Raw genomic sequence first — 63308 nt, forward strand, 5'->3', positions numbered from 1 at the left:
GGGATTCTGAATTAAGAACTCTGCTACAATATACGAATAAAGTCACGAAGAAGAACTTGTTTTATTGCATGATTTGGAATTTATATCAAGTGCCTCATCTGAACTTTAGAAATCAGATGGGATTGTATTGGCATTGAATGGCATAAAACAAGTTCAGATGTATAGTTTTCAAATATGGCATAAAACAAGTTTCATATATGGAACTTTATGGAGCCAAACTTTGCCAAAGCTGAAATACAATTGCAAGAAATTAGATGAACTTTGGCTCCATAGAGTTTATGTTAAGCATGAGTGGTGACCGGTGCCTCATTTTTTTTCTTCTTTTGGATATGAATTTGTTATTTGGTGCTTGGGGAATATTCCTAATATGTAAGTGTTCTTGATGAGTTAATAGTGATACAGATGAAGGCAGCTTCTTAGCTCCCAGCCATCATCTAAAGCTTCAAAGAATTCAAATCTATTGCGTTAACTTTCTTGCCTTTCTTTTAATTTTAAGCGCTTCTTTTTTGGATGAGCATTGAGTTTTGACATCCTAGTGATGCATAGCCCTGTGGATTTGATGGATAAAATATGAACTTTTTCTTATTATCGCACTTCCAGAGTTGTGTTGGCGCCTTTAACAAGGCAGAGATCATATGGCAATGTTCCTCAGCCACATGCTATCCTTTATTACTCACAAAGAACCACAAAAGGCAGTTTTCTAATATCAGAAGCCACAGGAGTTTCTGACACTGCCCATGGGTAACCACAGTTCCTACAATTTACCAAGTTCTCGTAAAATATATCCTCCCATACATCTCCCAAATACTCTTTGTAAATGCTTCTATATGCTTATTGATTGAAGGTACCAAGATACACCTGGTATATGGACAAAGGAGCAAGTTGAGGCCAGCGGCGGAGCTAGCTGTTAGAACCCGTATTTTAGTACATTGGAACAATTCGGACTAATTATGATAAGTGAAGGACAAAACTGTTCCTGGATGCAAGGTCGGGATTTTTGACCTTCGATTTTATTTTGAGATATAAGTTGTGCACTTAATTTGTTGGTATGGAACGATTAGGAAAATTTGGGACAAAAGTGGAATATTTGGAAGTTTGAAATTCATGAAAATTGGTCATTTTAGCCATGTGGCTTGAATTGGTCCCACACACCTTGTGGACAATTTTAATTGGTCCAACACATGGTGTGGGCCAAGGACACTTGGGCAACTTATATTAAAGCATAAAGGATGAATTCTAAGTCATCTTTATCATTCCATACACTTAGAAAAAAAAGGGAGAAGTTGAAGACCCAAAGAGAGGCTCACGGCTAGGAAAGAGAAAAAGTGAAGATCAATTGGAGCCATTCCAAAAATATTTTGTTGATGCAAATCCACTATATTGAGGTCCCTAAGTAGCGTGGAACCATCGTTGAGCGATCAATCCACTATTTCTCATCTTTTGGAAACCCTAGGCTTGTGGAAGTTGAAGAGAAAAAGGTAAGATTTGATCTTGTTTTTGTGTTATGAAGGTTATATTATTGTTGTAGTATGTTAAATTGGAGGAAAATCATGAAATATGAAATGTTGGAAGTGAGTTGTGTATGTGGAGCTTGAGCCGTATAAATGGGTGTTGTTGTGTTGTGATTGAATTTATGAATTAATGCCTAGTTAGTTGATTATGATCATTGTTAGGTGAAGAACGATTGAGAATTATCCATTTATGTATATGTGTAGTGTTGGTCGAAATGGGTCATATTATATGACAATGAACGAATGAATATCGCTTAATGTTTTAATCGTCGTCGTTATGAATTCTAGTTGGAAATGAGCATTTATAACTCAAGATTGATGTTGGGAATCTGTGGGCAGTCAATGATTTTCCCACTTCACCGTTATTGAACAGAGAAGCAAGGTTCTCTTATTAAAAATATTTTCAGTAAAAGGTAAGTTTGAACACTTTTGGGTTGTAAATATACGAATTTCGCATTGGAGATTAGACAAAAAAAATTGATTGGAGACCCAGAAGAGGCGAGGCTCTATATACGGTAAAAGATCCTACAAATAGCACGGGCGATGACATTTTAGTGGTGCTTTAATGGTGTTTTAGTGGCTAATGTTTGATTTTGAAATTGGGTGTAAAATATTTGTTTTTGAAAACTGGTAATGTTAAATTGGGTGTAAAGTAATTACGTGATAGTTTATGCCAATGGGGGTGGCATTGCTATATATAGCTTGTGGTCGTAGTGAAAGTGTTGGCTTTGTGGACTGTAGGGGCGGCGGCGGCGGCTTCACCATGGGGAGTGGTGGAGAAATTTGGTGGCTCCAATTGAGGCCTCTCCATGAAGAAGAAAGGAAATTAGGAATGAGAGAAAAATAAATAAGTAAAAAATAAAATTACATATACTTATGAAAAGAATCACTCTCTCAAAGAGAGTGAAATGCACTTTCTTTGCCACCTCAGCATTTAGGGAGCAATATATTCCACATTTAAAATGACCAGGAGGTGAAAGGGCCCCCGCAAAGGTTGAGTGTTCAGTTGAGATTTCGGCCAAACGTTGGGGGCATTTGGCTATTTTCTCTTTGCAAAATAAACTTATCCATGTGATGTTTTTTTATCAAAATATATCAAGAATGTTCACCCTTGATTTCCTTTATCAGAGTGCTTTCTGGTGGTAGTGGGAAGTCATGTATTATTATGGTTATGGATGGCAATTAGTGAAGTTGCTTCTGAGTGTTGCCATATAAGGAAATGTAGGACTCATTTTCTCAATTCTTGGCATTCCTTGGAGGCATAAGGGCTAGTAAAAACATAGCTGAAAGAAAAGGTTTTTAAACCAACCTTCTTGTTAATTGGAGCACAATTGCAAGAAATTCAATGAACTTGGTCTTCTTTTTCTTTTGGTTATGAGTTTGTTATTTAGTGCATGGGGGATACTCCTAATTTGTAAGTATTTTCTTGATAAGCAAATGCTGGATACAGATGCAGGCAGTTCTTATCTCTCAGCCATATTCTAAAGCTTCAAGTGAATTGAAATCTACTGTGTTAATTTTGAATGGAGTTAACTTTCTTGTCCTTTTTTCTATGAATATGATGGATAAAATGCAAACTAGTCTTATTGCACTCTACATGTTCTCCAGAGTTGTCTTGGCACCACTAACAAGGCAGAGATCTTATGGCAATGTTCCTCAGCAACATGCAATCCTCTATTATTCACAAAGAACCACAATAGGCGGTCTTCTAATATCAGAAGGCTGTGGAATTTCTAACACTGCCCATGGGTAACTTAAGTTCCTGAATTTACCAAGTTCTTGGAATTTTATAGTTCCAGTTTCATCCCATTATCTTCCAAATACTCCTCCTAAATACAACAACTATTTGTTTATTAATTGAAGGTACAAAGATACACCTGGTATATGGACGACGGAGCATGTTGAGGCCTGGAAACCAATTGTAAGTGCAGTCCAGGCCAAAGGAGGAATCTTCTTTTGTCAACTTTGGCATACAGGGAGGGTTTCTAGCAAAGGCAACTGACTTTGAGCTCTGTTGTTTTTACCTTTTTATATAGTCATATTTGATGCTTTGAGAGAACTGTCTCACTAAGTATCGGTGCTTCTTAACTGACTCCTTACCACAGATTTCCAGCCGAATGGACAGGCTCCTATCTCCAGCACAGACAAGCCACCAAAACCTCAAGTCAGTTCTGGTGGCTGGGATGTTACAGAATTTCCACCACCATGCCGGCTGAGAACAAATGAAATTCCTCAAATTGTTAACGATTTTCAGCGTGCTGCTAGAAACGCCATTGAAGCTGGTAACACTTTCTGGACATGTCTTCTATTTTGATGGGAAGTTGTTTCTGTCAGGAATTCTAGATTAAAAAATCTTCGTTTCATATTTACCTTTTGCATAATGAATAGTAACGAAGTCAGGAAGTGCTAAAATGAATCATGAGTTCCAAACAATGAAAAGCACATGCATAAGCTGAGTTTTTCTTGTGGGAATTATGTACTATTTGGGAAGATGTTAACTTTTGTCCAATAAGTAAATTGATTTAGCTGGTGCAACTTGCATATTGGAACATTGAATTGAAATTCTATAAATAATGTATTGTTTGCAACACAATGTGTGTGAACAGTGTCACATGTGCAGTGTAAGTGGCATCTCATTGGTGCTCTTCTGAATGACCAGAATAGTCACTTTTCAGCTATTTCCATTACTTTCCTAGGAATCAAGAAAAGAAATTTAGGTACAGAAAATATTCTTAAATATTGCAGAACATTTTCTGATATAGGTGCTTTGTTAGATTGGTTGCTTGTGATGAATATCTTCTTCTTTGCTGTCATATCAGTATTGCCCTTAAATTAGACCCTTTACTCAAACTAAGTCAACTTATGTGAATCTGCTCAATATGTAGGTTTTGATGGGATCGAGATCCATGGAGCTCATGGTTATCTAATCGACCAGTTTATGAAAGACCAGGTGAATGATCGTACCGACAGATATGGAGGGTCTTTAGAGAACCGCTGTAGATTTGCACTAGAAATAGTTGAAGCGGTTGTAAATGAGATAGGAGCTGATAGAGTTGGAATAAGGCTTTCCCCATTTGCTAACTACATGGATTCAGGAGACTCAAATCCAAGTGCTTTGGGACTTTATATGGCTGAATCCTTGAATAAGTATGGCATTGCTTACTGCCACATGGTTGAGCCAAGAATGAAAACACTTGGTGAAAAAGTTGAATGTCCTGAAAGCCTTGTACCAATGAGGAAGGCATTTAAAGGTACTTTTGTGGTGGCTGGTGGTTACGATAGAGAAGATGGAAACAAAGCTGTGGATGAAGACCGAGTTGATCTTGTTGCATATGGACGTATGTTCATAGCTAATCCGGATTTGCCAAGGAGATTTGAGCTCAATGCACCTCTCAACAAGTATAACAGGGAAACATTCTATACATCTGATCCTGTTGTTGGCTATACTGACTATCCATTTCTAGAAACTACAGCATGATGCCGAGGAAGCATTAGATTGGATGCTCTTTTCATGTATATAGGGGGATAGGGGTTTGTCAGATACTTCAGATGTCTCACAGAAGAAGTGATCTATTCGTAAGATAACTAGCGTTTTCTGCATGAATTATGTATATTGTTTTTCCGATAAGTGATAATAAATAGCTGTGCTCCTCATACCAGGAAGGCCCGTACTTACATAAATCCACGTTCTACCTTTATAGCATTCAGTATTTTTTTAAGTTGCAATAAAGGCTGTGAAATATTGAAAGTTGGATCAGATTTTCATATCTTTAAGTGATCAGAGAAAATCTTTAAAAGAAATTAACTAATGTATCGCGACCCAAGTAAGGTTATATCTCAGGTATCATATATATATATATTGGTGACAAGTTACTAGAGTTCTCTGGGAGTTGCCTCCTACTGGATGGTTTAAATGTAATACAGCTGGAGCATCTAGAGGCACTCCAGGTAGAAGTTCATATGCAATCTGTGGAGGGAATTCAATAGGTGATTTGGTATTTGCAAAAGAAAAGGAGATTGAATAGGGAACAAATACAGAAGTTGAGGCCATAGTATTACTGGAAGCAGCGAGTTACTGTGCATATTCTCGTTCATTTTGCAAACTGATTCCTTGCTCATGAATAACATAATTGAAAGAACATGGAAGCCATCGTGGAAGATAGCAGAGATAGTTGAAAAACTGTTTGAGTTAATACACAATACCAATGTTCCACATACAACACATTTTACGTGAAGGGAACCAATTAACGGAACCAATTAACAGACCAATTGGCAAATATTGCACTGGACAGTGGAGACGTCACAATGCACTCTTTTGCAGGATTGGGACATACAAGGAAAGAAGAAACTCAATAGTGACAAACTACAATGTCTACACCTAAGAGTTAGAGCTATTAAAAGAGTTTAATGATCAACGAGTCTGTAGAGTTTTCAAGTTTTGTCATCAGTAATAGTGTCTTTTCTTGGACTATTTTAGTACCAAGTTTTCATACTCCAGCCATGATCCAACTTTAGAAGAGTTCAATGCCCAAAATCGACAGTGATAAACATTGCTCACGGATTGGAACTGTCAAGCTATGATTCAGGAGAAGCATAGATGACACTTTATTGTTACACTTTTTAATTCAAGCAATAGCTATTCTAGCTTGACAGGATATAGCCTCGAATTAGACCTCCTTATGATTCCTAATTTGATCAGTAGGTCTTATTTTGCACCATTCTTTATTTCGTTCCTTTTGTGAAGAGCTACCAGATATTCTGCCTAGTGAAGTTGCGCCCCCCCCCCCCCCCCAAAAAAAAAAAAAAAAAAAACTATCACGACCCAGGATGAGGCAATTCCTCCCAACAACGGTTTACTCGCCCAATGTTTCTTCCTATTTTTGAACACAACAACAGTTCTCCCCTCGTGTTTCATCTGTTCAACAGAAGCTTCCTTATGTGTTACTCCTGTTGCTGTTCAATGCCAGTTGTGCGACGAGCTTTCTCACACTATTACTCGCAATTTCTTCAGCTAGCTAGTGTAAATGCTATCTTAGTCTCTTGCTGCAACGAAATATGATAACACTACTTGGTATCCTGACACCGTTGCTTCTGCTCATATATCTTCCCACCCTGGTATACTTTACTCTCTGTCTCCATACTTTGTTTTGACAAAAGTTCTATTGTTGATGGCTCTTTGCTACCCATTAGATATATTTGGAATTCTATCCTTAACACCCCCTCCTACACCTTCAAATAAAATAATATTCTTCATCTTTCTTCACTTCATTCTAATCTCCTCTCAGTGAGGATAATCAATGCGTCTTAGAATTTTTTCACTCTGGTTTCTTTGTGAAGGAAATGGAGATGGGAAAAATACATTTTAGTCTGGTAGTATCGGTCCTCTCAACCCCTATCTCTCTCCTCTAATCATCGTGCATATGTAACAACTCGAGGTAGCCTAGAACGTTGGCACAAGTGTCTCGCTCATGCAAGTCCTTCTATTTGATTTTCTTTGCTTCGTAATAAATCCGTTTCATGCTCTCAACAGAAATTTCACTTTGCTCCATGTAATGATTGTGCCTTGGGCAAACATTATAGGGTTTCCATTTCAATTATCGCAATCCACATCTCATTCTCCTTTTAAATTGATTCATAGAGATGAATGGTGCTCTTCCATTTTCTCTGTGGCTGGTTTTTGTTAACCTTTAGAAGTCATTTCCAGATATTGTTGGCTTTATCCTCTTAACAGAAAATCTGACGTTTTCTTCCAGTCTGTCGAACACTTAATGCCATGGACCATGGTCACAAATATATTTGATAGAGATGTCAAACATTTGCACTCTGACGGTGGTGGTGACTATGTCAACTCGCTGATTCAGTTATACTTTGATAAAAATGGAATACACAGAATAAAATGGTGGTGTTGAGAGAAAACATCGTCATCGTGTAGATACAACAGGCACCTTAGTATTCTAATTAACTTGGGTACCTCCTCATTTTTGGCTTGAAGCTCTAAATTCTTCTATTTTTAATAACCTTTTGTCTGTACATCAATTTAATATAAGTCTCCTTTCGAGCGGCTCTATATTTGGCCACCTAATTTTTCTTGTCTTTGTGCATTCCATCTTTTTGTCATCCATCCGCTGCTGCATCTTCATGCTATTCCCCTTCTGTTCCTTCCATACAGGTGCGGATTTAGTCGGTGTTTCGGGGAACCCAGTTACTTTTGCTCGAGTCTTGTATTTATATTGAGAATCCATTAAACATATAAGAAATTTCTAGTTGGGAACCCAGCGTAAAAGTGGGCTCTTGGTTCAGTGGCAAAGGTGAAACCTATTAAGGTCCAGTTAGCTTAAACAAAATCAAAGAGCTACCTGAAGTATCATTGCGCTGAAGAAACAGGGGATAATGTTGATCGATAAAGATGTTGATCAACCACTGGAGTATAGCTGAATCCATTTCTTGCACTTGCGCTGACATTGCTACCTCCAATCACCATTAAACATGAAATTCGGTTTCAAACAAATACAAATCAAAGAGGATTCTGTCTACTGAAATACAGTTCAATCCTAGATCTGGTGAATTGGAAATAACCGGACGAAGATGTGAAGATTCAAATACACAAAAACCAACTCGGATATGTTACACAAGCTATGATACCATGATGAGTTTCATAATCTATTGACATGGAGAGGAAATGAGAGGAGGAAGATCACATATTCTCGTTGATGAAAAACTGTGAAATGAAAATACACGGCAGCTATGTATACATACAAGAATTAACATCTAACCATTCAGCTAACTACCTTGTTAACCGACAAACTTAACACCACTAACTAAATTCTTTACAGTGTCAGTGTAACAGTATATTAACTAACTACTCTTTTAACAATTACCATGTGCAAAAACCCCGTTGACCTTTTTTGGGCTACAAGAAGGCCAATGGAGATGCAATATTAAAATATGCCCAACTTTTGATTATATATATATATATATATATATATATATATATATATACACTAAATAATTTCAGTCGGAATCATTAGAATAGCAAGGGTTATTAAAATTATCTAAAGGGTATTGATTATATTAGCAGACAAAAAATAATGTAACATGAGTAGCATTCTCTACTTATTCCTTGTGCAAGTGCAACTATTGGTCCACATGAAACATTTACTGTATTTCTCCGTACAGTCCATGTATAATTTATTTATATACAACCAACCCCTTTTGCATTTGCACTGAAGGCCAAAATAGAGAAGGAAGTTGGTGGAAAACAAGAGCAGAAGCAGAAGATGGAGATTCCTTTGCTCACACCCTGTAAAATGGGTAACTTTCAACTTTCTCACAGGTGCTTTTTGACTTTCTTTTTTACAAATAGTTTTGTAGATTTTTGTGCCTTTTCCCTAGTCTGGTACATAGATTGTTTGATCATGTATATCTTATGGCTGAAAAGGATTAATTTGATCAGGGGATTCTGAATTAAGAACTCTGCTACAATATACGAATAAAGTCACGAAGAAGAATTTGTTTTATTGCATGATTTGGAATTTATATCAAGTGCCTCATCTGAACTTTAGAAATCAGATGGGATTGTATTGGCATTGAATGGCATAAAACTAGTTCAGATGTATAGTTTTCAAATATGGCATAAAACAAGTTTCATATATGGAACTTTATGGAGCCAAACTTTGCCAAAGTTGAAATACAATTGCAAGAAATTAGATGAACTTTGGCTCCATAGAGTTTATGTTAAGCTTGAGTGGTGACCGGTGCCTCATTTTTTTTTTCTTTTGGATATGAATTTGTTATTTGGTGCTTGGGGAATATTCCTAATATGTAAGTGTTCTTGATGAGTTAATAGTGATACAGATGAAGGCAGCTTCTTATCTCCCAGCCATCATCTAAAGCTTCAAAGGAATTCAAATCTATTGCTTTAACTTTCTTGCCTTTCTTTTAATTTTAAGCGCTTCTTTTTTGGATGAGCATTGAGTTTTGACATCCTAGTGATGCATAGCCCTGTGGATTTGATGGATAAAATATGAATTTTTTCTTATTATCGCACTTCCAGAGCTGTGTTGGCGCCTTTAACAAGGCAGAGATCATATGGCAATGTTCCTCAGCCACAAGCTATCCTTTATTACTCACAAAGAACCACAAAAGGCAGTTTTCTAATATCAGAAGCGACAGGAGTTTCTGACACTGCCCATGGGTAACCACAGTTCCTACAATTTACCAAGTTCTCGTAAAATATATCCTCCCATACATCTCCCAAATACTCTTTGTAAATGCTTCTATATGCTTATTGATTGAAGGTACCAAGATACACCTGGTATATGGACAAAGGAGCAAGTTGAGGCCTGGAAACCAATGGTAAGTGCAGTCCATGCCAAAGGAGGAATCCTCTTTTGTCAACTTTGGCATACAGGGAGGGTTTCCAGCAAAGGTAACTGAAAGTTTTGGTGCCAAAGTTGCACACTTTATTCATCTGTAGAGATACAAATTTATATGTAAACAAACAAACAAACTAGCAATTTGATCCCTTGATTCTAGGAGATTTGATAATCAAGGGATGATTTTATTTGATCTAATTTCCTAAAACATTTAATAGCATATTGATCTATTTTATCAGATCAATCAAGATCCTACAACGTCAGATCTGATCATAATCAAATATTCACAAATCAACACTCCCCTCAAGTTGGCATGTAAATATCTATCATGCCTAACTTGCTCACAAGAATTTTAAATTTTGGTTTAAACAGTCCTTTTATAAAAATATCTGCAATTTGCTAATTTTTGGGACAAAAGGCATGCACACACTTCCTTCTTCAATCTTCTCTTTTATGAAGTGCCTATCCACTTCAACATGCTTTGATCTATCATGTTGAACTGGATTGTGAGCAATACTTATGGAGGCTTTGTTGTCACTGTAAAACTTTATTGGTAGAGCAAACGTTTTTTCAGTTCTTCCATCATCTTCTTGAGCCAAATCATCTCATAGATCCCATGGACCATAGATCGGTATTCAGCTTCGGCACTGCTATAGGCTACGACATTCTGCTTTTTACTCCTCTAAGTCACGAGATTCCCCCAGATAAATGTACAATATCCAAACGTAGACCTCCTGTCAGTAGTAGAGCCTGCCCAATCCGCATATGTAAAGCTTTCAATGCCCCTTTGTTGGCTTTTTCCTGAAAAACAGCCCTTTCCCTGGTGAACTTTCAAATATCTTAGACTCCTATAGACCTCTTCTTGGTGCTCGTTCTTTGGAGAGGGCATGAATTGATTGACTAAGCTTACGGCAAAAGCTATATCAGGCCGAGTGTGTGACAAGTAGATCAACTTTCCCACTAGTCTCTGATATTGACTTTGGTCAATTGAATTTATTATAAATTTTATATTCGAATCAGTAGGTGTTTCAGCAGGACGACAACCACTCATCCCTATCTCATTCAAAAGATCTGGCACATACTTCCTTTGTGACACCATAATTCCTTCTTTTGATCTTGCTACTTCCATGTCAAGAAAATATTTCAATTGGCTTAAATCTTTAATCTCGAACTCCGAGGCCTACTGGTTTCTTAAATTCTTCATTTCTGACAAGTCATCTCCTGTAAGTATGATATCATCAACATACACTATTCAGATACTTGTATTTCCCTCACGTGAATGTCGAATGAACATGTCATGATATGCTTGCCCTTGAGTGTATCCTTGTTCACAAACTGAGTGTATCCTTGTTCACAAACTGAGTGAATCTCTCAAACCAAGCTCTTGGAGATTGTTTGAGCTCGTAGAGAGATATCTTTAGCTTGCACACTCTAGTTCCATACCTTTCTTCAAAACCCGGAGGAGGATCTATGTAGATTCTTCTTCGAGTTTCATTCAAGAATGTATTCTTCACATCTAGTTGTTGAAGTGGCCAATCAAGTTTGGAAGCAACGGCTAGAAGAACCCTGATTGAGTTCAACTTGGCAACTGGAGCGAACGTCTCGAGATAGCCAATCCCGTAGGTCTAAGTGAACCCTTTTGCTACCAAACACACCGTATACCTCTCTAGGGACCCATATGATTTAAACTTGATGGTGAACATCCATTTGCAGCCCACTGTTTTCTTTCCACGTGGTAGTTCCATAATTTCCCAAGTTTCATTTCTCTTAAGAGCGTTCATCTCCTCTAGAATTGCCTCCTTCCACTCGGGAACATTCAAAACATCTTGCATATTTCTTGGTATCTCCATTTCAGATAATTGAGAAAGAAAAGCTAAATAGGAAGGGGACAAGTTTCTATCTGACACAAAATTTTACATTGGATGGTTAGTGACTTTCCTTACCTCTTTACGTTTGGAAATCGGAAGATCAAGGTCTAAAGTAACAAGGGGTAAATCAGAGTTAGGTTCTGGAGAATTACCTTGCATATCAGTGAGATCTTGTGGGGTAGACGTTTGGTTCTAATTAGACTCCTTAATCTCTTTTTCTTGGTTCCGGTTTCTCCTCGAGTAAACTTGTAATTCACTTGTTTGCTCCTTATCCTTGTCATTAATTGTATCATGAAAAGGCTTTATTATCTCGCCTTTTTCATTTTCATTATTTAAGCTGTGATCTCTTGCCTTCTCAAGGTTGTTATTACCAAAAGTACTATTTCTAGTGTCTATTATAAAATCTGGATCAGTTTGTTTGTCACACGTGAGGTCTAGAGGGTCCTTATTATCCCTTGAATCTTCACTATGTTTCTTCCCCTGAAGATGAGTTCCAAAAAACACTTGAGATTCAAAAAAGGTGACATCCATTGTGATAATAATCTTCCTAATATTTGGGTCATAACACTTGTATCCCTTTTGACTAGGAGCATAGCCAACAAAAATACATTTTTTAGCACGTGGATCAAGTTTGCTCCTATTATGATCATGAACATGAACAAATACGCTACATCCAAAAGCTCTCAAAGATAGATCAACAGTCACTCTAGAAGTAGTAAAGTATGTCTTGAACATACTGAAGGGGGTTTTAAATGTCACGACCCGACTAGGGGCCATGGCGGGTACTCGGACCTGACTACCGAGCACACCCATTATGCTAATTACCATACCCAACCTGAACACACATAATCTCCAAGGCAACACTTAAATATATGTACATATTTACATAAGCCCCCACGGCTGCGAAAATGATATAAAAAATATACACTGATGTACTCATGAGGCAACTACTACCCACACATACGTATCTACGAGCCTCTACTAGAAAACTGAGACATAAGGACGGGACAGGACCCCGCCATACCCAAATATATACACAAAAGAATTCATCAATAACTGGCACATCCGGAGTAATGGAATGCCCGCGTAGTAGCGTTGGATAGCTCTAAGAATCGGACCGCCTCCCCGCGCGTGGGCATGAACACAGCGTCCCAAAAAAAAGGACGTCAGTACGAACAATGTACTGAGTATGTAAGGCATATATGACAACATAATAAGGAAACATAGAAAGCATAAGAAGGAAGATAATTGTAGCTGCTTGCCTCTTGAGGCGGAATCATGCATGCTCACTTTTACCTTTCAAACATGTTACATATACATACATAATCTGTCTGAATCAATAACATCATTAGCCCGCGTCCGGGGTAATCATATCACGCCGCCCACTAGTGGTGTCATGTCCGGCCAAATAGGCACGGTGTTATCATAAGCCGCCCGCCTTAGCGGTGTCATGCCCGTCCATTTAGGCACGGTGTAATCATAAGCTGCCCGCCTTAGCGGTGTCATGCCCGGCCATCTAGACGCGGTGTAATCATACATTTATACTCATCATAAAGCATGCATAAGAACTCAAGTAAAAGCTACGACTCTATCGGGGTGACGTAAGGTCGAGAACCCCCAATTCCATTATGGAGTAGTCATGATCATCATGTCTCACCTTGAAAGAAATAGCATCATAAGGTGAGCCTAACAACAATGAATAACATCAAGGAATCATATAAGGATCATGAGCTTCATAAGAATAGCATATCATAAGCTTTAGAGCCTCCAGACTTAGGTTCATCGTCATCATTATCGTTATCTCATGAGTAGCTCTTAATAATCATAGACTCATAGTTTTCAGAACACAAGAGAGTCATGGAAAGATAAAGAAAGTCATATTATAGGAATCATGCCTTAGGAAAAGAAGGAACTAGCCTTACATACCTTTACGTCGCTCTAACTTTACCGACTAAGTGCTCCCCTCCAATATTCACAATTCTACATTCAAGAGAATTCGTACTAGAATTAGATAATCGGAAACATACTTAAAGCTAAACTAAGGCGACTAAGGGCTAACAAAAATTGGGCAGCACTTCCTTTGTTTCTACAACGTTCTCCATCTATTATAACAACTCCCAACATACGCAACAGCACCCACAATATCATAATTAATAACTTTGTTAAGCCAAACATTATTCAATTCTCAAAATTCCCCCTCAAAGTCATCCATAACCATAGCTATAATACACACCACATTCATCCGCATATAATGCTTCTTTAACATCATTTATTTCATTTATAACAAGATTATACTTATAACATGCCAAGAACTATGATTCAAGTTAAGTTACTATTCAAGAATACCATTACTCCCATGTTTGAACTCCATATTCTACTTTCTCCCTCAATCCAAGTCTTTCAACCATTCAATATTCTTAATAACATGAAATGATCATAAAACTCACCTTTGATTATGTAGGAATGGGCTTTGGATGAAAATACTCCACTTGGAGAAAACCCTACTTCAACTCCAAAGAGATTCTTGACTTCTAGGAACCCTAAAGAGCACCCATACACTTGATTTCCTTTGATTATTGGTGTTTGATCCTTGATCTCCCTTGAATTTATGTTAATGAAATGTATGGAACCTTCTAGAGGTCTTGAAAGAAGTGGAGAAGTTGGAAAAATGAGAAATTAGAAGTGGGAACTTATATTTATACTTGGAAAAAAAGCTGTCCCGATCATGTTATACGGACACTTATACGGTCCGTATAACATTATAATAAGTGACCGTACTTCACCATCAAGGATTTTCCCTTCCTGTTGAGGTTATACGGACCCTTATACGGATCGTGTAAAGTTATACGGATCGTATAAGTGGTCGTATAACTCCAATTTTTCGAAGTTATTCTCATCGTTTCGTTTGATCTCCAATCCTTATGGAACCTTCTTAACACCTGTTTAACACTTCATTAACAATCCAAATATCCTCATAACTCTTCTCCAAGGTGTTACCAATCAATCCCTAACTCGATAGTTGCAAAATCTTCCCCAACACAACTTATACCTCACCTTCCTTTGACGAACTTAGTCTCACTAATTCATGTCACTTTAAAATCTTATCGTATACATTCTAAACTTGCCAGGTACCCTTCCTAAAATCATAAGGTCCTCATATTCACCTTAAGGTTGCGTTAGTCTATTGACCGCACAATGACATGAAGTTTCCAAGGTGTAACATTAAAATTTAGAACACAGAAAGGCATCCTATTAATAAGATAGGCGGCTATCAAAATAGCTTCTGCCCAAAGAAATTTAAGGACCCCACTTGTGAATAATAAGGCTCTAGTTGCTTTCATAAGATGTCTATTTTTTCTCTCGGCTATTCCATTTTGTTGGGGTGTATAAGGACAAGAACTTTGGTGCACTATTTCCTTGGAAGTGAAATATTGTCTAGCTGGTCACTAAAAAACTCTCTCCCATTATCACTCCGAAATATTTGGATCTTCTCATTAAATTGTGTTTCAACAATTACATAAAAGCCTCAAACATATGTTTTACTTCCCCTTTGTTTTTCAATAATTACACCCAACTTAGTCTAGTATGATCATCTATGAAACTTACAGACCACCTTTTTCCATTTACAGTTGCTAACCTAGAAGGTCCCCAAATATCGCTATGGATTAACTTGAAGGGTTCTGTGGCATAGTATTTTTGGGAAGAAAAAGATGAACGTTGGTGTTTAGCCAATTCACAAAATTTACATTGGAAAGAAGATGAACATTTATTCATGACAACTGAGGTAACAAGAGTTTCAAATAATTAAAACTAGAATGACCAAGTCTAGGCCATAACATGACTTTAATATAAACTAGAACAGAATTCAAAAAAGTTGAACTACAATTTGCAAATTTGTCACCATCTTCAAGAAAATAGAGACCTTCAGACTCTCTAGCATTGCCAATCATCCTGTCACACCCCAACCTTGGGGGGTGTGGCCAGCACCCGGCACCCGAAGGGCCGAGCGAACCGACTATGATATCTAAACTCTGAACGTGAATCATAGGCCGACAAGGCCGCTGAATAACAATAGTAAGAAGTATATCATGACAACCTACAAGTAGAAAAGGCCCAACAACACATATATGCACAACAAGGGCCAACAAGGCCACAACCAAGAAAGAAAACTAGTCATAAGGCCGGCAAAGCCAAACACAATACCTGTACACTGACTGATAGTCTGTAAGCCTCTAAGAGCACTAATATGTATCAATCGGTCCTGGACAAAGGGCCCCGACGTACCCATAGCCATACTCAATATATATATATATATATATATATATATATATATATATATATATATATATATATATATATAAATATAAATATATACACACACACACGTACGCATCCTATTTAATGACTCTAACCAGCAACTCCGGAGAAGGGAGTGCGAACATCCTCGCCGAACTTTGGTATCCTCGAGAAAGGTACAACAATCCATCTACCGTACCGCGGGGCATGACGTAGCACAAAAATGCGTCAGTACGAAAGATGTACCGAGTATGTAAGGCGATAAGCATAAACATAATATAAGCATAAGAGATACAGATAACATGGAAAGAGATGTAAAGACAACCTGAAACTCTAAACGAGGCCACTGAGGGCGACCATAATCAAAATGTAAATGTAAATGCATGCCCGTAAAATTATTCCTCATTGTGGAGGCATATGTCATATCATATAACAATAATAAATCCTCGGAGGGTGAGCTCATCATCATAACATCATCTCTCGTTGATCAGTGGCAATGTACAGCTACGTGCCTACCCGACCGCCTAAAACACGGCTCGGTAAAGAAAGAAACACATCTAGGTGCACAGCTACGTGCCTGCCCGGCCGCCTACAACACAGCTTGGTAAAGAAAAAAACATGTGTAGGTGCACATATAAGTGCCTACCGGTCTGACTATAGCGTGGCTCGGTAATGAAAATAAATACATAAATATAAGTTCAATGCAAGACTGACCTCAGAAGAAATATCATGGAAAGAGTTGGAGTGACCTATCGTCGTTATCCTCCGACTATCATTATTGTCGCTATGTTTATCATTATTTAATCATTAGGCCAAAGAAGTAAAAGTACAAGGAAACATCTTGTTATGGATTATTCACGAAGCCAAATTTAGTCAAAATCTTATGAAATATGATCGACACAACTTTTATCGGAAAGAGTGTGCCAACGAGAGATTCGTCACCTTGGAGCAATAGACAAGAAGATAAGGATTAACTCAATTAAAGGAAGTACAATCAACTCAACTTTGATGTGAAGAGTACCATAACTAATATCATTCTTCATTCGATAAACGAGAGGGATACGAAATGTGAAAGGTACTTCAATACAAGCTATTCATGAGAAAAGGGTAAGCTTAACCATTTTGGAACATAATTGACACAAGTTGAACGGAAAGTCTTTTAATCGATAGCCAAGAGGAGATGTGGACCATAATTTGGTACAAGTCATAGATGAAGTATGTATCAGCTCAATTATCATGGAACGCGATCGATCCAAGTTAGCGTAACAACTTTTCAATGAAAGGTCATTTGAAATCTAGTCATGCCACAAAGAGAATAGAAAGCCCTACATACCTCGTCGATGGAGTTATATATGTTTCCCAAGTCCTCGAATGCCTTACGAATGATTTCCTACATAATACAAACTATTCAAGATCAAAACCAAGGTCATAGCTTGAAGAAATCTTTATTTATACATTTAATCGAGCAACTCATGGGCGTGAATTTATAGGCCCTTTTGTAGCGTAATTTCCCTGTAAAACGCTGCCAAATTCTAATTTTCTACTTCTCCGCTTCAATATTATCCCATACATATCACCACAACTTCAAACAACACAAGAAAGCCATATAAAACGTACCCAACAAATAATCCAAGTTCACGAGAAGAGCTTGTTCTATGGGGTTTTTCACCAATTTCTATGATTAATTACTTGTAGAAGTTTAAAGAGGTCAAAAGGAAGTTAAAGTATACCTTAGATGATCAAAATCACTCCAAACTTCAAGTTACTTCAAAGCAAGGTTTTCCTCCGAAAGGCGAAATAGTGAAGAAATCACAATTCCGTAATTGTCATGTTGTTCTCCATGTTGAAATTGTTTGATTTGCTCTTAGGTGTGTTTGTGATTGATGGAAGAAGGTTTGAGAATATTACTCAGGGTTTTCTGGTCTTTTATGGTGAATAAATGAAGGAAATTTCGTCCAAGACCATGTATATATACAGGGGCAAAATAAAGTCACCGACTATGTTCACTGTTCCCGCAACAGTTTGCGTCCTTGGACGAAAACACGAATATCTCTGTACTCTGATGTCGTATCGATGAACAGTAAAATGCGCTGAAAACTAGACTTGTAGACCTTCGATTTGATAGGTGAATCACCCCGTAACTTGAAGTAGATTGAGAGAAAAGCTCTTCGACATCTAACCCAAATTTTAGTGAAATTTACAAACTTAACTTGCGACGCCCTTTGTCGACTTTTGTATTACAACTTGTTTGACTTCCAAACTTAACAAGATACCATTATACGATTCAAATACTTCATATCATTACCTGCTTAGCATGTGAAGCCTTCCTAATCTCACCCAAAAGTACAAGTTATCGTATTCCCAACTTGCCGACCTTTGACGAAACTCATGCTTCTTTGATTCATTCACCCTCCAAATCTTCCGCCACTTACTAATCTTATTTATAGACTCTTATAACTATTTATATTAATAAGCTCAATCCCTTTTAACCTCAAGATAATTTCTTTTGAACTTACGTCGACTAACTCATGCTGCGACTTTAACGTGCCAAAAATTCGGGGTGTAACATTCTTCCCCCCTTAAGAACATTCGTTCTCGAATGTTGAGGGATATTCTAACTCTTGGGATTTTCAAAAATTTTGGCAGAGTTCCCTCTGTAAATAGGACTATCCAAAACCTATCAAACAGCCCAAACAAATGTCCAAACCCACACAGGGCTACACAATAGCATAACAATATTAATTTGGCCCCTCACGACCGTCTATTTATACAAAAATTATAATAGGTTAGCCATAACTTACTTCAACCGTCCTTTGCTGAAGTCTGCAATATACTAGCCATATCTGTCTCAACAATAAAATCCAACAAGATATATAAAAATTTAATATATATAATTGGAAAGGAGGTACCTTATCACACGAGTGCTGGCATAAATCTGAGGTCTGAAACAGATGGGGGGTATCCGGCCTTCACATCTTCCCTTGTCTCCTTATGTTGGTTCCTCCACATTATCCTATTGGCAACGCATTTTTTTTTCTTTCTTTCAACTTTGTAGCTTGTAAATGATGATTTCGAGGATCAGGGGTAGTGATGGGGTACTTATGATATTTAGATGTGCAGAACACCGGATAAACTACTTTAAATTCCTTACGCACATCAAACTTATCGACTACTTAGCCGATCCCACTGCAAGATAAATCTACCTTTCTCGACGAGTCTCAATAGGCCTTTCATTGGTGGTGATCATAGTGAAATTCCAAAGTCGAGATGCCGGTTACTCTAATAGACTTCCTTTGAGAAACTTGTCAATATCGCTAAGATGTCTAAAGGAGACGGGGATGTTTAGTCCTTCACCCTTTTTCATCCCTTATTACTATTTGATGTACCAAATCATGACTCCATTTTCTCGTTAAGATTACATACTCGGATGGTGGCGATCACTACGAATGAACTCAAACCACCTATGTTACTTGTGAGTTTAGTATGAGCACACATATCTTCTTAGAAGGGCCTGGTAAGATAAGGACTGGAATCCTACGAGATTGAGTCATTTTATTTCTATTTAATTTGACAAAATCTTTCAACCATGAGCCTATTTTGAACAGACCAGAACTAGTTCCACTCACGATTTCTCAAGGGAATTAAACTCGCAATGGACGTTGCCTTCTCCTGAAATAACACACGGTATTATAGCTTACACACTCCAACCTAAACTAAGTGTAATGGTTTCTTTTTCTAGCAACTTGTCGGGCTTATTTCTTGGATTCGTTGCACAGTTAAGTGACATATTTCATCTCTAGCCTCAGCACATATCAGGCTAATAGTTCAATCCTTGTCGATACCCTTCATATCTTGTTGTCATATCTATTTTCACTTCTAATTCCTTTCATCTACTAATCCTTTTGGTCTGGTCCGTATCATCTTATTATTAGCAACGTCACTTATCTTTTCCTTCGGGAATTAATTGCACCGACATCCTTAGCTTGTATAACGAATCTGTCTTACAATGGTTACATCACGTTCAGGCCTCCACTTCCCAAGGTTTCGTATCTTAAATACAACTATGTCTCTTCTAAATTTGCTTTTATTAGTCTTAGTTATTTGGTCTTTGTCTGAAATTTCTATTTGCTTTCTTGAACTTGAACTTGCTTGCAATTATCGTTACTCCCTCTATATTATTCTTCTTTTTGATGACTGCCCCCTTTTTCATTCACGTATACTTTCCCTGACGTCTCCTAATTACCGGGCATATTAGACTTCCTTTGATAGCTTTCCCCCTTATTGGGGCATCGTCCCTTCAATATTTTTCAAAGACTTTACTTCATTACAACTTCTTTTCCTATCATCTTACTCTTTCAAAATATTTCCTTGTGTGTCAACTTACTTTCCTTCACCACATCCCCCGTATCGAAGAAATTCTTGCTTTACCCTTTCGTGTAGAGATAGCATTCATGTCTTTTAACATTTTGTCCTCAGTTAATTATCCTTCGTAGTCAACCTCTTACTGCGAGAACTCCCCATATTCATATATATACCGATATATTTTCTCTCGTATCCGTTGGTGACTATTATTCGCTTTGCGATACTTTTCACTTCCCTTTTTGCTTTTATCCCTTCTTATCAAAACACTCCTTTACTTTAAGCTTTCATGCAAGATATTTTCTTGGATGAGTCACACTTTTTCTTATTCCTTTGTTGCTATTTGCCCTCACGTCTATATAGAGTACAAGCTATCAATGTCTTATTCGTTTTACAAAATCTCTCATGCTTCAATTTCCTCTCAAGATACCTTGTAAATATTGATTTTTCTTCCATAAAGCCCACCTTTCTTCCAGAGGCATTTCGCTTTCTAACCACATCTCATCAGGCTTCCAAGTTCGCTGATTAGGATTATGTAGCTCGCCCCCTTGCTATTTCGATTCTTACCGTTATCATCCTTTTTGTCTAGCTTTTTGTCGTTATATTTTATCATATCTAGCACGTTCCCTTTCTATCTTTCTATTAACCTTAACCCTTTATTTACTCCAGGAATCTTGTTCAAATACCTATCGTCACCCATTTCCTCTATGTTTATAATCCCTTCATGTCATGGTCTCCTTCGTATTCCTATTAATTGATGATTTTTGTTATAACATCTCCTCCTGCCAGTCTTGTTTATTTTCCTCACCACTCCTACTGAAGGCATCATCTACAAATTTCACATGCGCATTAGCACAGGTCTCCAAGTATAACTTAAGTGATCGTCATACAAGCCCCTAAATTAAAACATCGACCTTACTCCCTGTCAAGGTCTGCGACGGCACCTGCGGCTCCACACGTTCTGCCTGTGTCTCGCAGGTGGCGTCTTGGTGGCTGCAGGTTGTGTCAGCCTGCGCTTAGATGCTGAACTTCCGTCGAAACTTGCTTCTGATGTTCTTACGAACCTAAAACTTTCCCGAAATAATTTAACTATTCCGACTTATAGATTCTTGTTATGGTAATAGCGTTACCTTATATTCATAGAGTGATTGGCTTTATTCTACATCGCTCCTCTTTCACTTACTTTCATCGAGTCGTTGGCCGTTCTCTCTTATTCTTCCTTCACTTAGTGTTACCATAATGTCTTCCATCCCTGGGTAATTCCTTATAATTCAAATCCACCATAGAGAAGCAATACGATTCTCAACATAAAGAAGTCTATCAACTAGCCGACGAACGGTGAGCCTGCTTTAACATAGTTTTACGACATTAACCCCTTCTAACTCCCTTTTAAGATTTATTTTACACTATCAACCCACGCATGAATACATATACGTCACATTTCCAGCCACTCAATATAACAAAACTCGCTTAACACATACAAACGATACAACTATCAGTTCAAGTACACCATTTATCTATTTCTCCCATCTTAGATTTATGACATCATCGAGTCACACACATAAAGAGAAAATGAGATCTTGCCTTAGAACCTCTTCCACAATACCAACTCACAACCTAACAATATTTCTTACGACTCTGTACAACAAAAGTAAACTCAACCTGCGAAGTTGTCATATAATACCTGTTTACAACACAACATCATCATCTATTCCTTCAACTTACAACTTATATTAACTAGATACATCTCAAAATATTATGTAATCTCATCAACAGTCGGATACGAATTTTCAAATCTCGACAAGTCAAGGCAGCCCAAATACGATACAAATAACTTCAACAGTCGGGTTTACAAATTCTGATCGTCGCCTCGTAAGTTATTACCGGGGACATACCTTAGATACTCATACTAGCTCATCGAAAGTCATAGACAAAAGATCATACCTTGACTGTCTTCGTTCAAACTCTTTACCTCTTTACTTCACTACAAGATAACCTCCGAAGCTCTTGGATTCACATTAGAGGATGGAAAGCGACTAATACCTTTTTACAGTGTCCCTGTTCAGTTTCTCTTAACCGTACTTTTCTTTCAGATCAGCATTACTGAAAAAGAAATCAAGGTGAGAAATAGAAGTTTAAATACTTGTGACTCCACTTTAACCGCACGATCTAGATTTCAAGGAAGGTAACAATCTAAATGCCTTGTAGCCTCCTAATTATAAATGTGGAGCGCTACACATTCATAATGAAGACTCTACTAGACACGGCTTACAGACATCCCTAGGACAGACTTGCTCTGATACCAAGTTTGTCACACCCCAACCTTGTGGGGTGTGGCCGGCACCCGCAGGGCCGAGCTAACCGACTATGATATCTAAACTCTGTAACGTGAATCATAGGCCGACAAGGCCGCTGAATAACAATAGTAAGAAGTATATCATGAAAACCTACAAGCAGAAAAGGCCCAACAATACATATATGCATAACAAGGGCCAACAAGGCCACAACCAAGAAAGAGAACTAGTCAGAAGGCCAGCAAGGCCAAAAACAATACATGTACACTGACTGATAGTATGTAAGCCTCTAAGAGCACTAATATGCATCAACTGGTCAAGACAGTGGCCCCGACGTACTCATAGCCATACTCAATATATATATATATATATATATATATATATATATATATATACATGTATGCATCCTATTTAATGACTCAGACCAGCAACTCCAGAAAATGAAGTGCGAACATCCCTGCTGAACTTTGGTATCCTACTGAGAAAGGTACAACAATCCGTCTACCGTACCTGTGGGCATGATCACAGTGCACAAAATGCGTCAGTACGAAAGATGTACCGAGTATGTAAGGCGGTAAGCATAAACATAACATAAGCATAAGAGATACGGATAACTTGGAAAGAGATGTAGAGACAACCTGAAACTCTAAACGAGGCCACTGAGGGCGACCATAATCATGACATAAATGTAGATGCATGCCCGTAAAATTATTCCTCACTGTGGAGGCATATGTCATATCATATAACAATAATAAATCCCTCTGTGGGGTGAGCTCATCATCATAACATCATCGCTGCCCAACTGATCAGTGGCAATGCACAGCTACGCGCCTACCCGGCCGCCTACAACACAACTCGGCAAAGAAAGAAATATATCTAGGTGCACAGCGACGTGCCTACCCGGCCGCTTACAACACGGCTCGGTAAAGAAAGAAACATGTCTAGGTGGAAATATAAGTGCCTACCCGACCGACTATAGCACAGCCCGGTCATGAAAATAAATACATATATATAAGTGCAATGCAAGACTGACCTCAGAAGAAATATCATGGAAAGAGTCGGAGTGACCTATCGTTGTTATCCTCCGACTATCATTATTGTAGCTATGTTTATCATTATTTAATCATTAGGCCAAAAAAGTAAAAGTACAAGGAAACATCTTGTTATGAATTATTCACGAAGCCAAATTTAGTCAAACTCTTATGAAATATGATCGACACAACTTTTATCGGAAAGAGTGTGCCAACGAGAGGTTCGTCACCTTGGAGCAATCGACAAGAAGATAAGGATTAACTCAATTAAAGGAAGTACAATCAACTCAACTTTGATGTGAAGAGTACCATAACTAATATCATTCTCCATTCGATAAACAAGAGGGATACGAAATGTGAAAGGTACTTCAATACAAGCTATTCGTGAGAAAAGGGTAAGCTTAACCATTTTGGAACATAATCGACACAAGTTGAACAGAAAGTCTTTTAATCGATAGCCAAAAGGAGATGTGGACTATAATTTGGTACAAGTCATAGATAAAGTATGTATCAGCTCAATTATCATGGAACGCGATCGATCCAAGTTAGCGGAACAACTTTTTAATGAAAGGTCATTTGAAATCTAGTCATGCCACAAAGAGAATAGAAAGCCCTACATACCTCGTCGATGGAGTTATATATGTTTCCCTGAGTCCTCGAACGCCCTAACGAACAATTTCCTACATAATACAGACTATTCAAGATCAAAACCAAGGCCATAGCTTATAGAAATCTTCATTTAGATATTTAATCGAACAACTCATGGGCGTGAATTTATAGGCCCTTTTGTTGCGTAGTTTCCTCGTAAAACGCTGCCAAATTCTACTTTTCTACTTCTCCTCTTCAATATGATCCCATCCATATCACCACAACTCCAAACAACACAACAAAACAATATAAAACAGCCCAACAAATAAGCTAAGTTCATTTAAGTTTCATAAGAATATAGAAGAGCTTATTCTATGGGATTTTTCACCAATTTCTATGATTAATTACTTGTAGAAGTTTAAAGAGGTCAAAATGAAGTTAAAGTATACCTTAGATGATCAAAATCACTCCAAACTCCAAGTTACTTCAAAGCAAGGTTTTCCTCCGAAAGGCGAAATAGTGAAGAAATCACAATTCCATAATTGCCATGTTGTTCTCCATGTTGAAATTGTTTGATTTGCTCTTAGGTGTGTTTGTGATTCATGGGAGAAGGTTTGAGAATATTACTCAGGGTTTGCTGCTCTTTTATGGTGAAGAAATGAAGGAAATTTCGTCCAAGACCATGTATAAATACAGGGGCAAAATAAAGCCACCGACTATGTTCACTGTTCCCGCAGCAGTTTGCGTCCTTGGAAAAAAATGCAAATATCTCTCTACTCCGATGTTGTATAGATGAACGGTAAAATTCGCTGGAAACTAGACTCGTAGACCTTCGATTTGAAAGGTGGATCACCCCGTAACTCCAAGTAGATTGAGAGAAAAGCTCTTCGACATCTGACCCAAATTTCAGTGAAATTTACAAACTTAACTTGCGACGCCCTTTGTTGACTTTCGTATTACAACTCGTTTGACTTCCAAAATTAACAAGAGACCATTATACGATTCAATACTTCATATCATTACCTGCTTAGCATGTGAAGCACTCCTAATCTCACCCAGAAGTACAAGTTATCGTATTCCCAACTTGCTGACCTTTGACGAAACTCATGCTTCTTTGATTCATTCACCCTCCAAATTTCCGCCACTTACTAATCTTATTTACAGACTCTTATAACCATTTATATTAATAAGCTCAATCCTTTTTAACCTCAAGATAATTTCTTTTGAACTTACGTCGACTAACTCATGTTGCGGCTTTAACGTGCGAAAAATCCAGGGTGTAACACGTCTTCCCCGAGACCTTGTCCTGAAATACACATGAAGTAGAGTCAAAGATAGCATGATAATTAAGGTTTCGAGTCTATTTGTTGATGGACACAAAATTGCAAGACAATTTTGGAACATGAGGGACATCAAAAAGAATCAAATGAGGGGGTTAATTTGATTGTCCCTTTTCCAGCTATTGTTGAGAAGGAAACATCAACAACTCTAACTTTTTTATTTCTTGCAGACGGAGTATAAGTCGAGAAAAAAATGGGAATTCCATGTCATGTGATCACTATCCCCTGGATTTATAATCCAAAAACGTACACCTGTTGAATTTGTACTCATAAAAATGGATGGTACGATACCTATTTGGGAAAAAGAACAAGTGGGAGTGGAAGGATCGGGTTTACTGGTTTGGAGTTGAGATTGGAGAAGTTTGTACAGTAGTTCTAATTGCTCCTTGGTGAAAGGTGGCACTTCTAAAGAAGGTTGTAGCCCTTATTCTTCGCTGGAACTCTGAAAGGCCTGGCTGCCACGGTTGTCTGCTCCTTTTTTCTTCCAGTTAGGTTGTTTCCCATGGATTTTCCAGCAGGTCTCACGAATGTGCCAGTGTTTTTTGCAAAAAGCACCCCACGACTTCTTTTTCTTGTCATTTTCATTTTTCGTAGCAACTAGAGCAGAGGAATCTATATTTTTTTTCTTTTAGATTAGAATCTAATTTTAGCATAACATTCCTCTTGTTTCTTCTCGCCTAATCTCAGAATTCCCTCAAAGTGGGCAACGGGTTTTTTCCAAGAATTCGCGAACGAAGTTCATCGAATTTTTGGTTCAATCCTGCTAGAAATAGATATACCCTCTCATTTTCTTCTTTTTTCATTGCTTTTACACTATCCTTAGGTCACTGTCATTCATCATTATAGCATTGATCTAATTCTTGCCATAAGGAAACCATGTCATTATAGTAAACAATAACACCCCTCTCCCCCTGCGTAGCTTTCCAAGATTTAATTTTTAATTAAAAAAACTGAGAAACATTTTCTACGTCAGAATAAATCTCTTTAACAACCTCCCAAACATCCCTAGCAGTGGGAAGAAACAAATATGGTTTACCTATGTCAGGTTCCATGGAGTTTAGTAGCTAAGCGATTACCATTGAGTTTTCTGATTTCCAGGCGTTTATTTCGGGTCTCCTGGTTCAGGCTTTTTCGTCTCTCCAGTTAGGTGCCCAAGTTTTCCTCGACCATCAATAGCCAAACGAACAAATTGCGCCCATTCCAAAAAATTCTTGTCATTTAGCTTGGGAGAAGTTAGCTAAAAAGATAAATGAGAGGAAACTCTGCCTTTGTTCATAGTTGCCTTGGTCAGAACTTTGTTAACAGAACTCTCGCTTCTGTTGATGCTGCTGGGTGACTTTGCCCATTAAATGTTGTTTTAGTCATGAGCAACGCAAGAATAAAGCTGTTCTGATACCATGAAAGTTTTGGTATCAAAGTTGCACACTTTATTCATCCGTAGAGGTACAAATTGATAGTAGAAACAAACAAACAAACTAGCAATATGATCTCTTGATTCTAGGAGATTTGATAATCAAAAGAGGATTTTATTTGATCTAATTTCCTAAAACATTTAATAGCGTATCGGATCTGATTTTATCAGATCAATCAAGATCCTACAAAATCAGATCTGATCATGATCAGATATTCACAAATTAACAGTAACTTTGAGTTATGTGGTTTTACCATTTTATATAGTCATATTTTATGCTTTGATAGAACGGTCTCACTAAATATATGTGCTTCTTAATTGACTCTTTACCACAGATTTTCAGCCCAATTGACAGGCTCCTATCTCCAGCACAGACAAGACATTAGAACCGCAAATTAGTCCTGATGACGGGGCTGTTGCACAATTTCCACCACCACAGCAGCTGATGACAGATGAAATTCCACAAATTGTTAACCATTTCCGGATTGCTGCTAGAAATGTTGTTGAAGCTGGTAATGTCAAGTTTTGTACTTTGATGGATAGTTGTTTCAGTCTGAAATTCTGGAGTACAAAATCTTTGTTTCATAATTTGTATAGTATCTTGAAAGAAAATAAGATTAAAAAAATACAAGGTCAGCAATTGCAAAAATGGATTGTTAGTTCCTTAGAATGAAAAGCACATCCATAAGCTGAGCTGACTATATCACTATTCGAATATTTCCTATGACTTATATATGCTTCACGTCTGAAGCGTTTATTTATCTCAACCATTTGTCAAACTTGGTAAAATACGATGACCTTTTAGTATGTTATATAGGAGGAGCTTAACTTTTTCCCAATGCGTAGACTCATTTTATATTTGGAGTGTGTTTACCATCTTTTAGCAGGTGCGACTGCGATATCTGAACATTGGACTATAACTTGTACTATAAACTATACAACAGAGAAACAAGAACAGCATTTTGTACTAATTGCAACATAATGTGTGTGAACAATGTGACGTGCAGTCTAAATGGCATTTCACTAGTGCTCTTTTCAGGAAAAACCAGAATGAGTTACTTTTCAGTTATATCCACTATGGTCTCCGAGGATTCAAGAAAAGAAACTTAGGTTTAGATGCTTTCACAAACAATTTTAGATCTTGCAGAACATTTTCAGATATAGGTGCTTTGTTAGATTGTTTACAAAGTCAGTTGATTGATTGTGATGTACAACCCTTGCTTTGAATATATGTCCCTGTGCTGTCACTTCAGTATTGCCTTCAAATAAACACCATCTTCCAAACCAAGTTTGTATTATGTAATCTGTTCAATTTGTAGGATTTGATGGGGTTGAGATCCATGGAGCTCATGGCTATCTAATTGACCAGTTTATGAAAGACCAAATCAATGATCGAACTGACCAATAAGGAGGATCTTTAGAGAATCGTTGTAGATTTGCACTAGAAGTAGTTGAAGCGGTTGTAAATGAGATAGGAGCTGACAGAGTCGGAGTAAGACTTTCCCCTTTTGCTAACTACATGGATTCAGGAGACTAAAATCCAAGTGCTTTGGGACTTTACATGGTTGAATCCTTGAACAAGTATGGCATTGCTTACTGCCACATGGTTGAGCCAAGAATGAAAACAGTGGGTGAAAAAGTTGAATGTCCTGAAAGCCTTGTACCAATGAGGAAGGCATTTAAAGGTACTTTTGTGGTAGCTGGTGGTTATGATAGAGGAGATGGAAACAAAGCTGTGGATGAAGACCGAGCTGATCTTGTTGCATATGGACGTCTTTTCATAGCTAATCCGGATTTACCAAGGAGGTTTGAGCTCAATGCACCTCTCAACAAGTATAACAGGGATACATTCTATACATCTGATCCTCATGTTGGTTATACTGACTATTCATTTCTATAAACCAGAACATGATGCATGGAAGCATTGGATATCTTTCTTTTTTTTCTTTTTTTCTTTTTCTTTTGGTTGTAAGGGGAGAGGGGTTTGTCAGATACTTCATATGTCTCACATAATATGTGATCTATTGATAGATCACTAGCATTTTCTGCACTTGAATTATGTATGGTTTTTTCATGTTTCCTATCATGTGGTGTATCTTTTCGATCGAGCAAGATATTATGACCAACTCCACTCCAACAGTGATTCGACTCCGAGGCAAATTATATTTTGAATAAAAGTTAAGGGAGAAAGCTACTTCTGCTACACATTTACTCAATATTGAAATGGAAGGCACACTCATAAGTTCAAAAAGCGGCCTTGGAACATGTCTCCCCATGATTCTTTATTTCTAATCGATTTATTTTCTTGTAATGGTTGGGGCTGGGGAACCTTGCCCCATCACCCAAACTCATCCAACACGCAGGAACTATGTGGGATCTCACTTATATATGGATTGAATGTTATTAGTGTTAAAATGGCAGTCCAGTGCACGAAGCATCCCGCGTTCAGACAGGATCCTGGGAAAGAGCGCATCCCAATGAGGTATGATGTAGCAGCGTACTTTGATGTAATTATTTGTTGCTGATTCCACAGCTCAAACCCGTGAACTATAGGTGATAGGAGACACTAGTAGTCAAGCTTGCTTGGCATTTTTGGAGCAAAAAGAGAAGGCCAGTGGAGACGTAATATATCAAAATATGTGCCTCTTTTCATTAAGTATTATACTAAAATTTTCCAGTGGGAATCATTCGCATCGCAAGGGTGACTAAAAATATTTAAAGGGTTTTGATTATATTAGACGACAAAAGCTAATGTATTGTTAATATACTCCCTCCGTTTCAATTTGTTTGTCTTACTTTCCTTTTTAGTTCGTTTAAAAAAGAATGTTTCTTTCTTTTTTTGGCAACTCTTTGATTCCAACTTTACATGTTTAAGACCATAAGTTAAAAAGCATTTTGATACATTCTACATATTTTTAGTTTAAGACTATAATAGTCTTCTTTACTTTTCTAAATTCCGTGTCAAGTCAAAACAAGACAAATAAATTGAAACGGAGGGAGTAACATTCTCTATTCCTTCTATTGGTCCACATGAAGCATTATATTCTTTACTTCGTGTTGCACTTTATATACCTGCCAGTCTGCCACCCCTTTTGCATTTTAGTGCAAGGACTGCAGAGAAAGAAAAAGTTGGTGGATAACAAGAGGAGGAAAAGCAACAGGAAATGGAAGTCCTTAGCTCACACACTATAAAATGAGTAACTTTCAACTTTCTCACTGGTGCTTTTAGCTTTCTTGTTTACAGAAACTTTCATAGATTTATGGTGTTTTTTCAGTTATTCTCGTGAATCTGGTTGGCGAAACCATCATTCTGTTGAATTGTTTATGTCTTTTGGAAACAAGATACCCAAGTTTAGAACATAGATTGTCTGATCATGAATGTCCTTATTATGGTTGAAAAGGATAGATTCGATCAGGGGATCCTAAATGTAGAACTCTGAAACAATTTACGAATAATTAAGTGAATGACGAACTTGTGTTGTTGCATTTTTTGGCATTTATATCAAGTGCCTCATATGAATTTTATAAAGGGGAAGTAACCCATATATACAGTCCACGCATCTGTTTGCAGGACGTAGTCCATCCTATCGCACGGTGTAGAGATAATGTATTTGTTTACGTATAACAATATATAAACATCACATATACTATGTATATATAATGTGTTTACATATACTATATATATATAATGGAAATCTTTTGTATAATCAATGTATAAATACTCAACTCAAATTGTAGTATATAGAGAATGTATATGTTTTGTATAGCTTATGTAAGTTGCTCAACATATCATTTCTAAATCTTGAAGAAAAAAACCTCTATGACAATTCCAATTCAAAATTAAGAATCTCGCTCATCGGCGACCGCCATTTTGTGCCCAAAACAAATCATCAAAATCCGAAAAATAAACGAGAAAAATTAGTTACCCTTTTCCTTAAATGCATAGTTATGGCTATTTTCCTTTCCTTTTCCGTCTATTTCTCCTTTTTCTTGGTTTCGCAGCTCTCGTTCTTCTCCACTTCCTAGTCACCCCCACGCCTTCCACCGTCGCCACTGCCTTCCGACGAGAATCCAGTTGCTGGAGTTTCCTTATTGTGGGTCCCAGCAATCTTTCAGCCGACTTCGGCGACCATGGTCGAAAGTCACTCATGGCTGACCAAAAGAGAGGAATTGGGCTAAAATCGTTAAGAATGAAGAAGTTGAGTCAAATCTGGTAGGCTCGATCAGTATTGGGCCGTAATTATCCTCAAAATCAATGTGATAATAATAATTTCAGCTAATTGCCTCCGTTGCTATCTTTTATTTGGATACATCAAGTTCTCTTGGATGCTAAACTCATATAGTCTGTTGTTATCTTCTTCTTCTTCTTCTTTTTATTCTTTTTTTTTTTTTTTTTTTTTTTTTTTTGATATTTTCAATTAGCCATTTTATGATTAAGGTGAGGAAGGAGCACTGATCATCAAAAGCAACACACATCCACGACTAACAAAAAGTAGAAGAATAAGACGAAGAATTCCAAGTAATCTAATCTTTGGAGTAGATCAACTTAATTAAATAACCACTTACATTCAAATGCACACTATAAATTTTACACACGTCTGTACTAATAATGTAATGTATATCTTGAATTGAACTATAAACTGAACATAATCGAGAAGAGCATATCAATTTTTTATTGGCAGCTTTAATTATAACCTCAACTCTATTATTGGTGAGAGCAAGATATATGACTTATTTCAACTAAATATTTAAAATGAAAAATTCATAAAAAGAAATCTTTATGTGGGATTACGTGTTTTTTACATTGCCATTTATCAACTCTTGTTCATTGGCATTGAGATTCATGTCTATTCAAATTGATATTTAGGTATCGATATTATCTCTCTCTATTTTTTATTTTTTTTCTCCTTTCAAACTCAGAAAAATTATTGAAGTTTTTTTTCCTGTGGAATTGTGTAAATCAGTTCAGAAATAAAGTCAAGGAGAAGCAGGAGAAATTTCTAGAGATATGAAAGTGTCATGCTATCTCAACTTAAGTGAACTTACTTGTCGACTTTTCCAGAAATAGATATCACTACAAATTTAGCCGGGAGAATAGATGGATGGAACAAATACGGTGCCGAAAATATGAAAATCAAATAGAAAATGAAGAAACTACGAATAAAATGACTGGAAAAAGGTGACAATTTTGTTGAAGGAACAGTCAGAGAAACGTAAAAATTAACAAAAACTGGAAGAACGGAAGATGTAACATTGATTTTTAAAGAAAAACAAATAAAAAGTGGTAACTCTTCATACAGGAAGTTACCAGCAATACTCCTTTCAAGCATCTCTCCGCAGAGCATTGTGAAGCTTTGCGGCTATTATTTTATACAAGGCCTAGCTATCTTTAAGATCTTAATTTGTACTCCATTGAGTGTGTGTTCTGTGCAAGCGCGAGTTGTGCGTCAATATTTGAACATATATGGCTTAGTTTTAAAGTTAATTATAGCTGCAATAAAACTGGCAGTGTTACCATATATAGAACTTATTCAGCTCCATTCACAAGATCAAGTTATATCAGTTTTAACATGCAAGTTCTATATCTTTTAGATCTGAATGTAAAATTTCTTTCCTTACTTATACCATCCTAACATCCTCAATAATAGAACGTTACCCAAAAATAACAAACTCCCCAAAACGACACAGCTGTAATCACCAATTTATAACCAAAAAAAATCAAACGAATGAACTTTTGAACTAAACAATTACCTTGATGGATTAAAGTTGGTCCTTTAGAGCACGCTAGATGTCAAAGCACGGATACAAAGTTACTCAATAAAATTTCTTTCCGAAGGTAAATTATTACTTGAGCTGAGAGTCTACCGGAAACAACCTCTTTATCTCTCAAAATAGGGGGAAGGTCTACGTACACTCTACCCTCCTCAGAGCCCAAGTGGGATTACATTGGGAATGTTGTTGTGGTTGTTGCTGAAGTTCAATTATTAAGAGAGTCAAAACATTATTATCAAACATTAGGAAGATTTATGCTTTATTCATTGTAGGACCAACAAAGCAATGGTAAACTGCAGTATGCAAAAGAGACAGATCCAACCCTTCATGTAAATAGGCATTTAAAATCCTCAAAGAAATGTCTATGAAGAATTGGCAATGCCAAACCCTATACCAGGAAATCAGAATACAGAATTATACTATAAACTACAATAAACAACTACACTTACGCACATCCTTTCACTCTATTATGCAAGATAAATGAAATGAAGCCACGAATTTCAGGGGGCACATAATTAGTTCAAGAAGTATAGTTCGGGAAAATATCAATTACAGGGGATCGGATTTCTGAAGTGATTTATGGAAATATACAAAAACACCACCACAATTAAGAGTAACGAATATCAAATTTTTTATTTTGTAGCCGCATCAGTGTGATAACTTCTCGGTCCAAAGGACAACGAAAAGATGAGTACATTTTCATCAATAAAAACTTCCACATAACACATCCTAAATAATTAGTATAAAAGAACTGAGCTAATGAGCCTTCCCATAATCTCAAAAGAGGAAGCCTTTTAAAGATCCTTAGCTAATTTCTCTGCCTGTGCTTTCTCTACTACCTATCACCAAAAAACAAATACAACCCAAAGCCAAAAGTCAGGTTCGTTCCTTCAGTATAATCATGCAATGTACTTAAAATTTTAACGTATCAGAAGCTATTATGATTGATACTGAGGGAACTATTCATTTATGCCACTTAGGCTCAGCCTTCAATGGTTTCAGTGTCAAACACCTCTGCGAATTCACAGCCATTGAGAGATTCATCTGATGGTAGAAAGGTATCCAATGGGGATAGATACTGCAAATAAACAAAAAAGAACTAAATAAAGAAAAACCCAAAAAAATTCAAACCCATGTGCTCAAATTTATCCAAATAATCATAGTTGGGGTAGAAATTGAAACTTTGAACTTAATTACAGCAAATTAATGCTCACTAGTGTACATACCCACGCGATGCGCGGTCAGTTGATAAACGTAATAACAAATATACAGGTTTATTGAATATTTTAAGGTTCATCTTGTTATTATAAAATTAAATGGAATTATAAAGTTTACATGAGAGAATGTTATCAGATTAATACATTAACATGTTATATAATAGTTAATACTTATGAGAAATAAACCAATATATAAATATAACTATGAATAAAAAGTCTATAACCATAATAAAAGTTGCAGTAAATTTATATGCTTTTGGGAAAGAAGGGCAACCTGATAGAAGATTGAAATTTGAATAATGCAACTAATATTTATGCATATGTATGTGTAAAGTAATGTTGGTCCCTGGATGAAAAAAAAAGAGGGATACTCTTAGGCCTCACTTGTTTGCACTTATTGGAGGTTTGAATCTGAATGGTTCAGACCTTAAGCTATTAAGTTCATTTGTTTGCATTAAGATCTAAGCACTTATTGGGTCTGAATAGGTCTTAATCATTAAGATCTTAAACCAAGTCTTAATATCATTAAGAGTTATTCTTGTGTGAATTTTTTTTTTTTACCACAAGCTCTACCCCCAACCCTCAATCCCACCGCACCACCCACCCTCCACTCCAACCCCACCCCTCCTCCTCAACCATACCCACCCTCCACTCCAACCCCCCACTCCCCACTACCACCACCCGACCAACCCCAATCCCACCTCACCACCAACCCCACTCCACCCACCCCCACTCTCTCCGCACTACCCCCACCTCCCACCACCAACCCCGCTCCACACCACCCCACTACCTCCCACCCCTCACCCCAACCACCCACCCACCCCTCTACCTCCACTCACCACCCACCACGACTACCAATCATCTCCACCATTACTAATGAATATAAGTGTTTCATTTTTATCAAATAATATTTTATTATATTTATTTTTACGATATTTAGTTATTTTTTATTTCAATTGTATATTTATTATGTTTAAATGAATACATTATGCACATTCGGATGTTGAAAAATAAAGTCTTAATCATTCAGTGTTCAGACCTAGAGACAACATCTTAATCATTCAGATGTGCATTCAGATTCAGACGTCTTAATCTTAATGAAAACAAATGAAGTCTTAGAGGCCTTCCCTCAAGTTTGGCCTAATAATGCTAACTTCCCTTATATTTTACGATATTACAATTATCTCTCTTATTTTGATTTATTATAGCAATATTTTAACCTATTTATTATTAATGATAAAAAAATATGATTTGATTAATTTAACTTTCTATGATCTATTGTACAGTATTATTTAATTTATTTTGTAAACATATCTTATTACTTAAATTCATCTCCGTCCTTCGAAAAAATCGCAAACACCGTCGTGACTCCAGATTATTTGTTCTAGGGTTGTCTTAGGGGATGGCCGGTTTCTCAAGCGAGATTAAATTATTACAATTCTAGTCCCAGTATCTTAATATCTTTCTTTATCTATTATACTTATGATTTTCTTATTCTACTCCTCTAATATTCACTATTGATTGAGACTTCTTCTCCCACTCTTTTTCATATATTTGAGATGAAGTGCATAGTAATAATAAAAGGAAATAAAGATGAAAAAAGAACATCTAATGTTATAGGCTCCTTAATATTCATTCTATTTTGACTTCGGAGAAATAAATCCAACCATCTTCGATTTCTTTTGAAACTTTAAGTTTCAATGAAATCACTTTGTCAATTTGTTGTGCATTTCATTTTTGTTTCTTCTGGGTCCATCTGCTAACGACGGATGCTTTGTGTATAGGGTTGTCCTTTCTTCTAGGTCCAGCCGGTTGATACCTTTTCATAATGAAATAATAATATTTTTCTCCATCTTCCACCCATTTTTACACAACAAAACACAAAAACAAATAAAAAATAAAGAAAAAGTTTGACAAAAGAAATAAGTCATAAATAATCTGTATATGCAAGATCGCTTTCATTTCATTATTAAAGTAGTATAATTTGTTAATGCATCGTCTTTCGCTTTTGTCATTACTATGTGAAAAGGTGAATTTGGGTCAATTCCCTCCTCATTTTTCCTTTCCTGTCCCATATAAATGGTAAAAAATTAATAAAAACTATTTCTTCAAGAAGCAGTTTGCCACTTTCTATGATGGGTCTTCTCTTCCTAATTATTTTTTGAAACCCTTGGGTCCAAAAAATTTTACTTAAGAAATCAATTCGTGATTTCAAGATAAAGGATCAAGTAACATCACCATGTTTAAATTTTAAGGCAAAAAAATAAGAATAACAAATCTTATAGAGAGAAAATCTTCTCGAATTGAGATTACTCATCGGAATCATTTAATAGTTAGGCTGTAATATAAAATGTTCCTTTTAAATTAGGTCAAATTGTAATTTTAATCTCTTTTCTATATGAGTTTCCAGAACAACAAAATCTAAATATAATCACCAAATAATAAAATTAATACAAATTTTAAAAGTTAAAGAAACATTCTAGGGAGACATAACAAACAACAATATACCTAGTGAAATCCCACAAAGTAGAGTATGGATTCTATCTCGAAAGCCCAGACTTCATAAAAGTCGACTGACTCTTCCACTGCTATATGAATGAAAGATACTTAAAAGTAAAAAATTGAAACTACAAAAAAAGAAGGAAAAATTAATAGCCAAACCTGTTCTCGTTATGATCTATCGCCAAACCAACGTTAGTAATTGGTAATTACTCAATTTACGTGAAACTAAAGAGAGGAACTTATTCGTCCAATAGTTGATCAACATATAAAAGATAATATCATATCATATATACATAACAAACAAGGTGTGAAAAATATTATGCAAAACCTGAATCAAACTAATGAACTATATAGTGAACAAAAGATGTCTTTAATTTCTAGGTTGTTGTACCTTATTAATATTTTGATGATTCCCCATTCATGATTGTCGCACAATAAATGTGAATCTCTGACTTGCATACAATTACATTACATGAAAGGGATACTATATAAATATGCGCATACATACGTGAAGAACTTTACTAAAGAATTTCGCCATACCTTTTCATTCTGCAACCTTATTTTAAGCAAAAAATTATTGTATGAGTGTTCGTTGCTTGTTGATAATATTTATTCCATTGGTGACACGAATCACCATCTTTTACATATAATATTTCATACTCAACCTAGAACAATACCACAAACAGATAAAATTAAAGCATAATCTTAGAAAATTTATCCGATATAATAGGCAGAGTGTTTGCTCAAAAGTTAATTCATCATGAAGAACACTACCACCGTCCTGTACACAAAAAAAGCACTCCTCTGCTTGGTCTACACCAAATCCTCCATTGAATTCATAGTCCCCTCCTGGGCCAGTAACCTGCCAGACCTTGTTCAAGTTAGCCATCGAAGGGCCATCCACATCAATGACTTTAATGGAGAAAATTTTGAAACCTCTGTGCGTGACTTTAGTGATTTTTTTTTTATAACTGTGCGTGTGTGTTTCTATATAAACGTGCATATGTGTGTTTGTGATGAGTTAGTGATGGAAATGGGGGTATAGCAGTTTTAAGAAATCCTACATATATTTGCCTATCATAACACAACTGCCCCTACTAAATAAGCAATCGGTTTCCATTCTTGTCATTTAATTATGTTAATGCAATTAATTTTGTTCTTCTCTTTCGCCAAATCGTCCACATAGGCAACGTGGGACTACATCCTGTGTGTATATGGAGTAGTTGTGTATCATATGCTATCCTAATATTTTTAAAATTTACTTTTTGATTTAAATAGTTAATAAAAAAATCTGATAACTTCCCCTAAACGTGCCTTGAATTATGGTAGCTTGGTTTTAGGACTCCATTACATAAATGGGGCAGCTGTTTCAACTTTCAACTGTATATATATATATATATATTCTTAAAAAATAAATATTTAATTATCTTACTTCAAATTTTAAAAATAGTAACTAATTATTAACTACTTAACCAATTCTTGTTCTCAAGCTAAGACATGGCATTCTCCTACGCCGCCAAATGTCGCAATTCTAGTGCAAACTATCCTCTTTTCAATAGTAGATAGATTAATATTAGGGTATTTAATTTAAAAAAACAGTATTTTATTTAAATTAATCGGATATTTCATTAAATTAAAGGGGTATTTTGGTAAAATTTTTGGTTTAAAGTCATCCCACTCTTAATATAAATATAATATAATTAATAATATAGGTGATAATATGATATGATGATAGTGTGTAAATCTTACACAGGAGTACTTAGGACAACATAGACGGAAAAGTTTCAAACACGATTGAAAGAAATCGTAACTCGATTAAACTATAAATATGTTTTCACATGTCACACACACATTACTATTATATATAAGAGGGAATGTGAGGACTTTTGTAGTCCTCACAATAATTTCCCAAATTTTTAAAAACTTTTTCATTAATTACTTTTATGTCCTAATTTTATTTATTTAAGTCAATTTTTTGGTTTTTTGTTTTTAAAGTCTACTTTTCAAAAGCTATCGAGCTCCGGGGACTTTTGTAGTCCTTACAATAATTTTCAAATTTTTTAAAAACTTTTTAATTAATTACTTTGAGGTCCTAATCTTATTTATTTATGTCAATTTTTTTGTTTTTGTTTTTAAAGTCTACTTTTCAAAAGCTATCGAACCTCCTACCTCATTTTTCACGTTCTTTGATTTTTACGATTGGTGCTCGATATCCGCATTTGAGCCCAATTAATCCGATAATTCGCATCGCATCTCGCCTATTCGGGGGGAGCGCTTCCTCCAAAGATTTTTTTCCATATCCATGTTCGAACCCCTAATCCCTAATTAAGAGAGGGTGGGTATTCTCCATCCGTGCACAAGTTAAATTATGTATTTGTCTTAAAAGTTCATTAACTATGTATAGATTATTTATTTAGAACTAAATAACTTCATAAAATTAGGATACATAAGTTATAATGTCAAATTCTGGTTTCAAATTTGATTTGAATTAAATAATTTCATCAAAATGGAAGTTAAAATATTAAAGGAGTGGAATGAAAATTTTGCTTTTATATAACTACCTACTTGTGGGACTACAATGGGTATATGGTTGTTGTTGTACACTTGTACTAACACAAATTATATTTCTTTAGTTAAAATATTTGCTTTTATATCTTGAGTTTGGGCCCGGGCTTAGCAGACTGCCTCACATAACTAGTACTCTAATAAAAGAAGAAACTCATTGAGAAAAATTGGCGAAATTATAAAAAATGTGAGAGAATTCAAAATCTTGAAATATTAGAAGTGTAAAATTAACGGTTGCAAGAGTTGTTATAATTACTTTAGCAAAAACTATCATTGGTATTGAAGATGTCCTTATAAGCTTCTTTATAGTTATACTGTGACACAAAATCCATCATTTGCAATACGAAATCTCTGGAAAGTATTGCATTCTACAATCTAATAATAAGGCACGAGAGGTTATAACTTGTACACGTAGAAACGCATTTGTGATTCAATAGAAGGAAACTAAGAGCCTGTTTGGAAAGCCATCTGGGAATTAGATTTGAGTGTAATTACATAGTTTGGCGTGTTTGTCTGGCAAGTAATTACTTGATCAACATAGAATTGGATGAAATTGGAGGGGTGTAATTACACTCTCTAATTCTCAAGGGGGAGGTGAGAATTGATAGTAATTACACCGTGTAATTTCAAGGTTACTTTTCAATTTCTTTCCTTTGCTGTTTTTTATTTTAATTTATTTTCTTTATAATTTTTATATTTCTATTATTGTAATTTCCTTTGTTTAAAAAAAATTACTTTTAATTTCTTTTTAATTTTAAAAAATATTTTTCTTTTCAAATTATTTATCTTTTATTTCTCCACCTTTACTTCTCGTGATTCCATGCTTGTTATTTCACATTGCAAGTTGCTCATTTTTTAGTTAGATGATAGATTACTTTTGTCAAACATTTGAATAATGCTGTGACATTATATTTATAATATTAATTTATTTTATCAAGCATGCATTCCATCATGTTCTTACAAAACGTGTGCTTTTAGTTTTTATAACTAATTAAATTAAATTATTATTAATTTGGAAAATATATATCAATTATTTTTACAATATTAGTTATAAATATATGATTACTAATTAATGTATTTTCAAGAAAAATATGTATCTTAAATGTCAAATCTAATATCATTTATAGGCATGTGTTTATTATAGTAATTTTTAAGTTTTGATAATTACTTTATTTAAATTCAATCTAACTGTGTAATTATACTTGTACAATCAGACAGTACGCTTGTAATTACACTGTAATTACGTTATGACAAACAAACAGGTCATTGTAATTACAATACTGTGTAATTACTAGACTATGTAATTACTCCCTACTAAGTACACCAATTCAATTTACCAGGTGGCTTTCCAAAAGACCCTAAATATAACTTGTAGTTGTATGTACCTCCAAGGGTGGAACCATGGTTGTTTAATTTGAGCAAACCCGAATACGATAACGGTGGTGGAGACATTCTTTACTAAGGGTGTCATCCAAACACTGCTTCACCAACTTTTGTTTCATATATGTGTGAAAATAGGTTTTTTTTTTTTTTTTTCTTTTTTCCTAAAGAAGATGTGTATTTATACAACATACCGCCTATTAACACAAAGTAAATGTTAATTTGGAACATGAGTAAAACTCTAGCTAAAGCCGTCGTCATACTCCTTGATCCATCCAAATCCACTTACAAGACGAATCGCGATAATAGGCTGACACCGCTTGCGTTTCTGCAAAACCTCGCACGCGCCATTAAATGATAATTACCTTAGTTTTGAAGTGGAAACATAGATAACAGATGAAATCAAATTTCATCACATCATAATCACATAACACACACAAAAGAACATAAAAAGAAAAAAGAAATAGACCGGCTGAATCAGTGGTTATAGGGAGGGGCAAATTTAGAGCGACTTTCATTAGTTCCGCTGAATTTACTTCTTTCTCTTAGAACCTCTATATATATATATCACTGAGATTACATTGTTGAAATGGAAAAAACACTTAACTTAAATACGTCTTTAAATAATACTCCCTCCGTTACTATTTATGTGACACTTTACGCCTTTCGAGAATCAATTTAGCTAAATTTTGAAGCTAAATCGTATTAGATTAACTCAATATTTTAAGATTATAATTTATACATATGAAAACCACATAAAAAGTACTATACGTTACAACTTTTCTCATATCAATTTGATGAGAAAATACATCTTAAAAGGTTGATCAAAATTCATGCAATTTGAATATAATCTCGGGAAGTCAAAAATATCACATAAATTAGAACAGAGGGAGTTAAGAGAAAATGAAAGAAATTGAAGGTAGGGGGAGGAGGGTGGAGATGAGAAAGTGGTATGCTTGGCTCCTCGCATGCCACCCGCTGATCAGCCAATCAAAGAAGCTGCAGATTGGTGAAAGCGTGTGGCATACAGGGAGCCAGGCACATCCTTGTTTTATACCTTACGTCTTCAAGTCGCGGTCATGTCTTCCCCCAGTCTAGTGACCGCTTCCATTTCCATTCCATCTTTGGCACCATTTTATTGTTTTCTCTGACTAAATTAACCCAAAATTTCTTCTTTGAGAGATGGGAATGAGGAGGGGAAATACTTTGATGCTATAGGAAGTGTTGGCAATGAGAATATATAAAGGTCAAGATCATGAGCTGGTTAGTTTATTACCCTGTACATAATAATGTACCGTTAGTCTACTTTCCTTACAAGACACTAAAGTTCAAATTTTTGAAATCACGGAAGATGAAGGAAATATACCATAATCTAATGCTAAAATTACCCTTATAACCACCAATAAATTTGTACAGTGAGACGATTGAGATGCCTCCACTATTCATCAAAAGTTTCGGATTTAAACTTTGAGAATGAAAATTTTCTTGATAGGTTGGATAACTTTAATTACCCCTTAATGCTTATTATGACATTACTCGGCGTGAATTCAGATCAGTCGAATCAATGAATTTTGTAACCGAAATGTTGTCCAAAGAAAAAATAAATCATGAGATCCCCACCACTACTGCCGACCCCTCCACCCATGTTTTTCTATGATTAAGTCCTAAATCCCTGTTTAACTTTTCCTAAACCAACAAGGGCAGCTTCCATTCAGCCAAAGATTTGATTAGGTAAAGCAAGGAAAATGCATTGTTTAGACTCAAATTTATGATTCTTCCTCATTTCATGGTTTTTTTTTTTTCCAACTTTTCTAACAAAGTTGGGTGGAGGTCTCTTCTCATGTGTTTTCATGAGTGAGATTCATTTGTAAAGTTGGTCACCTTTGTCAAAGAAAAAGAATTATTTTTCCATAGCTCTTGAATGGTTGATCACCATTCAGTAACAATAGACATACCAAACAAATATGATCATTAATGTACAATGTTAAGGGTTTGAGTCTAAATAAAATCAATTTTTATAATCTTATTTATTAGGACAAATTAAACTATGCTGAATGTTAAGTTTTAGATAATGAAAACATATAGGATTTAACTTGTGCGCACCAAGGGGTCGTTTGGTGGCTGGTTATAGTTATGCAGGAATTAGTAATGCAGAGATTAATTGTGCATCAATCAGTTATGCAAGGTTTAGTTATGTAGAGTTTAGTTATTCATGTATTGGTTATTCAATTTTCATCCTCATAAAATAATACATGGATTCCCTCATAACTTATACATATTAGTTACGTGGGATTGTAAACAGATAACCAAACATCATACTTGGTGTGCTGAATTTTACACATAGTAACTAAATGATACTAAGGCCTCAATTGTTTGCACTTAATGGAGGTCTAAATCTGACGTTAAGCCATTAAGTTAATTTGTTTACATTAAATCTAAACAGTTATTTGGTCTAAATAGGTCTTAATCATTAAGATCTTGATCAGAGTCTTAATATCATTAAGAGGTATATATTTTGTATGGATAATTTTTACCACCGGTTCCACCCCACTCCCACCACCCACCCCAACCCTCCACTACCCCCACCCGTTATACCAACCCCCCCCCCCACCACCGGCCCACAACCCTACCTCCCCCACCTACTCACCCACCACAACCACCAAAACTACCCCAAACCCCCCTCCCCCCCCCCCCCCAAGCCCACTTATACCCTCCCCACCCCCACCACCCAACCCCCACCCTATCCCTACCACCGACACACCTTACCCTCTCACCACAACCCACCCCCACCCCTACCCCCACCACTGCACCACCACAACCCATGATAAGATTCAACTTGGGAGAAACACCAAATCAAACCATAAATGCGGAAATTAAAGATATTAAGAAATTAGGGATGAGAATTAAAGAAATAGGAGATGAGAATAGAAGAAAGAAAGGATTAATTCAACTAACAATTGTGATAAATCATCAACTAAAAGAAGAATCAATTCAAGGGAGAAGGGAACTTGAACTCATACATGGAGAATCTAATCATAGATTACCCAAGAGATGATCAAGGTGAGTTAAGGGAATCCATCCTAAATCTACACTAGCTAAACCTAACTCCATCAAGGAGAAAACTACTCTCAATGAGTTTCTTCAACAATCAACAACTAAGGAATGAATAGGCTAAGGCAAGCTTATATAGTTTTGCCTTTACATGCATAGCCACAATTATTAACTTACTAGCCACATTTGGCATTTAACTACTAAGCCCTGTTACAACAAAGCCCCAAAAGTGGCCTTTGCGGAAATAACCCCACATGGGCCCTTCATCACTTGACTTGCAATCCTAGCCTCGAATTTTCACTCCTAGCCACGAATTGTAGTCCTAGCCACGAATTGCACTCCTTAGCCACAAATTTCACTTCTAGCCACTTTGGGTGGCTTCCATCAAAGCCTTCATCTCCATGTCTCTTCCAAGCAATCATCTACACCCTTGTGGCTTACTCTTCAATAGCCTCCAAAGGCCCTATCTTTCTCTTCCAAGGGTGTGTGGCATGGAAATGCACATCCAAAGCTCTGACACGGGTTTTAGCCTTCATAATCGTCCAAGAGCTTCTTAAGATCATATCATCCTCCCCTTTTTCAAAAGGATTCGTCTTAGAATCCGAACCTAGCAAAACCCAAGGGAAGACATACGAAAACATGGTCCTCAAAGCATGAAGGTTAGCACAAAAGGAATCAATCATACTCTCACTCCAAGGAGTGATAAACTTGTGGTGCAACCACACACCAATAATTACCATGAATAAAATATGCATTCATGAGGTATCAAGAATTTGATTCCTCTAAGGTTCATGAAATAAGAAAAGGTAAAGAAACCAATGGATTCAAAATACGAAGTATGAACATTGGTTCTATTTGACATGAAGCACATTGGATCCTCATTTTGAAACTAGGACTCCTTCAAGGTAATGCCTCTAAGTCACACAAGGTATCACTGGGATCAAAAGGGAAGAACATCCACATACCATGGTCAAGAACACAACTATCTACCCCGTAAGAACCCTTCACAACATAAGATGCTCCCCAAACATACACATGAGTGTCATCATTTGCAAGCACGTAGTAAAGAAAGGTGTCACTCAAAACAACTTCCTCATCTATGTCATCCTCAAATGTAGCCTCACTACTAGGTTTAAGAACAAGATCATGCATTAGGCTACTATGATTTTGAACATGCAAGGAAGAATTAGCAATTTGTAGACAAGCATCACCTTCTTTTTTAACACTTCCCTTCCCCATAAGTGTATTACAATTCCTCAAGGGAAGATCTCCGTCATAGGGAAGAGTGTTATCATTCCGTAGTGGGTTACTAAACACCTTGTAGTCTCCAAATGTGACTATTTTTTCAACATTACTATACATCCCACTAAACACATCATCTTCAATAGTCATGTCATCATCAAATAAGACATTATATTTAAGGAGAGAACAATCAATAAATGTTGAGGATTCAAAACATGTGATTTCACTCTCATAAAGATAAACATCATTTTTCAAAGCATTTTCCTTCATATGACTATCTACATGACACACAACACTATCATAATCTTGAGTCTCATCAAATGTCAACAAAGTTAGATCATGGGACTCATCTCCACACGTATCAAATAAGGGTGGTGTGTCATATTCACATTCTTTCACACTATCAACTTGGTCAAATCCATCACTAAATTGAGGTTCATAAAACAAATCATAAGATTCCTCAATTAGTGGATTATCACTACAAGCAAGTTGATCAACACAAGTACCCACACTAGTTGGAATCAAATTGATCTTGCTAGAAAAGTCAATCCGGTCATCAATCGAATCAACTAGTGGGTGAGCAATCATATCACATGACAATGCATCAACAACCGAATCACAAGTGTCAACACTAGGTGGACACAAATTGACCTCACAAGAAGGATCAATTCGGTCATCAAACGGATTAATTAGTGTTGGGACACCCACATCAATTACATTGTCAACAACCACTAAAGATCTAGGCTCAACACATGGTATGCTCACATAAGGTTAAGCTATCACTCACACTCAAGTTAATATGCTCATTCACAAGATTTGAAATGTTAAGATTAGCTATTTTACCTTGAAGTTCACACAAAGCATCTTCTTTACCTTTTTTTTTTTTTTTTAATCTTTAAAGCTCATTTGCTAATTTGGAAAGCCTTCAATTGCCTCACGTATTTTCGACACTTGAGGCTCTTCACTTGGCTTACTATCAAGAATACTTGCAACATCATCAAGACAACTAGAGACAAAATAAAAGTTACATGAGTTAAAAAAAGATCGTGACAACCCTCTCACATCACTCCTCACAACCTCTCCTTTTTCCACTCTAGAGTTGTCACTTTTCTCTCCCTTACTCCTCTCAATCTTTTCTCTCTCAATTTCAAGGGAGTTGGGGCAAGTTCCAAGGATCCCTTTGGAAAGGTTGGGCGACCCCGTCACTTCTATTTTCCACTTCGCTTCACACGGAGTGGCCTTCTTTTCTTTCAATTGTTGCTCCTCGGTAAAATGTTCCATGATGATCTTGAAGCTTCTTTGAAATTGTTCCCAATTTGAAGGCTTAAGATCACTCACTTTAGGAAGTGGCTCGTTTGCATTTTCTTCTTGTTTTTTTGGAATATGCTTGGTGTTCCTCTTCTTGCCATAGGGATTAAAAAAACGACACCTTTAAAATTCTTTCAAGGCACTCCAAGTCTCAATCGGGTTCCCCTTCGCTCTCTCATGTTCCCAATGTTTGATAAGGATCTCTTTTAGGGTGCGAGAAGCTAGCTCCACTTTCTCCTCTTCCATGTAGTTGTACGTTCAAAGATCTCATCCAACTTGTGCTCCCATTCGAAGTAATCTTCTTCACTAGATTTAGGACACAAGGTTGGCCACTCTACATGGGAATCACTCACCCTCATGGGTTGATATATACACACTTCATTGTACCTATGATGCTCAACCCAAGGGTTGCCTTGAATCGCACCACTCAAACCACCATCACACCAAGGCAACTCATTGTTACCATAAGCTTCATAATTGAACACACCTTGTTCTACATTACCTTTTACCACTTTACCTCCATATTGAGAGTATAATGTATTTTCATGAGGATAAACAGCTCAAAACGGTTCAGTACTACAAGTGGGTAATGTAAAATCTTCTTTTCTGATAGGTCAACTTTCATTCCTCCCAACAAACGCACACATACCATCTCGATTAGGATACGACATAGGGTAAGAGAATGAATATGAGTAATTGTCATCAGAATTTTCATAATCAACATACTCAAGTTCACCATCGTCACATGTATACCCACTACTAGACACATAAGCACGAGAGCTCTCATGTTCATCACAACCTCCTATCTCATGAGAATCTTTACCAATGGGTTCATAAAATATGTGTGAGGAAGGGATAGACCTCAAGTCGCTTCCACACCCATGGTGTGTAGTATGAGAACATGCTTCACCTTCGTCTTCACCATAGGCATCGTCATAAGATTCTTCTACTCCTTCATTTTCTTCATAAACCCCAAGAGACCCATTTGCCTTATTTTCACCTCTGGAGTAATACTCTTCACCATCACATGGTTCATGTTTATATAGACCATCTTCGACCCATAACCTCCACAATAATCATGGTCATAATCTTCGTAACTAGAGTCATAACCTTCCATGTCATCGTCACAAGGATCCGAAGCTATAGATGACATGATCCCTTATCACTCCTTTCCTTATGTCTCCCCTCTGTGTACCTACAAAACGAGCAAACAAGTTAGTAATAAAAGTTTCGCACCACGCTCGTGTTTGCACTCATTTGTGCTTGGCTAGCACCACTCAAATGTTGTCACCCTCTTACCTTTTACCACTCTAGTGTATCTCTTCACTCGTGAACCACCAACTCGGATAAGCCTAAGATAGCACCATGTATCGGTTCGGAATGGATTTTATGATACACCAAGAATGGACTAGTAAAAGCAACCGACAAAAGCCAAAGAATTCACAACAAGATAAACGAGAAAAGCACAAAATGAATTGGCACAAATGAAATACGGACTCAAGAACTAGTTAACAACTAAGTAAAGATCAATTACTAGTTGTTAATTAGTTAGGAGAATCAAAGAAGTGAATTAGAAGTGAAAGGAATCGAAGTCGAATCAAGGTACGATTACCTTGAAATGTACGGTTGGACCTTGGAAAATACCTCCAGTATTTTTAAATATGGTCGAAAAATACCTCTAGTAGTTAAATATGGTCGAAAAATACCTCCAGTATTTAAATATGGTTGAAAAATACGGTCAATATTTTAAAATACGACCAGTATTTTATAGAAGTATTTTCCTTTGTCACAAAATAGAATGATGGACTTTCTTGATGATATATACGGTCTAAAATACGGCTAGTATTTTGTGGAAGTATTTCGCTTCAGGTAAATCATTTGTACCTCATTTGGCTAGAGATTTGTGCTTGAATTTATGAATTTTTATGAATTTGTCGGGCCCATTCAACCTTGTATTTACCCTTTTAGGGTAGAAAAACATTTTTTCCCAACTTGACTTGAAAACTTGGATCAAATGGCCCTTTTGAGATTCTTATTGAAGGTTGTTCAAGAACACTATGAACACCAAAATTCAAATCACCTTCAAATCAACTTGTTTTTCCTTCAATTTTCAAATCTAGACTCCTCTTCACTTGTAGAACAAAGCCCAATACGAATTATACCCAAATAAGCTCCCAATCAACAAAACCCAATTTGTGTTCTTCAAAGCTTGAAGATCCTCCAATGGTGGATTAATCCAAACTCTTCCAAGCACTTCCAAACTCCGTATCCAACTAGATTTGACCCTTGGAAACTCAATTCTACAACAAAATCAACACAAAGCAACGTCTAACACCAATTTTCGAATTTATTTCGGAATTTTCAGATTTTTCAATTTTTTTGAGATTTTCAAAACAAGATGAACCTAGGATTAAGAATTGTAGGAACAATCCTTTAGCATAAGCTCTGATGCCAAATGATAAGATTCAACTTGCGAGAAACACTAAATCAAACCATAAATAGGGAAATTAAAGATAGTAAGAAATTAGGGATGAGAATTGAAGAAATAGGAGATGAGAATTGAAGAAATAGGAGATGAAAATAGAAGAACGAAATGATTAAGTCAACTGCCAATTGGGATAAATCATCAACTAAAAGAAGCATCAATCCCAGGGAGAAGGGAACTTGAACTCATACCTGGAGAATCTAATCCTATATTACCCAAGAGATGATCAAGCTAAGAGTTAAGGGAATCCATCCAAAATCTACGCTAGCTAATCCTAGTTAAACCTAACTCCATCAAGGAGAAAACTACTCTCAATGACTTTATTCAACAATCAACAACTAAGCAATGAAACTAGCTAAGGCAAGGTTATATAGTTTTGTCTTTACATGCATAGCCATAATTATTAAACTACTAGCCACATTTGGCATTTAACTACTAAGCCCTATTAGAACAAAGGTCCAAAAGTGGCCTTTGCGAAAATAACCCACATGGGCCCTTCATCACTTGAATTGCAATCTTAGCCTCGAATTAGCAGTCCTTCCCACGAATTCTATTCCTAGCCACGAATTGCACTCCTTAGCCATGTTTGCACTTCTAGCCACTTTGTGTGGCTTCCATCAATGGGCCTTCATCTTCATGTCTCTTCCAAGCAATCATCCACACCCTTGTGGCTTGCTCTTCAAAGGCCTCCCAAGGCCCCATCTTTCTCTTCCAAGGGTGTGTGGCATGGAAATGTACATCCAAAGCTCTGATGCGAGTTTTAGCCTTCATAATCGTCCATGAGCTTCCTAGGATCATATCAACCCACCGCCCAGCACCACTACAAAGCATCTCCACCATTACTGACGAACATAAATGTTTCATTTTTATATAATATTTTTATTTTATTAAATTTGTATTTACTTTCTAATATTTGGTTACTTTTTTATTTGAATTGTATATTTATTATGTTTAAATAAATACATTATGCATAGTCAGATGTTGAAAAACAACAAGTCTTAATTATTCATTATTCAGATCTAGAGACAACATCTTAATCATTCACATGTGCATTCAAATTCTGACGTCTTAATCTTAATAAAACCAAATGAGGCCTAAATATGGTACTACTTATGTTGGTTTTAATACATGAATAATTCACTTCTTTACCAGCAACCAAATGACAACGGTATGAATTATTTTTACATTTTTTGTAATATATAAAACTATCTTATTTTTTAGGTTACATCTCACCTTTAAAGGATGTTAATTACTTTTAGTTATCATTGAGGTTACCTGATAGAATAAATCCTTCTTGTTAGTGTTATAAATAAAAATTAAGCTTGGACTAATTGCAATCTTTTATTTTTTATATAACTATTTGATATTCGAAATTCATTAGCCCTATCAAAATTGAATTAATTTGCGGGCCCATTAAAAGAGAAGGCTTCTTAAAGAATATTTTTCAATTCGAAATTTTTTACTAAGTATGAAAAAATTAAAATATTCCTACCACGACAGTCCACTTAGCCATCAAAGCAAAGAAAAGCCCACTTTTTCTCGCACTTCTCTCTCTATTCATTTCCTTGACCAAAATTTTCTCTGGCATGCATTGTTCAATTGCTTTCCCACCTATTGCCTCTTTATCTTATCATTCACTATCTGGATAAAAAATTAAAAAGGAGACTACTTTTAATTTCTAGAGGAAAGCTTTTGTCCGGTATGGTTCTGGAGGACCTTGGATTATTGTCTCTTTTACTTTTTCTGTTAGCCACGTCACCAATTGTTTTTTTAGTCTAATCCAAAACAATATTATATTCTTTCTATTCCACTACGGTTATTGTTTTACCTAGATCAGTTCTAAAGGTATATAAAAAAACAGTATCTTTTTGAGAGTTTACCACGCTAATCACAAAATAAGCAAGTGGAAAAAGATGATTAGTATATATAAGACCATCAAGTGGTTAACTTGGTATTAAAACATATTAATCAAAACGTTGATTTGTCAATTTCTAAAAAGGTTTAATTCATTTTAGTTGAAGGATGATGCTCACACAATTTCATAGTTGTTTCAACATGATATCAGTGAAAATCACCCTAAACTATCAAAACAGGAATTCTGGACAGTACTATTGTCTTGTATTGTGGCTTAGTTTCAAAGGGGTAAACGGCAAAAATAGACTTTGTGGCCTTAATGAAAGTTGTAGATATATGTCTTGGGATTTCAGAGAAATTTAAATCACTCATATAGCAGTTTTGTACTAAAAGATATGCTCGAAATACTAACAGTTGTACATGTAGGGTTTGCAAAACAGAAATCTGGGCAGCACCTGGCCTGTACTTCATCACCCCTTTTCGAGTAAATACAAGCAAAAATACCTGAACGAAAGTTGTAGAGCTATGAAATAGCTTTTTAGAACAGCTGGATCACTTAAAAATAAATTTTATACAAGGAAATATGCTGAAAACCCTAACAACTGTCCAGTTCAAAAACGGGTTTTGTAAACTTACCTCAATAGTGTGCAGTAGCTTGTGACTCAACCAAACAAGTCTTGTTGGTGATTTAGTGGGAGGATTTGATGAGAGGAGAGGAGTTTTGGGGTTTTCTTTTTCTAGAGAAAATGAAATTTGAGGAGGTGGAGAGATATGAGCCCAAAAGATATTATATATTCCCTAGCTGGTTGCCCAAACTTTTATGTTTGGATAAATATGAAAGGGTGGTTGCCCAAAATATTAAATATCTATTCCATTTCTTAATTTTCTAAGAAAATAATAGTAGGAGTAGTTTACATAACTACACCATAACACTTCAAACAAGTTTCAAATATCTTCAAATTCACGTTCAGGAAGTGCAAAGTAAAATATACCCTTACTATCAAGATATGGTCAATTGAAAATTCAAGAGTTAGCTTAAAAAAATTACGGGGTGTTACATCCTCTAAGGCTAAGTACAGAGGATATACCTAAATATACTATGTATATACAGTTTTTATATACCTTTGGTATATAGGAACTTGTATATTAGTATATACATATGGTATATCACATATGGGGATTCAGGAGTGCTGTTTTGTGCTCTGTAATAGTCTTGGCGTGGGTCTGGTCTTTGTTTGTATATATATTTCTGTTTGGGCTTGCCTGCTACATTATGATTAGCTTTTAGTTGGGCCATGTTTGCTTGTTATTCTATATGTGGGCTTGTCTGTTCTCTGATCCTTTTCCTAGTGCTTATAACTTGGCTGAATATCCCTCTGCATATGATCATTGCCTTCACATATATGTGTTGTTCTTGCATTTTTGTTGTAACAATTAGTGTGCGTGTATAATTAGTCTATGTAAGTAAGTAGTTAAGTTCTAGATGCCCTCTAACCAATACTTTCCTTTTCCCTCTTCATGTTGCATGTAAAAAAAACGTTGTGGTCATTTGGGTCGTCTTATCTCATTTAAACCTATTGGGCCAAAGGCCGAACCCTTATTACTTGATCGAGTTCAATGAAAGGGACACTAATATTTGCATTGAAGGGTCACCTATGGGTGAAAATAGGCAAATGGTGGGCTTAGGTAAGCCCACCAGCCTAACCTTTCCTTTTTATTTCATTCATCCATGTGTATGTATTTGTAAAAAAAATACTTGTATAATATTGAAACCCTTATGAATGTTAGAACTTAGGAAAACTTTAGTATTATTAGGAAGTCGCCTAAATGATTTTTAAACTTGGACTAATACTAATTTATGCATGAAAATCAGTAATTAATGCTCTATAAGTTTTCTTTGAGTTTAAAAATGGTTTATGGTCAAGTCTAAGTAATTTCTGGAAAAAAATTGGACTTAAGTAGCATTTTTGGGCCTCTCGCCCCTTGTAAAAAAATCTGGAAATGATTAAATTGGTTTTGGGCCTTAAGCTCGCTAATGGACTGTTTTGGGTCAAAATATGCAATTGTTTTGCCCTTGGGGCCTCGGCTTTGATTGAGACTGAAATTGGACCTCAAAAATGACTTGGACACAAGACTTATTTGCGGAACCGAAATCCATAACTAAAAAATAAACATTCAGAATTTTCAAGTAAGTTGGATCCATTTTTTAAATCTGTTTGGACTTAAGAGAATTTTCAGAAAAGAGTAAGTATTTTGGGCCAAAAGCCTAACTTGAAGGGATAAAAACAAAAGGAAATATATTTGGACCGATTTGAGAGTAGGATGGCTTTGGGTATAAATATAAGTTGACTTATTGAGCTTAATGAATTAAAATAGACTTAGAGCCCGTTTGGCTTTACTTATAAGCTGTTTTCAGTTTTTTTGAGTGTTTGGTTGGCCAGCTTATAAGTCATTTTGTGCTTAAAATAAGTTGGGGTAACCCAACTTATTTTTTTTGGCTTATAAGCTGTTTTCAGCTTATAAGCTGCTTTTTTAAGCTAAGCCAAACGGGCCCTTAATAAAACTTTTAATTATATATATATATATATACACTAGTTATGTGAGGCCCGTGCTAAGCCCGGGCCCAAACTCAAGATATAAAAGCAGATATTTTAACTAAAGAAATATAATTTGTGTTAGTACAAGTATACAATAACAACAACCATATACCCATTGTAGTCCCACAAGTGGGCAGTTATATAAAAGCAAAATTTTCATTCCACTTCTTTAATATTTTAACTTCCATTTTGATGAAATTATTTAATTCAAATCAAATTTGGAACCAGAATTTGAAATTATAACTTATGTATCCTAATTTTACGAAGTTATTTAATTCTAAATAAATAATCTATACATAGTTAATGAACTTTTAAGACAAATACATAATTTAACTTGGCAACAGCAGATGGAGCCGCTCCTCTCTTAATTAGGGATTAGGGGTTCGAATATGGATATGGAAAAAAATCTTTGGAGGAAGCGCTCCCCCGAATAGGCGCGATGCGATGCGAATTATCGGATTAATTGGGCTCAAATGCGGATATCGAGCACCAATCGAAAAATTAAAGAACGTGAAAAATGAGGTAGGAGGTTCGATAGCTTTTGAAAAGTAGACTTTAAAAATAAAAACAAAAAAATTGACATAAATAAATAAGATTAGGACCTAAAAGTAATTAATTAAAAAGTTTTAAAAAAATTTGAAAATTATTGTAAGGACTACAAAAGTCCCTGTGCTCGATAGCTTTTGAAAAGTAGACTTTAAAAACAAAAAATAAAAAAATTGACTTAAATAAATAAAATTAGGACATAAAAGTAATTAATGAAAAAGTTTTTAAAAATTTGGGAAATTATTGTGAGGACTACAAAAGTCCTCACATTCCCTCTTATATATAATAGTAATATATAGACTTATCAAAAATTGGAGATATACTCCATATTTTCTTATATATATAATAAAAAGGAATTTTTACTTGGTGTAGCTTCATCTAAGAGGTAATTATTGATAATAACTACCTTTTAATTTATTTATATTTAGTAGCTAAAGTGAAATTGTAAATTACCATTCGTAACTACACCAAAATACATAAAGTTGGAGCGGCTGAAGTGGTTATTGGGCAAGGCTCTCACCCTGCCCGCCCAGGTTCGAATCCGGTCAACAACATTTCTTTTCTTACATATTTTCCCTAGCTTCTTCTCCTTGTGTTTGAGTGTATTTCGCCATATGTATTTGTCTCATATTTGTATATATGTATTTGGCTCATATTTGTATCTATATGCATTTGGCCTAAGTGTATTTCGTCATATGTATTTGGCATGGCTGTATTTCGTCATATGTATTTGGCCTAAGTGTCTTGTATCTGAATGTATTTGTCTTATACATTACAGGACAAGAAGCTCAAATACATATGAGATGAGTGTATTTGTCCTGAGTGTATATGAACCCAAATGCATTCGGATACAAGACAAGAAGCTCAAATAAATATGGGATACAAGACATATGAGCCAAATACATATGACATACATTTCAAATAAATTTCAAATTCATATGAGATACAATATGAGCCAAATATATATGGCGAAATACACTCAAAATACAAGGAGAAAAAGCTAAGAAAAGTAATGTTGTTGGTTGGGTTCGAACCTAGGCGGGACAGGGGTGAGTCTCACCCAAATACACGCGATTACACAAAATATACGGGAAATACACAACTTTTGCTTAAAAGTAAGCTACAAATTGTAATTTGAAAAATGATAGCTACTAATAGTAAGATCCTCACAGAAGTAGTTATATCTATAAGTTTGCCTAATAAAAACCTGTAAGTACTAAACTCATTTTATTAGGATTAAAATAGTAGAGACTCTACTTGGGAGAAATTCCGAGTGCGTCTTAGTCCGGCAATAAAGTGAGTTGAACATTTATACGGATTTTCGAAACCAAAACCCCTTTTTCTAGGGGACTTTTTGCCAAAATTTTGAATCTATGATAAAGAATGACATTTTGCGGAAAACTAAAACATCTTAAGCAAATAAATACATTAATCACACATTGAAGCTTGTAGGTCAACCGTACTCTACGGATCCTTAATACTAGGGTGATTAAAACCTTCCCTACAGGATCACCAGAACTCGAAGGTTGGTTTTCTTAGTGCCAAAAATTGGGAAGTGAAAACCGACCCCGGAGTCGGTTCTTTTTTAATAACAACAACAACCCAGTGAAATCCCACAATGTGAGGTTTAGGAAGGGTAGAGTGTACACAGGCCTTACTCCTACCAATGTAGGACGGCTGTTTCCGAAAGACCCTCGGCTCAATAGAAAGCATAAAAAGAGGTCTGATAAGGCCAAGAAATTCAAAGTGATATGGAAATGAAAATAACGAAAGCGACTAAGCCATGATGAGGCAATTTGCAAAGGGGCAGTAGCTATCACAGATAAAATAAGATAATCAGAGTACAGAAAATAATAGATAGTAGCAAAAATCAAAGCTCAAGAAATTATATCGCGATAATGTGACTACTAATATGAAAGGATAGACGATACTATCTACTAGCATTCTACCCTAATCTGAGTCCTCCATACCCTCCTATCTAAGATCATGTCCTTGGTAGGCATGTAGCTGGCCATGTCTAATCACCTCTCCTCAAACTTCTTCTACTTACCCCTACCTCTTCAAAAAAAACCATCCACGGCCAACCTCTGCCTCTTGACTTGGAACATACATGTATCTCTCTCTTCACATGTACATATCTCAGTCGGTTCTTTTTTAATGTTAAAAAAACAAAAAAAAAAAAAAAAATGGCAAAATAAACCTCCGGTGGCCCTTTTTTTTTTTAAATCAAAAAATATTTCTAGGTCAGTTTTTTTAAAAAAAAAAATTGTTTTTGCAAACCATGCTATCCATCAAGTTTCAGTACTGAACTCGAGTTTTCGTTAGCACCCCCAACCCATAGTAGTAGTTTCCCTCCGGAAGGAAACACACTCTAAAAACCACAGCCTAGATGAGCTTCTAGTTTCATGGCATCTGCAATCTCCAAAAGTGAAGAAGACTTCATTTTCCAAGTATCAAGATTTTGATGTAAAAAATCAAGTCTACCAGGCTGACATTTGATATGATTTTCAAAAGGAAGCAAATAAATATTGAACTAATCCAGTCCAGCTGTTTAAAAGAGAAAAAGCTCAAGGCCAGAAATGTTCAAAGCTACCATGACAGACAAACAGACAAAGGGAACAAACAGAATTCAGACAATCACAACTGCATAAATGAGAGGCAGAGAGAGAAGTCTATAAAGACAACACTAGAACTAATCCAGTCCAGCTGGTTAAAAGGGAAAAAGCTCAAGGCCAGAAAATGTTCAAAGCTACCATGACAGACAAACAGACAAAGGGAACTAACAGAATTCAGACAAGCACAACTACATAAATGAGAGGCAGAGAGAGAAGTCTATAAAGACAACACTAGTCTATGATCAATCAATCAGCAGGCTCATCAACTTCTGGGGTCTCAAGTTCAGCCGTCTCTTGCTCCGCATCCTGCACCTCCTTCTCAGTCTTCCTTCCTTTCTTAGACTTATAGTACACGCTCATGAAGGTTCCAACGGCTCTGTACTTTCTTCTGCAGTGCTCGTACAGCCCCCCATCAAACATCCTCCAGAAGTTCTTCTCTGTCAGCTCGGACACAGCGTATTGTGGCTGGAATCCGTGGTGTTCAATCAACCAACTCTCCAATTTACGGACTGCCTCTGCACCATCAAACACCTCACCCCTCAAAATAGGTCCAGGAGCGTAGTAGACACCAACATCCGTGTACATTTGGGCATACTGTGTGTCACCCTGCCTCTTGTGCAGCTCAAACCCTGGTTCCGGATACACCATCGTTTTAAGAGGCAGCCTGTAGAGTCGGTGGGGGCAGAGCCACAGGGGATACACCTAAACAAAAGAGACACTTATACGATGAGAAAATAATACTAAAAGAGCAACAAAATGTCACTCAAAGGGTACAGAAAAGTATTGGGTTGAATTCTCAAATGTCACTCAACTAATAGTTGTTATCTCACAGAGTCACCTTTCTTCTTGATTCCAATTTCCTTCAACAAAGAAAGTGTATTTTTTGAAATAATAACTATTAGTTGAATGACCATCTGAGAAATCAGCTCAAAAGTATTTCCTCTTCTTTGGGAAAAGAAAGTAGACTTAGGGGAATAAGTCGTATTCTGGATGGGATAACAAGTAAGCTTTACCTCCATCTCACGGTGGACCCACTCAAGAGCATCTCCAACCTTGTAAAGAGGAACAAGCATATCTTGAATGACATGGTTTTCATGGTAATAATTCCTAATGTATTCCCCTTGAGTGGCTTTAAGTAGAGAAACCTTTGGTGGCATGAGCCATCCGAAGAAAAATCTAAACCACCACTGATCACCGAATGGAAGGATAAGCTTCCCTTCCCAATACAAGCATCTTGTGTGCCTGTGGTAGTATTCCCTAGTTGGAATGTACTCTACGAATTCCCCCCTCTTTAGTGCAGTTTGAGCGTGCTGGTAAAACCAGGTTTTGTACCACCAACCAACACTGTTGATCACATTGCCCTTCTGCTTGGCCTCTTCTTTTGAAGCATATCTACCAGTCATGCAAACAGCATCTGTGGGATTGTACACCATGGTTTCTACAAAGTCTGGAACCTTATCAGGATTATCCTGATCCCCATCTCTAGGTGCAAAAGAATCTATATAAGCCTGTGCAATCTCTTTCAAGTTACCAACTACAGGTTTGTAAGTAACCTTCATGTATTCCTTAATTGGAATGAGCTTGATCTCAGCTGAAACAAGAAGCCCCAGAGTCCCTTGAGACCATGGTATAGCATAGAAAAGATCGGAATATTCATTGTCCTTTGTTGCTCTAACTACCTGCCCGTCTGCTAGAATAATCTCATATGACACAACAGTGTCTGAGAACAGTCCATAAAGGTGGGCACTTCCTTCAATCCCGTAGCCATTGATCAGACCACCAACGGTTAGATCATCAAGCTCGGCAACAACTGCGAGGGAAACATTCATAGGGACAGTAACTCTAGAGATTTGGCCCATATTGACTAGAGGCTCAACTCTAGCAATCATGCGGTCCTTGTCAATGTCAAGAACATTTCTAAATGGAGAAAGATCAACTTCAAAATGACGTGCACGCTTGTAGTCCACATTTCTCATTCCAACAGCAACCCAGGGCTTCCTAGCTGTGCACACAAGACCATCCTTAGATGCATTCCTCTCCTTGAGACGCTTCACAACCTTTTTAACATTTTCATCATGCTCCTTCTGGCGCTGCTTGAAAGATTTGCACTCAGATCTAACATCCCCAAGATATATGGTGAAATAGTACAGGAAAGAGAGAGGAAGGACGACGAAGATAACGATGATCCATCTGAATTGGACAAGAAAGTCCACCACAGTTTTCTTCCTCTTGGGGCGAAGGGGAGCCTCAAGATCTGACATTTCTGAAAGCAGAGCTGCCACAAGGATGAAAACATGTTATGGACTATACAATGCTAGTCTGCTTATAAAGATTACAGCTTTAGAGTATGACATTAACCTAATGACATTGGAGAACAAAAGGAAAGCAAATAATCAATCACATCTATCACAATTTCATATTCAAGAAGCTTGTAACAAATCACATCAAACACAGTTTTGCATTAAGACTTCTCAATAAACAAGTGATTATGAATATTCTGTAAAAAGGAAAAATATCTGTTAGCTAGAAATGATTAGACGTAAATCTGAATCAGAAGAGAACTTCCAGTAAACAGGAGTGTCATCTCTGCTCTATAGAGCAAACACTTTTCTAGAAGACAGCCAAATGACAGGAACACAACAAGGCAAGCTTTACAGAAATGAACCCTTTATAATGGCCAACAGAAGGAAACAACTTAGCTCACATCCAAATTACCCATAATTCAAATGATACAAAAGAAATAAACTCTAGTAAAACAGGAAGATACATAATTGGTTTTATGAAAAATCAAAATAACACCTTGAACCAAAATTATTTAGCAATAAATGAAATGATAAGAAATTCAAGGTAGTTCATAACCCAAGTGGGAGGCCCCACTAATTTTGCTGAAGTAGCAAGAGACAACTTCAGATCTATTACTACATAGTTGACTTTGTAGAACTTGACATTACTAATTGAGATCTGCACTTTTTTTGTGGGAACATAATTAAGGTAATCATTAAAATATATTAGAATAGTTTTGTGACTAGATCTATCCCAGCTATAAGAGTAGGAAACAAATCGTTAAAATAAAACAAAAGGTTATATGGAAAATTTAGATCTTGAGACATTGTGGTCCAAACTCAACTTATGGACCACTGCTCCCCTCCCCCAATCCCATCTTGTATTCAAACTACTCCCCATCTTGCAGCACATGCTTCAGGAAGTAAATACACATCATATTCAACAAACTAGCATTAATGAGCAGTATCTCTTTGCAGACGAACAGCATAGTACCAAATATACCAAAAGTCAGCTTATTTAAAAAGATTTTAGTAAGCCCTCTTAGTTGTAATGAGAGTCACAAAAACAAAGAAGCGAGCAAAAACATCAAAAAGAAAAAACCAAAACTTTGACAGAAAAAAAAAAAAAAAAGGGGAAATGAACACAAAATTAAGCAGAGAAAAAGCTGCATGTTAAAGTAAAGAATTAAGCAGATATACACCTCTATGATTTAGCTTTCTTTAAGTCTTTCTTTATAATTTTTTAACAGCCCTCCATAAAGTAGAATCTCGTCTATTAAAAAGTACACTACGCAATTATACAAGGCAGATCTATGCCATACATTAGGAAAAAAAAGCAACAGATTCAACAAAGACTTTTTATAGATCTCTACACAGACCAAAAGAAGAGAAAGAAAACCACAAAACTAAAAATGACATGCATGCCACCCAAACAAGAGCTTTTCAACATAAATTTACTACTATTTCTAACCAAGAAACAGTCTTTCAATTCAAGATTCAGTCAACATCTCAACTCCCAAAAGAATTCAACAAAAAAACTTTAATCTTTTGCTTACATTCAGACTCAGTAAAGAAAAGTTAAAAGTTGAGGAAAGTTGAGAAAATACCTGACAAGTGGACTATGTAGTGTGGACTGGGACGAACCCAAGATGTAGGATAATTGTAATAGAGTGACAGTGTGCTTTATATAATGAAGGAGCCTGAGTAGTAGATAGGGGTATTCTAGGGATAAGTTCTAGACTATCACGCCCGAAATATTCAAAATTTTCCGTTTGTTTCTTTTTTATTCAAATAAGAAATTCTACTACCTGCCCCTACCAACAACAACAGATATTTTTCTGTTACTATAAAATAAGAAGATTAGAAGCAATAATACAAAGACAATTAACAAGAATATGTAAAGGGGAAGAGAGGATACTTTCTTTTCCTTTAGTGTATATAAATTACAATGTGATATTCAATATTATTATTTATTAAAATTATAATATAAGGAATTGTCATGAACATGATATTTAATTTATTTGTGTTACAAAATGTATATAGATGTTCTTCTTAGCAATGTACATAGCATAATTAGGTAGCAGATTTGTAGGAATCAGTCTTTATTTTCTTTCCTAAGTTAGAACCTGATGTATTGTATTTATACTTTGCTTACCTGTTGGAATAAACTATCTTCTTCAATTCAATTACAATTTGAAATCGTGAATGAAGATCATGAGGAGGTTATGGAAGTGTGGGAGTTAATACCTACGTCATGGAGAAGAGTAGTCATACATATTAACTATAAATATCTTATAATATTCTTTCTTGGATGTCCATTGATAATAATGTTTCTCGTTAAAACCTTACTAAGAAAAAATTATGTGACAAAAAAATCCTAGTGATAAAAAAAGAGTAAACATTGTTTGTTGCCTTGTTATAGATTTTACCAGGAAAATTCAGTAGGAAAAAAAACCTCACCTAAGGAAAAATAAAGTACTACATGTATTATACTACCTTGATAAAAACATCATTTGATATTTCGGAGATGCATTTGGATCTTGTATATCAGTTTCTCAAATGTTGAGATTGACAATGCCTGAGTTAACAAATATGCTAAATTATCACTTGAATTTCTTGGATATGTTTTCACCACTATTTTGACGATCATGTGTGAAAATAATATCCGGCGAAATATGTTTCCTTCTGTTTCACCTTCAATGTATCTTCTTTTCAGTTGATTTATGTTCAAGCAACATTGTCTTCATATATAGTGGAACTTCATTCTTCAAGGAAAATCCTTTGCATTTTTGAAGAGTTAGCAATAACTGACTGCGTTATAGAACGAATGATATAGCAGTACCGGCACATGCACACATATAATTTATTTGAGATCGAACTATATGGAAATCGTATAAATGCCCTGCATTTCATAACCAACAAATTTTGATAATATTGATTAGAGTCAATAATTCGTAACCAACAAATTTTGATATTATTGGGTAGAGTCAATAATTTATATCTCTATTTGATTCACTCTGATGTCTCTACGAGTAAAAGTGAGGTTACATCCTACATGCACATTAATAAAAATATTATACATGAAAACATAAGTGCATCAATTGCACTAAGACATGGTATTTCTAACCATTTTCATGAGATCGAAATTGATCTTTTGTTATGTTAAGCGATCTCATCACAATCATTGGGTTACTCAGTGGAATTGCTTTAAAACATTTTAAATCTTTCATGTATTTTTATATAAATTTCACTGTCTAACATGACAACAATTCATTATATGCATCCAAGTTTTTCATGTATTATCAGACTGAAAGAATCCTCATTGCATCCACCACAAGAGAACACATATCCATTTAATAATGTCAGGACTTTTGCGGAAAAATACTTTATGCCACAAGGCACAAAGCATATTTTATATCTTACAGTTTTATTTTTCATTTCACCTTTTGTACAAGAATATATTTATACCACAATGGCATTATACCTTGAGGTCTTTGAGCTATAGGTTCAAAACTCGATCAACTATCTGACTTATTCAGAACGATGGTGAACCAAGACATGAAGAAGTGCAATGCAAAATGATGCCTTCTTTCCACTTTTCCAAGTGAAACACAATATACTTGAATCGCATATTCTTATTTGGACAATCATTTATCTATCCACACTCTTTGACGTCTTGAATTCAAGATCTTCGTCATCATTTATAATGTTAAGTGCTACATTATATCAAAGATATCATCGACGTCCATTTGATATCGGTTCCAATGCTACATAACCTATCGATGTCTCTTCATTTTTCATCATTTTCAGGTACTTGATTTTTCCCAAGATTTTATGAAGTATTATGTTGTGGTATTTTTTTAAAGAAATTTTTACGCATTATAGCTACTTTTAATACATAATTAGTGGTAATAACTATCTTTTATTTTAATTACTAATAATAAGTAAATACTTTTCTAATTTAACTATTATAGCTACACAGTAACTTTCAATTACTATTTCACAAATACACCTAAAAATTAGCACCCCTAATCCCATATCCCCTTTTAATGGTAACAATATTAATCACTTAATATACATTACCATTCTCTCTCCTTTTTTCACAAATTCTTACCATTTTAAAAAGGAAAGAATCTGTGAATGCCCAGTGAAATAGTCGTCTTCTTCCTGTCTTCCCCCTTCTACAAAAATTTCACTTCCACTCTCATCAATCAACAAGTTTTTTAGGGTTTTGAGAAAGCTTTTTAGGGTTTTGAGAAGACGAAAAATATATGTATTTGTGTATGTTCTATGATATAACTATCAATTGTTGTGGTTGGTGAAGTATTTTTGTAAGTTTTTCCTATATATTTGTGTATTTTGTTCAAATTAATTCCATTAGTTCATCTAATTTCAAATACACGGGTGACGCAAATACATGATAAGTTTTCTATATATTTGTGTATTTTGTTCAAATTAATCCCATCAAATACATGGGTGATGCAAATTGTTACTCACACAAATACATGAGATTTAATATAGAATACATGGTTGGAAACTTCAAATACATTAGTTATGCTATCAAATACATGGGTAAATAAAAAACGAAATCAATATTGAAAACTCCAAATACATTACCACTAAATTCATAGGTGATGCAAATTGTTATTTACACAAATACATGATATTTAATATAAAATACATGGAGTTTGATTGGAAACTTCAAATACATTAGTTATGCTATCAAATACATGGGTAAATAAAAAACGAAATCAATATTAAAAACTTCAAATACATTGGCTGTTGAATATCTTCAAATTTTGAATTTTTGATTTTTTTA

The 63308-nt window shown here is 35.9% G+C and overlaps 2 protein-coding genes, 1 long non-coding RNA gene and 1 pseudogene across 3 annotated transcripts in view; 3 read left to right on the forward strand and 1 right to left on the reverse strand.

Moving 5' to 3' along the window:
• Positions 1 to 5124, forward strand: part of LOC132032379 (12-oxophytodienoate reductase 1-like) — a 5380-nt gene extending 256 nt beyond the window's left edge. The window contains exons 2-5 of the mRNA XM_059421991.1: positions 601 to 741; positions 3375 to 3505; positions 3617 to 3793; positions 4397 to 5124. Of these exons, the coding sequence (XP_059277974.1) occupies positions 601 to 741; positions 3375 to 3505; positions 3617 to 3793; positions 4397 to 4989 (1042 nt within the window). The 3' untranslated portion in view covers positions 4990 to 5124. The remainder of the gene's footprint in view (positions 1 to 600; positions 742 to 3374; positions 3506 to 3616; positions 3794 to 4396) is intronic.
• A 3430-nt stretch (positions 5125 to 8554) lies between these two features.
• On the forward strand, positions 8555 to 30080 carry LOC132034291 (12-oxophytodienoate reductase 1-like; annotated as a pseudogene).
• A 25790-nt stretch (positions 30081 to 55870) lies between these two features.
• On the forward strand, positions 55871 to 56457 carry LOC132034293 (uncharacterized). The gene is made up of 2 exons (XR_009409016.1): positions 55871 to 56042; positions 56264 to 56457. It is a non-coding gene; the product is annotated as an uncharacterized LOC132034293 (long non-coding RNA).
• On the reverse strand, positions 56282 to 60245 carry LOC132034292 (delta(24)-sterol reductase). The gene is made up of 3 exons (XM_059424594.1): positions 60097 to 60245; positions 57221 to 58482; positions 56282 to 56909 (listed from the first exon to the last, which is right to left on the reverse strand). The coding sequence occupies exons 2-3, from the start codon at positions 58466 to 58468 to the stop codon at positions 56454 to 56456; spliced, it is 1704 nt and encodes a 567-aa protein (XP_059280577.1). The 5' UTR covers positions 58469 to 58482; positions 60097 to 60245; the 3' UTR covers positions 56282 to 56453.
• Positions 60246 to 63308: the final 3063 nt, after the last annotated feature.

This window comes from Lycium ferocissimum, chromosome 10, assembly GCF_029784015.1.
Source record: "Lycium ferocissimum isolate CSIRO_LF1 chromosome 10, AGI_CSIRO_Lferr_CH_V1, whole genome shotgun sequence".
NCBI classification, from domain to species: domain Eukaryota; kingdom Viridiplantae; phylum Streptophyta; class Magnoliopsida; order Solanales; family Solanaceae; genus Lycium; species Lycium ferocissimum.

What these genes read in the sequence shown, in the direction of transcription:
- LOC132034292 (XM_059424594.1), bottom strand. Translation starts at nt 58,468, where the DNA reads ATGTCAGATCTTGAGGCTCCCCTTCGCCCCAAGAGGAAGAAAACTGTG. An exon ending in GGGTCCACCGTGAGATGGAG is followed by an intron (nt 56,910 to 57,220) that starts GTAAAGCTTACT and finishes TCTTTTGTTTAG; the next exon opens with GTGTATCCCCTGTGGCTCTG.